Genomic DNA, 72089 nt, shown 5'->3' on the forward strand with positions numbered 1-72089 from the left:
TTCTTCTTTATTGGGCTTCTTAGACCAGTGACAGTGAATGAGGAAATTATTGTTTTAATGTTTACTGCTCTGGGTGCAGAAGCGGATGAGAAGATGGGTGGTGACATGAGGGGGGAAAAGCAGCAGAAATGTCTTGCAACACTACCTCAGTGTTATCAGAGTAAAATGTAAAAAACAAACAAAAGAAAAAACGCTGTTTAAACCACAAAAAATATACAGCATGTGTCTGTTCAAGTCTTTCAATACGACAGTCCCACAGCATATTCAACCACCTTAAGATTTTATTACACTGCTCTCAGCAGAACAATGAGAATGTGGAGAAGAGAACACAAAGTGAAGGGAGGTGTATTCAGGAAAACCAATAAAGGTGACAGAATAAAGGAAGGAACACAAGACCCAACCTTAGATCCACTCAAAGGCTGAATGAAACTGGAACATTTCACCATCCCACAATTAGTGAGAGTGCATGTATGACAACAGAAAAAAAATCTCTTATTTCCTGATAAATTTCCAGAAAAAAACTAATAAAAACAATGACTGGACAGTGTTTCTCATAAGCTCCTGGAACTAGGCACTGTGAGTACCTATCCTCTACATATTTGCTAATTTGTTAACCTTCCTATCACCTCCCATAACAAAACTGTCCAGACCTCACTTTATCTTTACAGTCCATTTACCTACACGCTTTCTTTCACAACCCTGCACCTCTCTATCAGAAGTTAAGTCATGAAGCAGCTCCGCTTTTCCTGTTTTGCTCCAAGATAACAAGATCCTGGTTGTTTTTATTCGCCCCAGTTGTGGCTCTGCACAAGCTCAGTTCACAGACTTATCACATTCTCATCTCATCCATGCGCCACGGTTCATAGGCATACCAGGCGGAGGGGGCAAGGGCACCTGTGACTGTCCTGGAGGCACTGGAGGTGGAGGAGGGTACCCAGTGGGTGGAAGGGCCATCCCTGGTGGAGGCACGTGGCCTGGTGGCATGCGTGGAGGCGGTGGCGGGGGGTAGTTGTTGTAGACCGGTGGTGGATAGGATGGTGGCAAGCTGGGTGGTGGGTATGTGGAGGGAGGAGGTGGTGGCCCAGGAGGAGGTGCTGAAGGTGGTGGATAGACGTGATACATTGGGGGTGCGTAGCTGGGCGGCATGGAGTAGGAGGGACCCTCAGTCTTCATCATGGACTGTAGGCTCTGGTAGCCTTCACCAGACATATAAGAGCTCGTTGTGGACATCAAGTAGTTGGAAGGTGGTGGAGGAGGAGGGCGGTGGGGCAGCGGAGGAGGCTGGTGTGGAGGTGGAGCCTGTGGGGGAGGAGGAGCTGTTTCATTTCCTGGTTCTGCTTCTGCGGGAGGAGCTGGAGTGAAAGGACAAAGTAAAGAGAAACGACTTGTTAATAAAAATCAGCTTCCCTACTGCAAAGATCTAAAATGAAGCTCTCCATTCTCAGACAGTGAGCACACGGGCAGACCAAAACTACCAGGCTTAGCCACATAGGAGGTCTCATTATGAGGCTCAAGCACTAATCAGATTGGTCTGGGATAGGTTAGGGGTATGCGTGTCTTGGGAAATAATGTCCAGACGAGATGTGGTTACGTAAGCAGACTGAAAGGACTAACGACTGTGGGCTGCTTCTAAGCTCGAGCTGCAGGCAGGGGGTCCTGGCTGCTCATTATTGGTTGCTGTGGTGGCGCACGCAAACAGAGTATTAAGAGGACGCCAGCACGTAACGATATTTTGATCCAGCTCTAAATCATTTGAACTTCCTGGACAGTGTAAAGAATGCAGATGACGTAAGCTACACAGTCACGCTTACCTGGGGGTGGCTGCGTTGTGGGTAGAGGAGGCATGGGGCTCTCCAGTCGAGGAATCTTTGATCCAACTTGTTCTGTGAATTAAATAGAAGCTTTTTAAGACAAAACAAAACTGTAACTGCGTAAGCAAATGCTTCTGTGCTCCTGGATAATCATAAAAACCTCAACCCTGCCAGGAAAATCTAACTGCCGTCTTTCATCTTTCTCTAAACTGCTCTTCGTTGACATTAATTTGTTGCTTTCTTGGAGACATTTCAGTTTAATTTCATCAGATTTTAACAGCTTTAAAATCTGCCTAATCATTAATAAACATGTTACCTGGAGCCTTTGGTTCATCTTTGGGGGACGTCTGTAACACAGAGGAAATAAAATATGAGCCCCGTGCATGAATCATGTTAAACACGAGTTGTACAGCACAGGCTGAATGTATACTTACATGTGAGCGTTTAAGCTGGCGTGACGGGCTACCACCCTGAGGGGAAGTCTTTTTTGGTGGTGGGGGAGGAGGGTTAGCGGCTGGCGGTTGTCCCTGTGGAGCTGGAGGAGCAGAGATCGGAGCAGCAGGTGCCCTCTCCTTCTCCTGCATCTGCTGAGGGATGGGTTTGTTTCCCTGAGAGTACAGGTCCAGGATCTGGTGGCAAATGTCTGGAAGGCAAAGACATGTTTTTTTTGGTAAAGACAAAAAAAAAAAAAAAAAATACAAAGGAAGAGGCTTTAAGTGGAACGTCTTTATGCTGAGTACCTTCAAGTAGCTCCACTGGAACGTCCTGGACAAACTGCTCCCACCAGCGGCGTGTAGACTGCTTGTTGGTCCATTCCTGGATGTCGAATTTGCACAGGCGGCCAGCCAGGTACATGACAGCGACCGCGATGATCTCCGGCTCCCACTGCAGAGACAGCATGGTGCACAGGCTGCAAACAACACGAGAGGTGGTTTGAGTTTTTGCCCGTTGAAGCACCAGGTTATTGTGACATCACCATATAACTTTGCATTCCTTACAAATGAAAACTAACCAGGCTGTAAAACCTGACGCACAAAATCCTCACCTGTCGTTGACAAAGGTCCAAGCCATTTGCAGCACCTTGCACACTTTATTCTTCTCCCCTGTAACGTGAAACAGGTCAGAGTTTGCCCACAGGACCATCATTTCTCACGCTCTGTGGAGCTGATGTCATACTTATCCTATCTCACCTTTGAGCTGCTTGACATAGCGCAGCAGGAACATGTAGGGGTGCTCCACCTGCAGGTCAAACTTGATCGTCTGGAGCAAAATTCTCTCTAACACCATCACCTCTTCCTGTTAAAACAAGCAGGCTAATTAAAAGCTTACTGCTGTGTCAGAGTATCGTTCTTCCAAAAAACACCCTGCTCGTAAATGTGGAGGCAGTCTCTAAAAACGCTGTAGGTGCTGGAAATCCTGCACATGTTAAAAACATGAAAGCTCACAACTAGATTGCATGTGTGGTCGTTTTCTCTGGATGTTGCCATTTGTTGTGGCAATGAATGACAAAAAATTCTCCTTTTAAAAAATGTAACAATAATATTGTCTTTTGGAAAAATCCTAATTTTAGTGGCTTAACAAGACAAGTTCCCATTACCTTTACTTCCAATTAGTAACGATAAGCCAGATGAGAGTCGAATAGCTAAACTTTTCATTTAAAAACACTTAAGTAAGAAAGAAGCTGATGTACAATTCTGACTTAATGACAGTAGTTAAGCTACTAAAAACTGGTGAGAAAAGCCAGGACACTGATGGTGGCTTATAACTAAAAGGCTGATATCCAAATACCAATGAGGTATTTGGTATGACTGCAAATGATTGGCAGTAAAAGCCCTCTATAAGTTAAAGCTATTGGACTAAAGGCTTCAGCTCAACTGAGTAAAGCACTCAGGCTCATGTTTTGGGAGAAACTGGCTAATTCTAGCATGATGCTAAATAAGCTAAAGAGCGACTGGGAAAGCAAACAAGCCGTCTGTAAGATGCTTGTGCCGCTTCATGTGAGTGCTGTAAATGTGTCTAACAAAATGACAAGTTATAAGCCAGGTCCAGATGTCACAGATCTATCAGCTCTATCAAAAGTACTCAAGGTTAAGTGAAACAGAGGCTACTTCAAGTTAATAGATATTTTAGCTCGCCAACTGGTAAGAGGAAAAAGAAAATCTTGAATGTTGAGAGGGAGTTTTTAATAGCAAAGACGTGAAGCGGCATAATGACATAATCATATTCCACTGCATTTACAGCTTGTTCTTGTTTGGTTTTGACCCCGTGAGAGCTGCCGGTTTGATTACTGTCTCTGTGAGTCAGGGCACATAAAGCTGTGTTGAGTGACGCTCTGATGACCTCGCTGATGTGTTTAAAGAATGAGTCATGGCTCACTGTGGTATTACACACCTAATGTACCAGCTTAAAACTAAAGAAATGTAAGCGTGTTTGAGCAAAGCTTTGTATGCAAGTGAACACAGACAGTTATTCTAATAAAAGCGAGGAATAAAAGTTTGTTTGTAATGCAAGCCTGCTTCGCTTACAGGCAGCAATGGTAAATAAAAGCCCTGATCACTAAAAAAATAAGTAAGGAACTTTTTAGGTTATTGGAAACTTCAGTTTTACCAGGACCTCATTTATTCTGCCTGTATCAGTGAGCGCTGTTACACACCACCTGTTTTTAAACAGGTATTCACACCCATTCTGCTTCTGCAATCACAAGTGAAAAACCTCTCAAAACAAAGGTCAATACAAGGAACTGCACCTTGGGATCATCTCCAAACTGGGCAAACTGCACATCATTCAGGAGGCTGCGGGCAGTTTTAATGATATCTTTGCACTTCTTTGGGGTTTCCTCTACTTTACCAGCCAAGAAAAGACAACAAGCTCCCGTCACCTGTCGAGACACATATCACACCATTACTTCACCATTACAAACATCAGGTCTGCTTCCAGGAGTGAAACAAACAGAGACCATTATCAGATTGACTTACATATCTGGGAAACTGCTTGAAGGAGTGAAACATGTAGAAGCGGTGGAAATATATGATGCCCGTTGCCAGTGTGTCATAGTGTCTGAATGCAGGTCAAGGACTCACAAAGACTATTAACGGTTTGCAAAATATCAGCTTTAACATGTGACTCTTTAAATTAAAAAAAAAATTATTTTAATAATGCTTCCACAAACATCATTATATATAAGTATTAGGGGTGCAACGATACACAAAATTCACGGTTCGGTTCGGTTCGATACTTTGGTGTCACGGTTCGATATTTTTTCGATACAAAAAAAATGTTCATGCCTTTTTAATTTGTCATTTATTAAAATTATAAATATATATTTTAACTCAAAAGTACAGTTTTTAAATTTAACCCTAACCCTTGTGCGTGTTTTTTATTTTGACAGCGAATGCGCACCTGCGGACCACTTATGTGCAGCCCTGGTTATTTAGCTCGTCATATTGCAGCCACAGAAATTCTTTTGTCCATGAAACCATGAAGCTGCACTTTCTTTTTGCCTTATAGTCTGATTTGTCATAACTTCTCCGTTTTGTGGTAAGCTTTTCTTTGGCTGTCACTTCTTCACCCTGACCTGTCTTATTTGGCTCAGCAGAACTAAAATATATATCTGTCTGTGAAGGTCCTCAGTCATCCAGGTCATCGTAGTCAAATATAAATCCTGCTGCTTTTACACACGCACTCACATAAGCTCAGCGATTCTCTGCGCGATCAACCTCTCACATGTTTAAGCTTGCTGCGGGAGATTTCACTTGTCATGTTTGCATAGTAAGCTAACGATTAATAAGACGATGTCAGAGGAATTGGTGCACAAATTATCATCACTCACAGATCAGTGCTGTCGCTCTCTATACACAGTTCACGTGATTGCAAAGTGAAAGCAAAAAACAAGCGCAAATTCAAACGCGACTTCAATATGTCACATATTGACAGTGGCTCACCGATGCCAATGACATAATTACCCAGCTACATTTCTGAAAGAATGCAAAAGCATTGACATATATTTTTCCTACAATAGCCCGACGGGCAGGGCAGAGATAGATTTTGGTAGCCCGACTGAAAAGATCGCTAGCCCCGGGACGTTGGGCTAGCGATATTGCAAGCCCTGTATCTGATTGAGGAATCACTCATCTTTGGAAAAGAGAGTTTATTACAGAGAAATGGCTCTTTCCAAAATAAAAGCTATACTATCCGCTTCTTCCGGGCTATATTCTCAGCAGCATAAGGAGAATCATGTGCTAACAGCTGTCTAAATGACTCGGCTAAAGTTAGTAGCATGCTTGCTTGTTTTTTTTCTGCTTCCACTTGTCTTTGCACTAGGATGATGTCGGCGTAAATGTGCAGTCATATTCGTTGTGTTCCCACTAGTGCTTTCAGGTTAATCTCGTTGAAATGACCTTAACGCCACAACACGGCAAATCTCCGTTAACGAGCTACCGCCGATCGCCCGTGCATGGGGCTAGATGGCCAACATGTTAACGAGCTAACTGCGCTAACACACTAGCTCCCACCCATGTAATTGAGCATTGCATGGCAAACATACTGTTTTACTTTAGTCCATGACGCACTTACCTTCAGGGTCATACGTCACATGAAAACCAAAATAATTCCAAACGCCAGATCTGAATGAGGGTGGGGGAGGTCCATGTTGCAAGGAGAGCTTAACTTCTGTCTCGCTAGCTTGCCCTGCGCTCTTCCTTCTGACGATGCTGTCTGTGTTGAGCGCTCAGTGAATCTGCGTTCGACTACTCCGCCTAGGCTGCACTGTCGAGCCTAGGCGGAGTAGTCGAACGCAGATTCACTGAGCGCTCAACACAGACAGCATCGTCAGAAGGAAAGTTGATAAAATAAATTAAAAATTTTGTATTGTTCGATACATATGCGTACCGAACCGAAAGCACTGTATCGAACGGTTCAATATCGATACGAATATCGTTGCACCCCTAATAAGTATATATCAGACAGACCCTGTAAAAATGTTCACATTCACATCAAAGTAGGTTCTGTGAGAAAGGACAAGACAGCCATAAAAGGCGTTTTCAGATGTATTGCTTTTTAAAAGTCTCTTTATCTTTAACTATAAAACTGAAGCATGTGGCACTGATTAATCTTGTGACCCTTTCTCTTGTAGCTGTAGCAATGAATCTATCATCTAAATCAAGGATACAAGCCAAGTCGGGTCCCCACGTCGAATATGAAGCGAGCCCCTTCTCTGCGATACCGGGCCTCTGTGCCAGGGTCCAGACCCTCAGACTGAGAGGGCGTGTGGGCTAAATCCTTCTTGTCCCAGTACCAGCATGGTTTTATATGGTCCAAGATTGCCTGGCCCGTCATTGACGAGTTTTCCTTGGATTCCTTCATTGATTGAGGAGAGGCGGTGGATGGACCCGCTGTGCTGGACTGCTGAGATAAAAATAAAAAGGATCATCACTAAGGGCAGCAAAGCATTAAATAGCATAGCTCACACGAGTAGATATTTACGTTCAGGCAAAGAGTACCACAAATCCTGTCTCTTTCTTAAAAAGGATCTGTCTATAACCTGGCCACCAGTGTATTCTGTGAGGGCCATAGCGCAGTTTTATACACACTCAGGCTTATAAAAAGTGTAATTAGCTTGTAGTCCACGGTGTGAGACGCTAAAGAGCAGTAAACATTTCTGAGCTACACTGAGCTCCAAGTCCAGGCTCGTTGTAAACAAATCGATGATTAAAATGGATTCAGATAGCAACATAATATATTTCTATAGTTTTCACGGATCTGTGAATGTCGGCTCCCAGTGTGCATACAGCAGCACAGCAGAATCAACAGTCGAGTTTACACACAGCGAATAATGCTTTGCAACGAACCCGCTACTGCTGGCACTGTTAGCTGTGATGGTAACTTAGCTTCGTAAAACTAAAAAAGCCGCTAGAGGCGGAGATTAGGGTAACACGAGCCACACACTCGAAGCGGCTTAAACGCACCGACAGGCTAACATCTATAAAACACTCAAGCTGAGGGCAACCAACGCCGTCACATCAACAGGGCCACTCTGCACCAGCCTCGGCTAGCTAAACCTCGGCTAGCAAACTTGCTCCACTCGGTGTAACGCCGAAGCTTCCGACATGTCACAAGTAGTTCAGAATTCAGCCTCTTCACCTCCCCGCCGCTTCCAACGAGACACAACTCTTACCTTTAACATGTAGACGTCCGAATAAATCGCCTGAATCAGGCAGTTGTAGCAATAATCCACAGTTGATCACAATAAGTTGGCTAACAAGTGAACAACAGACCCCATTGTAACAAGGGCACCACCATTTTGCGGTACGTCAGACCGTTGGATGACGTCATCACGCAGGCACTGAGGTACACGTGCTCTCGGGTCACATTTTTCTTTCCATTTCCACTGCTAAATTAATTTCATTCGTGTTTTGAGTCTATCTAGCGCTGCTGGAAACAGCCCGCCTTTCCTGAAAACATTTTAAATTCTTATATTCTTGATAATAATCTAAAGGATGATATTCCCAATAATATCCACTAGAGGGAGACACAGAATCTCTCTTGGACTTTGGCGGTCAGCATTGACCAAATAGTTTACATGTGCAAATTACAAACAAGCAAGCAAATATTATTTACATTGTGCTAAATAGTCACCGGTTATTTTCACACCTGGTGAGTCCTGCAGCAGGTAACACCCAAACATAGAAATATGCTCCTCATAAGAAATATCACTCGATGTAGCAGTAGCAGGATGTTTAAGGAACCCAACCAAACAAGTATGAGTTGTGACCAGTATAAATGCGAATCTGCAGGTAAGTTAAAAATTAAATTAAAAAGAAAAAATGACAAGGTTAAACACGTATAATACATAAACTGAAGCAGATTTTCCTTTGATACCTATAGATCTTTATACATCTGTATGTGTTACAAACATACTTCTGATGCACAACTGGATCTAAGAGTAGATGAGTTTTGCCGGTGTTTGCCTGATAGTGCACATACTAAAGAACACTGAGCCAAAATCTACTCTGTCTGACTCCCTAAAATAAACATCACTGGTTTATTTTACTGATTAAACACAAGAAAATCCCTCATTCTTTTACCTCAGTGCCGGCGTTATCTTCTATATTACTCGTGAGTTATTTATATCTAATCAAACAATACGTACACGTTTAAAATTAACTTAAATATTGGTTTTGAGCTGTATGCACAGAATGACGATGATATTAATTAATACACAAAACAATATATGCACATGAGATTCAAACTGCAAATAATTATCATGTATTATCTGTCGCTATGGCTTCTGAGTTCAAACATGAAGGTTGTGAAACAGGACAGATTAGGAAAGTTTACCACCTCATCCTGCTGCAAAGGAGAAGGCGAGAAAAGGGACTGATTAGGACAAAAAAAAGACGTGTTTATTGGTAATGGAAACTTGCTATCATATTAACCAAAAAGGAATTTTAAGCAGGAAAATGAAAATATTAGAAAAGTAATTTTCCTTTAGGCTCCTGTTGTTGACACGTGAAAGGTGCAGCATCATCTGTGCTTGTTTAAATGTCACTGCATAAGAGCGGGGCTTGCAAGTAACATCTTGTGCCCTCTGCATCCCCCTCCCGCCCAGTCTCACTTCTGAGAAAAGCCAGCATTGAATCATTTACTCCGTCCAAATTAAAATTTGGAATCTGCATGCATTATATATTCACCCCTGCTCGGACAAATCCTCTTAACTGTGGGAGAAATTGTCAGGATGTGTCCTGTAGAAAAGTAAGAGCCTTGTCTAGTTGTATTGCCTGTAGCAAGGGAGCATCTCAATCTGTCACTCAAATCCACACACACACACACACACACACACACACCAGCCACCGTAAATCAGCTTATGAATAATATATACTTATACTTTCTTTATTAATATTAAACATTGCATAATGAAGCGCCGACTATAAGCAAATCCCAGAGCAATATTCATATTACCCCAGCTCTCCTGGAGTGGACCTTTCATTGTTTATGTCAGCTCTGTCACGCTGTGGTTAAACGCGTTGAAGCGACTGCCTCCAAAGGTCTGCACGCTTAACCCTAAAAACTGTATAAAGTCCAGTTTCCGTCATGTACATTAGTCTATTTTAGGACTATATTAATGTCTTTGTTGTATTCTTTGGAGAGTAAATAAATGGGAGGGACATGAAAAATGGAAGACGTAAGGGATGCAATGATGGAGGTGACCCAGAGTCAAAGCCGGGGGAGTCGCGTGTCCACACAAATGCAAAAGCTTCTAATTTTTAAAAAAAAACTTTGTTATCGGGCTCATTATTTTAATGCTTAACTGTAAGTTACAAACAAGGCAGATCTTTCTAAAGTCAGTAGATTGCATGTCAGCACCGTGGCCCCTTGTAAGTTGGACAAAACTTTCACATCTTGCTTGGATGTTGCCCCGTGGTGTGTTCAGGTACCTCCTCTTGAGCGACCGCACTTAGCATGAGAGATGCATGTCTCCTTAGAGGCAACATTTGGACTTAAAACCTTTCCTGTGTCCACAAGTGGGGTATTTGTGGTATGTTGGCCCCATGCAACCCAGCTTTAAACTGCCTTTGCCCAGAGCCTGCAGTTACAAGCTATAATGGAGACATTGATGTATTATTGAGAAACCCATGGGTAAGGATCAAGGAGCTGCTCGCAGCCGGCAGGGATGGCAAGAGAGAGAGCGAGAGAGAGAGAGCGTGTGTGAACTCAGGATAATGTTTTCCTTCAGCATTCAATATGTCCGCGACTGCTGTTGCTCTCTTGGCCCGACGCGGAGTCGAAGACACTCCGTGTAATATCACATATCGAATTTATGCGCTCCAGTCAAAGCAATATGCTCGACAACATGCTTGGCCTATCTGTGAAAGATAGCTGTTGTGCCGTAGTGTTTCCATGTGGCGTCTGCTGAGGTTACGTCTACTTGAGCCAGAGCTGAGATGACATTTCATTTATATAAATAATTACTGTCCTGAAAGTCCCCTAGGCCTGCCCCGAAGCAATCAAACTTCTAATGCTCTTAAAATTGCCCACCATGTTTTATTAATGGCGGGCTGTAAAATGTATTGCTATGGCTGTACACTTCTCTGCTGATCTACGAGGAAACAGTGTCAACTTTAAACGGCCGTGTGAGGCTATTATTTTTATTCGACAATGTATTTCAAGCAAATTACGGCACGGCACCACTTTGGACTGTATGGTGTGGTGGCATTAGAGCTGTACTAACCTGTATCTCAATGCAGACCCGTACGTGTGCAATTACCTTCCCTTAGTGCTATTAATTGCCTCTCAGTGAACCCGATCTGCTTTTCCAAGGACTCTCTCTCAGACGCTGAACTGTATAAATGGCAAATTAAGGAGGCTTCATTCTAAAAATAGGGATGGAGTTTAGTAATGCTGCATTAAGGTATCACCGCCTAAACAGGTTCTCCAGACTGTGCCAACAGAGGGTACTGTTGCCTCACAACATATTTAAATGATCCCCAACAACAAAGCTACAGCATGGGTTTTCCACCCTCTGACTCAAATGTGAGTAAATACTACATGTATGGTGCCATGTGTCCTGTGCATTGCTTCACCGTTTACACAGCCGACAAACGCACAGCAACACAAAGGATTAATTGTCTAAATTAAAGGTGACCCTTCATCCAAGTTTGACTTGGACCTGATCGAGGTGTTTGCTGTTCTTGTTTTAAGATCATTTCCATCTGGCGTGCCTGTGAGGCTTCTGTAAGCAAGGATGATGAGGTGGTGGTTCTAAATAGGTAAAAGGTGAAATGACCAGATTGATTTACTTCATACTATTTGTGATAGAATTACCAAAAAGAAAAAAGAAAGTCAAGGTGAATTTTGGCTGCTAACTCGACACTGCTTCCAATAGCCAGACATGAGCGTGTCTGTGAAGTAGCCACTGCTGAGTGATGTTTGCGTCTGAAGCTGGTGGTGGAGCTCTGGGGAGCCACTGCTGGTTGCCCCCCGCAAATTGTCTCTGTGTTGTTTGCCGTTCACACCTCTGTAGTGGCTGATGTCTTGGACGCACTTAAACTTGAATGAGGCAACACCAACCACACACACAAACACCCACACACACATGCGGGTCGCCCCAAACAGGGCATGTTTCGTCGTGTGAGCTGCAAAGACGGCTCAATAGGAGACACTGGAGCTTGTTGGAAGGAGGGGAGGGAGGTGTCTCTTGTCCGTCTGCCCGCCTGCGCTCTCTCTCTCTCTCTCTCTCTCTCTGTCGCTTTCTCTCCCTCTCTCAATCAACGCGGCTACTGCCACGAGAGCCAAGAGTTGCCGTTTCTGCGCACCGATGCCAAAACGCGCAAGGGGAGTCAGTGCCAAAGGGTCATTGTAGCGCGCCACTGCTGAGATGGAAGGACTGTAGGGAATCCTAAACTAAAGAGCCACCATTTGAACCCAGATGATATAATTATATCATTAAAATTAAAGAAAAGGAGAGGAGTTAAATAGGTGACAACATCCATCACTGGTGGAGTGCTCCGTAGGCTACTTAATCTGTCACCGCGGTCGCTGCAGAAGCGGACAGTCCAGGATTTTTTTTCCTTTCCTTGTCCTATTTGGTTAATCTGCAAAAGCTCACTTTACCGGCGCACTCATTAAGTCATCGGTCGTCTGCAGACGCTTCCTTGCTAAAACTACACTTTTTTGGCGTCCTTAATCCAAGTGTTGCTTCCTCCGAGGCGCAGCAGGACACCGTGGACTGAGCGGTCCTTCATCCTTATCGCGCTGCTGTCCGACTGGTGATCTTTCCAAAAGAAAAAAAAAAAAAAGAAACAAAAAAAGACGATTTCCAGCTAAAGACTGTGAAAAGCAGCAGGGGAATACAAAAGGGAGCGGGAAGTCGGGGACCTGTGATCCAGAGAGGACCGACACCACGGTCCAAGCCGACTCCAAGTGCCGTTCACCGGGCGATGCCAGAGTAGATGCCGGGGCAATGTCCCGCCGCAAGCAGGTGAACCCGCAGCACTTATCGTTGACGCACAGGGAGACAATACAAGGTGAGGTTAAAATCTTTACACGCTTATCACTTCCTTTATCGTAACATTTACTGCTTTGCAATTTTGTCAATATTATTATTTAGCCCGATTCGGACTTTCGGGCCAATATAAATAAATAAAGAACTAAACGTGATTAATAACGCACTTTTCTTTTTAGTAAAACACGAAGACAGCACGTTGTTTTCAGTGATTGCAAAAAATGCGCCGAACAAGAAAAAATAAATAGATCATGTGATATCACTAATGCACAAACAATAAAAAATAGTAGGTATACCGTGCAGCTGCTTATTTAAAACTAAACTTTTAGACTCGATGCGAGTGACTGCATGGCTTCTAAACTATTTTATCATTTGTATCAGTGTAAGTGAGACCGTTTTTACATGCGCCTTTTTCGGCTTCAGTGGATTTTACTACAAGGGACGATCCTGTGACAGCTACAACTGGGGTGTCTGCTTGATTGTGTGTGTGAGTAGCACTCACACACACACATAAAGACACACACACACACACACACACACACACACACACACACACACACACACACACACACACGTGCACTGAGGTTGTACTCTAACAATTCATATTCAATTTTACGTTTTCTCTTCTCCCGGGATGTGTCACATTTGCGCGTGGATACTTTGTTAAACATTTCCACAGAGGGTGAGTTTGCACGATTAAAGTTTTTTTTTTCTTTCTTAAAAAATAGCCTCTTTCTCTTTCTCTCTCACTTTTTGTCACACACTCTAACATTTTGGCACAAAGCATCAAACTTAAAATGATTTTTTTGCGACACACCGGCCCACAAGAAGAATATTTAAGAATGGAGCAGGGCACGAAAATAAACACACACACACACGGGGAAGATCACTATTTTTTTATTTGTACTGTATTTGCTAATCTTATTATTACGTGGGCCACATTTTAGGATCCGTAGGGTCACAACTTCTTTTCACGAGTGCGGCAAAAAAAAAAAACTGCGCAGGATTTTTCCTTTTTCTTTCTTTCTTTTTTTTTTTTTTAGGGAGGCGAGCATATGATTAAAAAGTCTTATAATCCAATTTCAAATCAATTATATCAATCTAACCTTCATCTCCCAGCGCTCTGCTGTGCCTAAATCCAATTTCATAGAGGCCTAATCTGGGTAATTCATTGCAGAAGTTCATGATGTAATCTTTGGCCAATCTGTTTTGCGTTGAAAACGGTTAGGTGCATTCCGTCCCACCCGACACATTTAACATTTAGACTCATCACTATTCACTTTGGCACTCTCTCATTGACTTTCCCCTCTGAAGTTTTTTTCTTTTTGTTTTTGTTGTTGCTGAAATTGTTTCGCCAATTTCAGACACAGAGAGCGATCTGAGAGACACATCCAGATATAAGCGGTTGGTTTTTTGTTAAATTAATGGAATTATTTTTATTTGTGATAACGTGCAGCACCACGTTAAGCTGATGCTTGGCTATGGTGCAGCTATTGATGTGAAGGCTGATTCTCTCTGTTGTCGCTCTGGCTGTCTGATAATTAATTCAGGTGGAGATGATTTCAGCCCCAGTCGTACATTTTTTCGACTGAACCGAAAAACAAACAAACAAAAATTTGCAAAACTTTGTTTGCACCTCAGGCACTGCTTTTGTGTGTTTAACACTTAATCTGGATAAAGTGTGTCTAACAATTGCAGCTTTTTTTCACCCTCTTTTTTACATAACATCCCTCTGTTATTAGTCAACTCATACAAATTAAGGCTAAAATAATATTTGCTTCTGCTTCTGCACCTGCTGAATGTCATTAGGCTGATAATTAGCTGTCACAGATCAGCTTTCATTTTCTTAATTTCTCTGTCCAAGCTCTCAAGCTGCGCTGAAATGTCCCCAGGATTCATTTGCTCTTGCCTGAAGCTTTAAATGACTGGATTTAGAAATCTTTTTAATCATCTCTGGCTTGGTCTTTAAAAACAAAAAAACAAAACTTGCAAGTGTCACAAAACAACTTAATATCTCTAAATGCTGACAAATGTTTTGGTGCTTAGCCTAATAACACAGGGGTGGTCGAGTACAGGGTGGAGGAAAGGAGGGGAAATGTGTGGAGAGAGGGCCTGGCTCTCATCTTCTTTCAGTGTCACCTACTTAAAAAAAAACATACTCCAGCAGTGGCAAAGACCTGAGAGGCTCAGGTTCAAGAGGGAGGACTTGGACCTGTGTCCACAACTCAGGCTGGAGGACAAAGAGGGGCAGTGGGAGGAAAGCCAACTTGTTATTTGATTAAGTCAACACATGTACGGAGATACTGCCAAAGAAAAAGAAAGAAAGACGAGAAGAAAGAAGTACATTTCTGAAAAAAGAAAGTTTGATTTTAATATCACTTTGCAGCTCGACGGTTTCACATTTTCTGTATCAACTGTCGAGACCAGTCTCGGCGTATCTCTTTATAAAAGGAATGATATTTAGCTTCTGCAGGGCACCAGCATTCATCAAAACACATGTCATGGCTCACTGTAACAGAACACAGCCTTGTGCCAGCTGCAGGACTACAGGTCATGCACTACTTATGAACAGAACCTGAATATGTGCATATTTCTGGACAGGCTTAGCAGAAGCCTGTGTACTTGCCAGGCCAGACATCTAAAGGGGTGAACAAGCGACTGTAACTGCAGTCGAGGCACTCAGTGCGCAAGTATGCAGCAAGGAAGGAACACGCTGACTCTATGTAGATCTGCCTATACTGTGCAACTGCAGAAAGAACCACGCTCAGAATACATCAGCACGTATCTGTTTATGCTCTCACTGTGACAAATGCAGCAGGCCGATTCAGTCGGCGCAGTTTATAGTTCATTCTCAGTTTCCTTACAGGGAAATCATCCCTATAGGCTTTTTCAGGCTCGGTGATTCAGCTTCGGAGTCACATCCGTGACAAAGAGAGACCTGTCACACAAATATCCTTATGAATTAGTCAAATTAATGTGGAACGACTGGCGTTTAGCATCCCAGGTTTGCTCCCCCCCCCTTTCTTCAGAGAGTGGTGCATTTGCAATCTCGAATCAGATTTATTACTGTGAATTCTTCTCTGGATTCAGCCGTGGAAACGCCTCGTGATAACTGTTTACCCTCCGAATTGGCATGCTACTTGTGAAACAGTTAATGTTTTCTTCTTTATGCACACCATATGGCTGTCAAATGATGGGGAGAAACCCACCGTACGCAGTCTTACGCCACAGTAAATATGCACACACATTGTGGTAACCGGATGATAATCTCACAGGGGAGATGACTGTTGAGCGATTTATGATTCACTGCGAGGCAGTGCTGCAGTTTGTTCGCCGATTTTCCTTCTATATTTCAATATTATCGAACACGTTTAATCCGTTTTGCAATGCTTATAAAGCGGCTTTTTTAAATTATTATTATTATGATATCTCTAAAATTGTTTGGCAAATTTGATTTATATCACCAAATGTCATGCCTCAGAGGTTGCAAGTCATTTATAGCGATTTAGTGACAAGTCACAGTCAGCTGCAGTCGTATTTTGCTCACTTTCAGGCCTGATAATCTAAGATTTATGATAAGAAATAGGGCTGCTACAGATTAAATGGTGATATGATAATGAAACACACAGGCCTGGCCTTTCACAACGCACACTGTTGCAGCTCTCCTTGGCAATCGCTGCTGAGAAAAAAGGGGAGAGGCTAAGCGAGGCCGCTTGTCGTTTGAATTTTTGATTGCAACCATCTGCGTCGTTGCTGGTGTCATTTATTTTCAACGACAGCGTGAATCTTTCCCAACTTTCCCCTTTGGGGGTTTCTGTGTGTGTGCATGTGTTCTCAGCTCAGCAAAATGGAAAGGGGGAAAACAAAGAGAGGGAGACAGGTCTGAACCCATACGCTATGGCCGACTGTCATACGAGTGCCCATGGCCTTCCTCTGCCTTTCAACTGCCGAACAGAGCGCGCAGCTGGTATTAAAGTGTTGTGTAAGACCAGCGGAAAATAGTTTCGTGGTTTTCTGTTCTGACACTGCTTCTTCGGGGCATTTCGTCAAATTCAAATAAAAAAAAGAAAAAAGAAAATTGTGTCTTATCCAAAAAAAATTGACTCCCCCCCTCCTCTCCTCCTTTTATTCCGTTGGGAAGAGTAGAGCTTGTTTTGCCGTGCTGTCAAATTTCCTTGCTTTTGCCCTCACCTCGGGCACAGTGAAACTGCGAGAGAGTCGTCATGTATAAGAACATATAAGAACAAACACAATAGTTGAGGATTAGAAGGACTTATAGGTGCAATTAATGTCTGAGGACATGACTGGAGGCCAGAGTCCTCCTATATGCACTCTGGCAGGTTTCACCCACCTAGCTGGTTTCACCCAGCCGCTAACTTTTTACCAGTTTAATCACCGCTCGAGCATAGCCAAACTACACGGGATCAATTTCAGCATTTGCACTTAAAAGTATCTAAAAAATCCCAAAAATATTTTTTTATTAAGTGTTTTCTGGCCTTTGAACAGCTTTTTTGGACCTTCTACAAAGATGGAAATTTTGGTGAAAGAGGCCCATTGTCTTGAGCTCCCATCTGGTACATATTGTGCAGTGGCTGTGTGCAGCAGCAGCAGCAGCAGTAGTAATAGTGGAGTGAATGACTGACTCTCTCCTCATCAAACTGATAGGGGGTGCTCTAAGGCTGCCTCAGTTAACTCACACTTGATAAGGCAGAGTAGCAGGACTGTCACAGGGTGAATATAACTCCAAGTTTATATGTGTGTGTATGTGAGAAACAGAAGAAGAAGAAGAGACAGAAATAAAGTATGTGTGCTATCATGTCAGACAGCCCGGTTTCATTGCCATCATCACGCCTTCCCCAACGATGGCATGTTTGACAGCGTGTCAGCTATGCTCCTTTACCTATCAAGCTTGTTCCTCTCACATAGGAGTTTATACTGAGGAATTAGACACTGTCTGTCACCGTGATCGGCTACATTAGTCTGTTATTCTTTCACGTTTCCATTTTGCCGTGCTTGTGTCCAAGATTTTTTTATTTTTTTATTTTTGTACCACCCTCCCGCCCCGCAAGCATTCCACGTTTGGTTCCTTCTTGCACACATGTTTTTCTCACACAGGTGAGCCTCGGGACAGATGAGTGCGCGGGTTTCAGAGAGGGGTGCGGTTTTCAGAAGATGTCCGACTGATATTCCAGATATTCACAGTCACGGTGCCAACTCCTGCTAATTTACTGCTTTCAGCCTCGGGCCGTGTTACTCAACCGTAGGCTAACAAACAGGCCTTTTCACTATTTGTCTCTGTCTCTCACAGGGAGAGAGAGTCGAGTTCAAATGCCCAGGTGTCTGTCAGCTCGCTGACTTGTAGTTGTCTTTTTTTTTCTTTTCATTTTCGCATTTCTCACACGAGGATCCGTGCCTCATGCCACCTGTCTTCTTTCTTTTCTCTTTTGTTTTTTTTTTCCCCAAAGTAAAAAAAATAAAATAAAAAAAATAACGTTAGCAGAAAGATCTCCTGCACCGTCCTACTTGTATGCATTGCACATACATGCAGAGTTACATTGCCTGCGCGAGCGAATCATGGTCACAAGCTGTGAACTGTAGGTAAATATGCGGCTGTGTTCCTTCTTTGCCGCCAAAAGATTATGAGATGGAAATTATTTGGCGGGCATCCAGGAAGCCATCGCCATTTAGAGAAAAGATATTTGGCATCGGATCATCACTCCAGGGTGGAATGAGAGGACTGGAAAGTGTGTATGAGTGTATACGTGGGCGGATGGGTGATTTGGTAAAGGGGGTGGTGGTGGGGGGGATCATAGTTACAAAGAAATATTTGAAAATGATAAATAATAATAATAATAATGATAATTTGGGGAAAAAAGGGATGCGTTAGTATTCATCCCCAATCCTGCCCGAGTTTAAGCATTATGACAGCGACGCAATGCTTCCCTGACAGAGTGAGATGGCTGATAAGAAGGTTTAGGATCTTTGGTCTGATAAATACAGCAGAACAAAAAAAAGAAAAAAGAAGAAGAGAGCGAGAGCACACACCCTCTTTGTCTAATCTTTGCAATTATTAGGGTGTCAGGAAAAGAGAAAAGGAGGCAAAGAAGAAGGGGTGTAGGGGGAGGGGTGTGGGGGCGTGGGTAGGGGGGGAGATACGGGCGCTAGAAGTGGAGACGCAGCAGACAGGCAAGTGCTGCTATGCTTCTCTCCCAGGCATCAACACCTCTCCCTGGGTACCCGCTCACTCAGACACGCCTTCAGTCTCTGGAGCTTCAGGTTTCCTCGGGGCTCTTTAGAAGAGGACACATTTCCATACTGGTGCATGAGGGTAGAGTTTTAAAATGTAAAAAAAAATGGAGGTTGTCCATGAGGGATTTACGTTAAGCTGAGGGACAGAGTCTGCGCCATCGGGGAGGAACAGAGGGAAGAATGTGTAAATGTTATTAATGACCGTGTCAGATCTGTAAAGAATGAGATTTACTCTCCTAACAGGACCCCGGGTTTGGCTTTATAGATTTTCTGTCTGTGGAGAATACACTGTTCAAACTCACCTGATCCATTCATGTACACACACGCACTTAGACATGGCCCTTTTTTTTCTCTTCTCTCTCCTTTTAATTTTTCTTCTCGCTGTCTTATTCTAGGATGCACACAAACACGAACACACACGCACGCGCGCACACACAGGGTGGTGGATGTGGCCTACGTTACTCTACACTTTGTTCTGCACAAGCTGGGGCTCCCGTGGTGTAGGGAGCCGTCTAGCTATGACAGCTTAGCGCAGCAAAAGGCCCTCACCGGAAACCAAGCCTGCACTGTGAGATGAATAGCTTCCTGGCCACACACACAATCACACAGGCTGATATGCACACAGACACACATACACGTGGAGTTTATGTGTTGGGTGCAGCCCACGCAGATCTCTCACGGATAAGCAGTGCAGGTGTTTGCCTAGGCGAAGCAACTTAACAGCGGCGTTGTTTCATGCCATGAAAGTGACACACAGTTGTGACTGTAATGATCATCTTGTGTGGTAGGAAGAGATGGCTTTCATCAGGTAATGGTTTCAGGGATAACTAAACTCGCTGGGTGTTTTTTCCCTTTACCTCTCTATATTTGGCTCTAACTATCTTACTCCTATCTTTCTTAAAATAACATCACTGACTGACATCTTTTACCTTCCCCTTCTTATTTCGGCAGCAGAGGCCAATCATGACTCAGGGGCAGGATCTCCATCTCCTGAGCTGTCCACCCCGAGCCCTCGGAGGAGAGCATCTGGAGAGCATGACCTCTTGACCTGCGGCCAGTGCCAGACTAACTTCCCTCTGGGTGATATCCTGGTTTTCATCGAGCACAAGCGCCGTCTGTGCCGGGGGCCCTTTGGCGGACTGGGGTCCTTCTCCAAACCTGGGGCAGCTGGCGGGGTTATGGGCCTTCCCATCTCTCCGAGGGCCAGGTCACTGGAGCTGGGAAGAGGGGCTGTTCCGGTGGAAGTGGGCGTCCAGGTGACCCCAGGAGGGGAGGAGGATCAGGCGAGGAGGCTGACCCCAGCCAAAGGGATCTGCCCGAAACAAGAGAGAGGAGGTAAAGAGATTGTAGCGCACCAGTACACATCGAGCCCATAAACACAGAGGTCGGGAAAGAGCTCTCTTGTCACACAAGAGGCGCACTTACATAAATGAGCATTCACATCCACATATAGAGTTTTATATCTGTGACTTCAGAGGACTTGCTGTCGACTTGCTTTCATTTTACTACACTTACCCAAACCTTAACCTGCTGTGTTGAAAATATCATGTTTTTTGTCCCTGTCAGTAAGACACTTGGCCTATCATGGCAGAGCAAACGGATTTAGGTCCCCACAACATGAGTAATACCTGGATCGGGCACACGGGCACACACACGTCTCTCACCTGTCCGAGACAGATAGCTCTCTTTAAAGAATCCCAGCTGTTTGTTATTTTGACAGTGGCCTTCAGGAGGGATTAATGTAGCCTGAGATGATTTTATTAGAGTGAGTGAGAGCTGCACTGTGTGTCTATTCTGCTCCATTTTAAGTAAAACATCACACACACACCAGAACACACACAAACATACACGGGCACGGGCACGGGCACACACACACACACACACACACACACACACACACACACACACACACACACACACACGCACACACTTGCAGGCCTCAAGGACTTCTTCAGCTGAAACCAATTGTGAAAGAAGGTGATAGAGGAGCCGCCCCCAGAATGTGTGTGTCTATTTGTGTGTGCCTGTATTTTTTCCTTCTTCTTCTTCTTCTTTTTTTGAGTGCACCTCACGTGTCTGAACGTTTGTATAGAAATCCTGCAGCATATGAAGAGGTTAAGAAAGCTGATTAAAATTCATCTGTGTGCGTGGTGAGGAGAAGGGGATTAATAAAGCAGCAAGGCCGTTCATCTGGCTATGAGGGGAAGGGAAAGGCGGAGGGGTGGGGGGCAAGGCCTGGAGAGTGCCAGCGCCGGAGGGAAACCAATTCAAAGTTATCAGGAGAGAGACAGTCACCATCACACCCGAGAGCTGGGAAGGGTATCCAGGATTACACAGACTCCAGTAGAGTCAGAAAGGGCTGGTTAGAAGAGGGAAGATGGCTTCACTGTGAAAGTTACCGAGTAGAATTACATGCGAGATTATGCAGTTAATGCAGGAGCCGGTCAGCACAATGTTATATTGTTACGTCCTCGTGTAACAAGTGCTGTGACACACTAATTTATAATATATTTACACACATGTACAGTAGAAGCGACTGTGAACTGTGAAGTATTTGATCCCAAACTTGATGAGATTCAGTCACCACAGTTACAAACCAGGCAGGTGGTCAAAATACAGAGAGGCACTATTATGACCCTGAGTAAACCTCACTAAGTTTGTAACATTATTTTTTATTTTTTTTAAAGATTGTAGCGACCGAGCTGATATGTGAAACAGTATCTTACCCAATAACCTCACTATGACACTTTAGAGCTCCACTGGCTGCTGTCATTTGACAACCACACCATATTTACAGCGACTCTAACCTAAATTGGGTGAAAGACAAAACACAACTCCTATGAGAGAGAAGAACTGCAAAGACATGCATGCACGGTTAGTGAAACCATCAATGATGCACCACTATCACAGTAAAACAGGATGCTGCATCACATACAGACACCACAACGGCCAAATCAATGTCATTATGAGAGCAACGAGTACAGGGCTCACAACAATCAGTAACTTTTACAGACGCAGCAAAAAGGCAAAGACGCCAGGCGCAGAATAGCACACTCGGCCGTAGCAGCTGCACTGCCTAACTGCACACACACACACAGGCACACACGCACACACACACACACGCAGAGTCAAAGGCACAGACAGGCCACTTGATCTGAACATCATACACGCCAGCAGCACCGATCTAATGTAAGCAATGACAATAACTCAAGCACAGCCAGTAACAGGCTGCTGTGTGCTTCTTTATTTCAGCACTGTGGACAGCGCGGGGTCATTTAAGCACAACCCGCCTTGCTTGCACCTAAAATACAATTTCTTATACGAAAAAAAGCAGTCGAACTTTACAAAGGCGTCTGAGATGATTCTCAGTGGAGGAGACATGAAGTCCATGCCATCTTATTTTTCTGAACAAACATACATGATCCCTGTTGTCTAAAGTAGGCTGCCACCTGTTTAGGCCTCTGTGTGTGCTGGATAAGTGTGTAAATCTTTGCTGAAAAGCACAACAGCTATAGTACGATGTGTTTTTGTGCAAAGACATGAAGATAGCTTTCAGATATCGTTCGTCATATGTCAGTGGAGTTGAAGAAGCTGTGAGGTCCTGGGCTAAATGGAGACAAAGCAGGCTTGCACCAGTGTTCAGGCTCTTAATGTTTACCACGTCGATTAAATTAGAGCTTCCTTTTGTCCAGAAACATGAATATATCGGTATTTTTCCTCTTTTCTGCCTGCATGGTTTACCTTCTCTCAGTCTCACCATGGCTAAGCGTCTCTCAGCAGTTCCATTAACTTCCACGTTTACTTGTTAGACCCACTGATATGTGCCCATTTTTCAGTACTGCCCTTTTCTGCAAGTGTCCCACCCTCCTTTCTATGTCCTTCTACTAAGCATGCTGTGCTATCTCTTTTACTAGTGTGCATTAAAAATATCTTTTGATAAAGGAAAAACAAATTCAGATTCTTCAGAACAACATCAAAGGATTGAAATGTAAAGTTTGACGTAACGCTACGTGGTTGGCAAACGTTACCTTTTCCTTTCATTCAAAAAGAGAACTGCTAGCAGGCAGCCCCTAAACCTCCTCCGCCTTTGTTTGTGAAGACTTGAAATCTGATTAATGTGATATTTAAATACAGTTTAAAATTTCTAAACCTTTCATATATTCTAAGCCTTACCTTATATACCGCCCACTTATGGATCGTAAAGGAACTTCAGACAGTAAAGGGAAACGAAGAATTTGTTACATACTGAAATAAATAAAATAAGTGAATAAAAAATAGATAAACTTTACTAGTTAAAGATTCTTAATGTAAAGATTTTTTTTTGTTAATAACGTGTGGAGTAACAGATACAAATTACAAAACAGCATTTGTCCTTATCAATTAAACACACTCCTTCCTGTTTAGTGAAACAATGTTGCATAAAGTTGCATCCAGCTGAATAAACTTACACTTTGAGTAAATTATTAAAATTTATATTTTGATGTATTTTCATATGTGCAATATTTTGCTATAAACTTTCAAAAACATTTGTTCTTGATTTAAAAATATACAGTCGTGACCAGCGTTGCACTGTGAATACATTTATATATCAAATATATTAGAAGAAAAAAATTAGCAATGATACTTTTCATATTTTTTAAATATACTTTCAAAATACCCATCATTCAATGTGTCAGGCGTTACAGAGTTAAAGACTATTACAGGTTGCAGCTGCATGTACCACTATCACACAGATTGGTTAATATCTACTGACCACAAACCTGCGACAGCTTGTTTTTGATGTACCTGCTAATTTTAGTGTACAACGATGTTGTTTCCCTTTACTAAGACTTTACCCAGTAGTGGATAAAAAATCAATTACAAAATAACCAACCAGCACTGATAATAGCAAAAGCTTTTTTAACTGTCTAGTTTGTTCCCATTAGACTGAGTGTGAAGCATTGAGTAGCAACACGAGTGCAAAAATAGTGTTTTGAAAGCAAAAAAAAAACAAAGATGCTATACATTTTACAGAGGTGCTGAGTGAATGTTTAAAGGAGGGGGGTGAGTCGACCTGTTACAGCAGCAGTCAGTTAGTCATTCACACAGACAGTCTTATCACTAAGAGAACAGAACATGAAAGCACTCGAAGCCCCAAATGAAAGAAAGGAGGATGGCTTTGTTCAACACATTATACTGCCACTCAAGGCAGTCTCAAGTTTCAACCAAATTGGATTACATTATTAGGTCTAATTACGTCCAGTGTGTTAGCAGCTCTCACATTTGTACACGCACACACTGTAAGGAAACATCGCATTGGCTTACACGTGGTATCGAGGAAGTTTGGGGTGCGCAACCAGATGCACGCAAATATTTGCAGCACAGGAGTCGACACAAAACACACAGGTAAATTAGAGTGTGTATCTGACTTGCGGGAAGATGAAATAAGCTTTAATGTAAGCATGCTGATAATGCATGAAATGCCTGGGCCGTCCCTGCATATCTAACATTATTAACCCTCTGCCTTCCTCCCCCCGGTCCTGGATTTATTTTTTTTTACTCCTCACCTGGCTGTGTTTTATAACATCCTGTCTGGCCTCTTTGTCTGTCAGCTTCCTTGCTTAAACTGCAATCATGCTGCAAGGCTAGCAGATTCAACCCCAAAAGCTGCACGCAGACACACACAAACACACGCGTGCACACACACATGCACGCAAGCAAATGCATACTCGACGGCGTAGATGAAAAATGGCCCTTCTGTGCCCTGTTTGTATTTTTTCCAGAGTTTCTCTTGCTGATGCATGCACTATGTGTGCATGTGTGTGTCAGAGCTTTGTCAGACTATGTTAATATGCGTGCGTGTGTGCCTGGGATGAATTTGTATATGTGTATGTGTGGGTGAAGAATGATGCGTGTCATCCAGAAAGCGAGAGGTTGTCGCAAGGGGAGTGTTAGTGTACTAAGACGACCCTGGCCCCGCTTTGAACTCCTCCTAGGACTGCTGTTGGGCCCCCTTGGAGCACTTTAAGACATCCAGCACAGACGGGTGAAGTCGCATCATGACAGCCTCTTTCTTTTTCTATCTCATTCTCTACCGCGCGCGCAAACACGTTGCGAGGAGCTCAAAGTAAATATTTCATGAGGTGATGTGAACGACAGTGACATCCTCAAACGTCTTTCTGTGTTTCTCTCTTCGGCCCACCTCTGATCCCCCTGCTTTCGCTTTAGTGGGCATGTCACTACACTGAGATAAAGATTTCGCGCTGCTTTTTTTTTCTCCTTCTTTTTTCTTCTTCTTCACAAACTCAATACGATACCGATACTTCTTTTCTTAACTGAGCCAAAGTAGCGCTGGATTCATGATCAAAGAATTCAAATGAGGCACCCGCCACTCTAGAACCGTCACACCTACATTTTCTGCAGGTGCAAAAACACGCAGAGGCATTTTAACGTAAAACACGTCTTTTTTAGTCCTAATGAAACGGGGATTTTTTTTTACGTTTTCTATTTTTTTTACCTGAAATGAGTCATTATGGTTTCTAGATAAAGGCCTGTGGAGTAACTTACAAAAGCAACACTGACCTTTGCTATCAAAGAGGTCAAAACTGCCACAAAATAACGGTGACATTCCTGTTTCCACACCTCTACATTAGATTTGAAGGTGTCCCTCTCCTCTCTCCTCTTCTTTCCTCTCTCTGTTTCTCCCTCCCCACCCTGATTTTTTTCTTCTTTTTTTTTGCCCCACCACCCAATGTTCCTTTAATCACCTGGCTTGCTCTCATTTCCATATTAAATAGGCTTTAATCATGAAAAGCAATCAGGCTTTTGCATATTCATACCTTCCCCTGTTCGCCGGCTTCCCTGTCTCGCTCCAGTGCCAAGCAGCCAGTAATCAGTAGGCAGGCGGCGTAATGCCATAGCCCCGGCCCATCGCATGAAAACACACACACTGCGTGAGTTAGAAATAACTTCACATGCTACTTATGTATTATCTCTACTCCAAAAGAGAGAGAGAGGGAAAGCAGGAGAGAGAGAGAGAGAGAGAGAGAGAGGGGTAAGAGATAAAAAAAGAAAGATGGCGAGACTGATCCCTGATTTGAGCTGCGAATATTTGTACAGAGGCTCAAGGAAAAGTCGATTTGCATAATGACTTTGTAGTTTTGCATTAATCACATTTGCATATGAAAATGCGTTAATTACTCCTGATGATTTTTTTTTTCAACTTGCTTCATTTGATGTCCAAGCTCTGGGGTTGTGATTAGGGGTCACATGGTGGGAGTTGTGGAGGTAGCGTGTGTGTGTGTGTGTGTGTCTTTTGCTGCGGTCTGAGTGTGTTTCTCTGTCCTTACATGAGTGTTTTGAATGCTTGCCAAGGAATTTATCTTGTGTCTGCTGTTAGGCATGTGCGTCTATTTTAATTTGTGTGTGTGTGTGTGTTTCCTAGTTTCTACGAGTGGCAAATATTTCCTTATTCCTCTGCAGGGGGAAAAAAAAACGGCGAACACTCCCTCCTCTATTTAAACACACAACACTGAGTAACACAAATTCACAGTATCAGTTGCATTAATAAATAAAACATGTTTGGCTCGGTTTTACATTTGAAACACTGAAGTCAATTGCAAAATACGTCCAGCACGTGCATAGAAAAGTATTTCTATTTTATGCAGTTTGGTCTGGAGAGTTGGCGCGCACGCTTTTGTTTGGTGCTTTTGCACAAAGCTGCACGTAAATCTTCTCAAGTCATCCTTTCTGCACAGCTACAGGCGGTTGCAGGCTGAAAGCAAAAATAATTGGCCACTTACCGGTATTTATTTGCAATTTTCAGCTTCTAACATGTTAATGAAAGAGCGAGAAGCACGCTGGACTGTGTGTTTTCTAGGAGCTGCACATGCATAGTAATACTGAACCTGTGAAAACACAGCAAATGTAGTTCCTGCCTCAGCTTTAAATTTAGGTTAAAATAATTAAATCCTTTGTGGTGGTTAAAATCTAATTTTTTTGCCTGTGTGTGTGTGTGTGTGTGTGTGTGTGTGTGTGTGTGTGTGTGTGTGCGTGCGCACAATTACCGTATGTGTTCCTGCCTGTGTATGGGCCCCTAGTGTTGTTGGCCCATAACACCGCGACTCAGACAGGACCACCCCAGGGGCCGTCTGACTCTGCTTGTGTCTGTCTGTCTGCTCTATGCAGCAGGGTCAACTAGGTCTATAAGCAAGCTGCTAAATGGCACGGCTGCACATGCACACTGCCACAGCATCCAACGCACACACACACACGCAGAGATTTCAAGAAACCATTTGCATGTGTGTGCAGGAAAGTAGAAACATAAACTGATAAGAGCCACACACACATAGAAAACATATGTGCATGCAAGAATTCATACAGGGACTCTCATCTTCCATTAAGGCCTGCATCTCCCACCAAACACGCACGCGGGCATACACACACGGCTTAAAGGCTCCCACATGAAGGCATCAAACACTCCAGAGCCGGCTTTATGGCACTCATATGGCAACAGATTTGATATTTTCCTACCACAGCGGGGGGAATAAAACTCGCCACTAATTTGGACTGCGAGCGCCACCGCTAACTTTCAGCATGTGCTGACTGACTGTGTCTTCCAGATGTGTGGACTCTTTGCTCCTTAACGGCCTTACTGAAGAGGCATTAGGAACCTCACACCCCTGGTCCCTGCTCTATATATATGTGTACGTACGCACGGCGAGTGATGATGGCGCTTTGGGATTCCGACACAGGCGCAAGAGTTTGAGGGAAGTGAAGACCTTACGTTGTGCCAGTGGGAATCTGAATGTGTTTATGCTCTTTGTGTAAATAGCTATAATCAAGGTGTTTCCACCGCTGAACTTGAGCTACCCCTCGCTTCCCCTCGCTGGTGGTGACAATTGATAACAGGTGTGCTTTTATCAGTGATGGGCAATGTTGCAAATCTTTTAAAGAACCTACAGTACGTGCTTATAATTAAAGTATACACGTGCATGGACCTTAAATGGGAACTTGCACATAAACCTTCTCCCACTCTGGAAACACTTCTCGGAGAAACCTTCAAGTAAACATGCGGATAAAATCCTCACATGTGTGCTCAGCTATCGCGGAGACATTAGTGCGTAAACACATCATATGCCCCTTTCAGACATAAACGGGGAAATTTTCGCTCCCATTTTCCTATTGAAAAGTTGTGTGTGTTTGCCTTTGGGGGAGGAAAAGTGGGGCTAGCATTAGGTGTTTGTGAAAAGAAAAAGAGATGGTGCTTGTTAGCCAGTCAGACAGGGGTAATCCTACTTGCCACACCGCTGTTGTTCCTTTCCTCTTATCTTATTAGCGTCCTGCCTCTGATTGGGTGGGATGGTCGCGAGAAGAAAATAAGGAGACAGCGTTTATGTCGTTTTTTTTTTTTCCACCCCTTTTTTGCAGGCTGCTTCACCGCAAGAGATATTGGAAGCCTTTCATGGTGCAATTCCTTTTATTTCATCTACTTATTTGTCTTGAGCAATTATGCCGGGAGAGAACACTAGACACAGACAAACACGTGCTGAACGCGGGCTGCCTTTATGCTGGTCTACCACTTAAGTATAAATCAGGAGTGCTCCTAGAGCAATGCTGTGATATACATGCTACTAATACCGCCTTCTTCCTACACGCTACGCAATCAGCAACGATTTACTGTAAGCAGGAAAAAGGAGGGAAGGAAAAAGCATGGGTGCAAAGGTCACCGTCGCCTCTGTTTTTTACACTTTCATTTCTTTCAGTGTCAGTTTTCTTCACTTACCAAATCAGTCATCTGATTTCATTCACTCACTCAGATTTGAGATACAGATTTCTGGGTTGAATGGCTCCACCCCATTGCATGAGAAATGACTACTACTAAAAAAAAACCTTAAAAAAATAATAAAATAAAATATAAATTTTTTCTTTTTTACATTGTAAAAATTATCTCCATGTTAGAGACTTTTTTTGGTGAAGTCTGGAATTACCCAGACTACAGGGGACATTTAACGGACTGACATTTAATTTATTTCTTCAGCACTTTGAGCAAACACACCCTCTAGATGAAAGGTTCATAGTTGTCCTTCTGGCCTTATTCATTATCTTTTATTATTATGTTACCTTATAAAAACTGTGTTTCCATCTATAAGAATGGAGAAGAAACATCAGCTCTGGCCTGGTCTTTTTTTTCTTGGGATGAAAGAGGGCTTGCACTGTCATGTCCATAGATGGCATTGAAGACAGGGGAGTTAACTGCTCAAGGCTAAGGGGCTACACTCTCCCCGTATACTGGCTTAATTCATTCTTTTCCAGAAAGCCCTCTTGCATGTGCCGGTCTTTCCCAGAGCAAAACAGAGCAAGCCAAAATGAAATAAAGCCTAAGATGTTATCAGGGTGATTGGTGCCAGCGGAGCTTGTCTGGGCCTGTGGTGTGGCAGGGCAGTGCTGGCCTGTACCAGTGATTGTATATGTGTGTGTGTGTGTGAGTATAGGTGTGAGTGTGTTTATGTGTGTGTGTGTGTGTGTGTGTCCTAGAGGCACTGGATAGATGAAAGCTTTCTTTAACCATAAGCTATGCAGGAGCCGTGCCAGGAGCAGGAAATGTATCAGCGTGATAAGAGACAGAGAGAAAAACGAAAAAGAGAAAGAAAGAAAGGAGAGAGGGAAAGAGGTCTGGAGCCAAACTCAGCCCTTCATAAAAATGTGTTAGGTGCACTGGCGGCTAATGCTAAAAAAATTTGTGAGTGCAGACACACTGAAAATCACACAATCAGTAATGTGTGACTAGATAAAAGCCACTTGACACAGGATATATCCATGTATTAACGCTGCTTATTGGCTAGGAATAAAAAAAAGAAAGAAGGAAAGTCACTGTTAGCCCCTGTAGTAAGGTACCACTGATCGGGGACTTCAAGTGTGAACACCACCAAACACTCACAAAGCAAAACTGAACCTATTTAAGAGCACCAATAATACGTGAGACATTAGAAAATAATCACGTTATCACGGTAAAACTACGATGTAGTTATCAAACTTTTTGAAACCAGTCATTTATCTGTAAATTTTAAAAAAAAATCTTGAATTAAAAAAAATTGAAAATGAATTTTCTTTTTAAACTCTTTGAGAAATATTTGTTCTCATTTTGAATTTGATACCAGATTAGCAGAGGACTCCTCTGGACAACCCTCTGGAATTCCTTTGGACTGCTGCAGCTTTGAAAGAAACCTGTTTAATGATTCCTGATTGTGTTAAGATTTGAGCTGCTTAACAGATTCCATGATTTTTTCTCTCATAATGTGCCGAGTGTTTTCTGTGGGTGGCAGGAAAGGACGAACACTACTGTCGAGTTACGCTGTTGGAATGCATGCACGTGTGACTTGACATTTTCTTGCTGAAATAAGCAAGATCTTCTTTTTAAGAGATGCTATCAGGATATAAGATGCTTCAAACCCTCTATTTAAGAAGGAGTGACTTTTGCTGCTCCACAGCGGGTGGCTCCGCATGGCTTGTTTTGGCAGATTTCTACCCTTCGTGATGCAACCCCAGAGGGACGTACGATTCAGTATTAATGGGGCCTTCATGTTTGTGCAGGTTATCCAGTCCATGTCCAATAATGCAGTCATAAATCCCGTTATGTTTCTTTCACTTTTGCAGTTATTTCCACAACAAAATCATTGGATTTTTAATGCAGGAGCTGAAAATTACCCCATTTAGTAATGTGTGTAAACATATGTACACACATTTAGCAATCATAGATAATCTCTCTCTGGGATGTACTTTTTATACCTAATCATATTATTTATTTACCCTATTAATTGTGAGATAATCCACTAGGTGCTATCCTTTTCCTGCCGCATGCCAAAATCTTTTGAAAGATGCCATCAAATTTTAAAGCTTGTGAGTTTATATATTTTACAATCAAATTCCTCAGTTTCAGTATTTATCATGCTGTCATTTGTGAATCGATCACATTACCAGTTAAAATGTGTATTTTCAAAACTCAAAGAAATGCCAGTGAAGTGTGTCAAATACACGCTCCTGAATCCATTTAATATTTGTTCAGACATTTTACTGCCTAACATAAACCAAAACTCAAGTCAAAAAAGACTTAAAACAAAACACCACCCTGTCATGCTGCCCAAACACTGGCCAGCACATTTCTCAATTACATTCTGGTTAAAGTAAGTCATCTCTTTTCCGCTGACAGCACGGCCAATGCATTCAGCCTCTCCTGGGTTACAGGACAGGAAAAGTCTGAATTCTTGTGGAGGTTGAAAATACCTCAGAGCTTCTGCTGTCGTCACAGATATGGTGTAGGGCTGGGAAATACGGATCAAAAATCAGTCCTCTGCATTGTCAGTCTGAATGGTGATACAGGATATGTGAATCTCAGCATTTACTGCCAAAGTTAATGTGAGTGTTCACGAGCGAAAATCAATATCACACAACATATTTATTTTTTGTTTTTTTGCCAGAAGCTTTTTCAATTTTCATTTTACATACGTCACCATCATTTTTTAAAATAACAACCACTTTACTTTGTTTTCACTCCTTTAGGCATAGTTTGGTTCCTTTGAAGTGGGGTAGTATGAGGTACTTATCTATAGTCAGTTTATTCCCTACAGCGAATGAACGGCACACAGAAGAGCTGCTTCTTAAAACTTACATCAATTTAGTGTGCACTATATTTAAGGGCATGTTTACCACAAACAGCCCATTTAACAAGCAGCTAAAGCTATTATATTGCTCTTGTCAAAGCCTCTAGATTCCACTAACAAAAGCTTGCAGAACATAGAGGTGCTGGGTCGTTGGGTTGTGAGATTCTTGTTCAGATTTATCGACTAAATCTTTGAAGAGAGCCACTGCTTTCTTGAGACCCATTTGGTATGTAAAGGCATGTGCAAATTAAAAACCTCCAGCCAGTGATATTGTTCACATTGGACAAAGAAGTCAATAGTCCCATGTGGTATGACATCAGTGAGTCTAAACAGGCACTATGGCAGCTGGCACGAGATCAAGAAGTCAAAAAACTATATTTAAAAAAAGGATTTAATGGTTTTGCTGTGGTGACATGAACCATTGTCGAGTCCTAGTGAGAAAAAGTCTAATTCTTCATGGTGTGTGTAGTGGGAAGAACCATTGTCAACTAACATGTTGTTAGCGTATGCCTTTAAACTCTGAATTGCTACTTATTGCACTGACTTTTGCTTTCCCACCATGCTGCAGGAAAAAAATTATGAGAGATGCAAAGGAAGGGGTAGAAGTTGGAGAGATACAAACGCTGGCATAGTTTTATGGGATAAACAGATCATCTCACCCAAATTTAATTTTAACCCTAATTTTAATTTGACACCTTATCCAGCCCTAGTGCAGTGACGAGATCCGCGTAGATTGACCGTCTCTGAAAACTCTACTTCAAGGTTCTTCTACAGAGACAGCCTTCATGGATCATCAGCAAACAGGTGGTGAGCTTAGCCTTGCCTTCAGCTTACCTCCACTGAGGCCTTCAGGGTGTTTCTCATCTTGTACCGTTCAAATCTTTCAAACTGTGGCAATAACAAGGTGGTGTGTGAAGGAGAATCAGTCCCTATTGTGTCCCAGTCTGGCATCGCAGACCTACACAGAAAAGAATAAAAACACCATATTATGCAGTGCAGATAAAATATTCTCCATTTAAAAATGACCATCCACCTACCTATTCTTCTTCTCAATCTCTTATCTTCTTCTCGCCTGGAAAAATTGCCCGTCAATCACAGAGCTGACACAGAAAGGCAATCATTTGTGCTCACCTTCACACCTACAGCCAATTTAGAACCTTCCATGCATGTCTTTGGACTGTGGGAGGAAGCTGGAGAACTCTACACCACTAAAACTCATCCTCTCATTGGCAGAGAACCTGCACAGAACACAGTCAGCAGGTCTGAATCATGCCTGTGTTGTTGTGAGGTGACAGGGCTAACCATACCTCCACCATGCTGCTGATGACCAACTAACGGTCAAGTATTCATCTACACATGGAATAACGCAATTAGATTTTACTGTTATAGTTTATAAACAGGTAAAGTAAACTTGAATAAATAGATAACTTTAACATAGTTTGTCAGGTGATTTTGAAAATTTGTGAGGAAATGCTTTTTATTTTCCATCTTCAATCTTTCAAAGAGAAATACAAGCAGATGATTAAAACATCCTGCCACAGAACAGATGTAGGCATCAAAGCCTCAATTAATGTGGGGTAAAACAAATCATTGTTCTATGTTAATATTTTGTCAAAGCTAAGGAAAAGAGACTGTTGCTGTTCTGCAATTCCATTTTTTTAAAACTGAGATTATGTCCCACTTTGCAGTAAGATATGTAAATGTTGCACATAACTGCTTAAATCCTGCAGAAAAAAATGTATGTACATACATTTTACTTTTAGGATTTTACTTTACAATATATATATATATATATATATATATATATATATAAACGAAATCCGTGCAAACATTAGATTAGCTAGATAATACTTCCTAATAATATAGGATATTAAAGGATAAAATGTTCCAGTTAGTCTCTGGCTACCTTTAACCTCCATGTAAAAATGGCCAACACCATTTTCAGAATTGTGTATTAGTATCTGTCCACTTACGCCCACTATTAGTGATTACATGGGCTAGATAATTATTTGAACAGATTAACCTTATTCAGCCTCTAATGCTCTGCTCTCTTTGTGTCTCCCCTCACCTGTGCTTAGCGACATATAAGCCCACACCTGTCATTTGTTCCTTCTGTTTTAGAATTGTTAGCTCTTAATTTGGTACAGATTAAAATCCTCTCGAAACCCTAAACACTGACCAGAGGATTGTCCAGGCTCCTGTTCTTCATGTTATCTGCCTAATAAAAGCTAGACTGACACCTCTTGCTACTTTTCTGCCATCTAATTACACAGAATATTAGTAGTTTAGCCTCTGTTAGCTTGCTGAATAGCATTAGCACTTAGCATTATTTACGAAGCCTTTGCTACTTAGACTTTACCTGAAATGTATCCATAAATGTCTTCTGCCAGCATTTTGAAACAGCTCGAGTGCAGTCTTTGTTCTCCACAACTGCAGGCTTTGTAAACTATCCTTTCTGGCAAGATAACATTTAGAATTTTTTACTCTGGAAAAAATGTTGTATGCACCTGAAATTTCTTAGCTTAGCAAAGTACCCAAGGTCAGCTAATCTACAGCACATCTATGTCTACTCTCTCCCTACCTGCAAAGGCTGCTGCTTATTGGAGCCAGTGGCAGAGTTATAGAATTATATTGAAAAGAAAAAAAACTCTACTCAGACATTCCTTATTGTTGTGAAGCAGCAACACCAAGATTTCTCATTTATGTAGTAACTTCCAGGAGGCCTTACCAAGATCGTCTATTTTGAGTTACTTTAGCACTACCAAAGATTACATCAGCTGCAATCTTCAGAAATTAATATTACATTTGACATAAATTACTTGTAAAATATTAGAGAGGAAAATATATAATATTACTTAAAATATAAAAAAGACAACATTATATTCATGTTATAAAAATGGAACAGTGATTTTGATATTGGCAAAATATAAGTTAAATCACAAAAGGCATGAATTAACTCTAGTCATGCTCGCAGAAATGATAGTACAATGTATTCAACATTAATAAAATGGGTTAGCAATGATTTAATACACTGAATTTCCACAAAATACTTTTAAAATGTTTGAAAAAAAATTAGTATCCTGTTTTGACTTGTCCTTGTGTCAGAAGAAGTCTTCGGTAGATTATGTGGTTTCGATGAACTGTAGTTATTTTTATTTTTTTCAGATCTTCGTGCTTACATTTTTTTTACATGAGGTAATTTGAGAGGCTTTGTTTTTAGACACAATGTGGGACAGGAGATGGTTTGACATACAGAGGCATTCTTCAGAACTGATAGGAGATAAAAAACAGAATTCCCCCTGGAGACATGACAGCTACAACTACAAATAACGTTTAGCATTTTGCTGCTGGCCTTTACTGGATCACAAGACATTATATAGCTGGGAGAGATGCATAAATACATGGGGGGGGGGCACAGAGGCTGATTGGTTTTAATTCATTTATTTGCATATAGAGACAGTAATAATGAAAATAAACTTTACTGATATCTTGTTTTTTGTGCGCAGTGGAGTGTAATTAATTTGGTCTCAAGTATCAAACTCCAAATATTTTCCCTTTCTGTTGGTGAAAAAAGTACAAAACCTTCAATAAACTTTTACATTTACCAACCATCCATTTACACAATAGCTGATAAACTGAAATGTTTTAAGAAAAAAAAAAGCAATTTTAAAACGATGTTGCAGTTTTTTCCACATTCCATGACCCTTTTATCTTTGAAGGCAAAAAATCTCAACATGTAGAGATTTGGAACATTTTTCCTTTAAAAAGAAGATCTTTAGAAAAAAAAAAAAATTTTCCGTACATGCTCACTCCTGTGCTGTAATGCTGGCATCAGTGCGTTTTTTCGTGATAAATCACAGTGATACACACGAGGTATACACAGTGGCATCTGTGGCTCAACATGCTGGTTAAGGGAATAGCATAACAGATCTCAAATCATCCCCTGTAGACGCCTGCATGCATGTGATGCTTCGGGGCCCTTTACGGTCACGTTTAATTGCATTTTGGGTAGTGCTAAGCATGATTTTTCAAACCCCAGGTTTAAATTTGTGAATTTTCCCAAATGTATCCAAGAAGTTCACAAAAAAAAATGCAAAGCACGAAGCCCTCAAAACGAACATCACCCAACTGAAAAATGGATGCTTTAGCTGAAAAAACAGCCCAACAAGATAACAGCAGAAGAAAAGGTAAACAGCCAAATGGAAACAAAGGGCAAATAAGGGCAAAGCAAACACCTCCGAAATGAGACGCGAACCGCTGTTTCCTGTTTGATAAAATGGCCGCATGTGACTATGATATGAGAGCGTGTTGGAAAACCCAACTATACCACAAATCTAAGAGAAGCCCGTCAGCTTTAAAGCTTTCTAAGTTATATCTCGTTTATTTAATCCATATGAGCTGAAGTGTGAAAATGACTGCCCAAGCTCCCCGTTTTTCCGCTGTGCTGAGTTTTTCTGTTAACCAAGTGCACAATTTCCTGGCTTTAGCCTCATATTTGATGAACAAATATGTACACTACCTTTCGACCCCGAGTTAGATAAGAAAAATGTAAATCTGTGGTCCAACTTTACCCCCCCGTAACACAACTTTAGTGAACTAGCACTAATTACATGCAATCGTTGTTGTAGTCTCTCTTGTTGCCTCTGCTTTGTTCCTGAAATAGGGGAACAGAATTGATCGTTTATATAGAAAAGGTGTTCATTAATAGTAACTCAGATCACGAAGGTCTTCTCCTTTGTGACATGCAAGAGGCGAGTTTTATAGTAAGGTAATTAGATTGGAAGGACTTGTGTTCCATTCAAGGCCATGCTGGTGTCTTCCTGTGGGCTGTTAGTTAAGCGGGACTGGCTTCTTGGCTCCAGTGGGCAGAAGCCAGCTGGGAATCATTACTACTGCTGAAAGAATATTTCACCCCTTCACAGAATGGTAGACCGAGATATACACACAATAACAAGGGGCGCATGCATGCAAACACATATAGGGCACATGGAATGCCACATAGATACACATACATCACAAAACCGAGGCACAGAAGCAACATTGCAAAAGATATGTCTGTCAATGCAGACGGCTCATCCTTGGGAGACATTTGCAAAAGGATGTGCTCTTTAATACAAGTCAGGACAAACACTACATTTCAGCATGTTCGCCATATTAAAGCTCACATTTTCACATCATTTTATAATGCCTACATTGTTTTAATTACGCACATTTCGCTCACATGTCACAAGTCAATTTGCTATTTAGCGCCGCTGAATAGCAAATTGGCTCTGTGGACAAAGTGTCCCTGTGGGTATAAGTGAAACTCATTTGGATGTAAAACCTCCAACGAACCGGTGATATCTGCCGTTTGCTCCTCATGTCTGAGACAATACGTGAAAATATTCAGGATGTTTCTATTTTAGGACATTGTAAAAGTATGAGTAAAAAAACATTTACACCCATAAATTGTGACCGTGTGATGCAATTCAAGTCTCGTCTCAATTCTTTGTAGTTTCGCTTGCTGTTTCAGTAGATTGCTGTAAAACTGATTGGGTAATTTTAGGAAAAAAATTAATTGCTTGGGTTTGTTAGAAAGCTCAGTTTTCTAGGTTAAGAGTGTTTAGAAACCTGCTCCGTGTGAAAATGTTGACACGGGCGAGCGTTTTACTCATTCACGTGGCGGCTACAGGTGGCTAAACTTTGAAAACAACTGGAGGTTGTAAAAACCGCCTTCATGAATGACGTATTTGCCCATTTTAGAGGGAAGGACATTTTCAACAAACCTTGTGCGAATCCACTAACTCAATTTCTCAATTTGTTTGTGAAAGTGGTTTTTGAGTTCTCGTATTATTTCTGTTGGAATTTTCCCTTCATCACCCCCACCCGGTGACGCCGCCGCTACTGGGTCCTTTTTTTTAAGTTTTAAGTTTATGTTTTGTCTGTTTTTCGCGCTTCTGTGTCATGGTAAAATGGGTAGGAGATGGAACAAGAGATTAAAGTGGATGTAATTTTTGCCTGAAAATTGAAATGCATGTGATAAAGACAAAGACAAAACAACAAAAACAAAGTGCGATTCTGTTTTCTTTCCACGCTGCGTGCAGTTCTACTTTTTCCACTTCTTTTCCTCTCCTCCCTCCTTCAATCCCCTTTTCCATCTCACTCCGACTTTCTTGCATCTTCTTTCAACCACAAGCACGACTGAGTGTCATCCATTTGTCATCATCACGTGATAGACAGCAGACCCCACAAGTGTGTTCAAAGACCCCCAAAACACACACACGCACACACACACACACACACAGGCGCTGGGACCAGTTAGGAGCTGATAGCGATGAGTCAGGCTTAGAGAAATGGCACAGAGGGCTTAGCTAATGCACTTTATGGAGCTCCCTTTTTCTTTTTATTCTCCCCTTTTACTTTATATCGTTCCCTCTTTCTCCCTCTTTGTCCTAGAACCTGAGCCAAAGTCATAGCTCTTTACTGACGGAGAGGTCTTGCCAGTTATTTTTCACAGCGTGTCCTCCGTGCCCTGGCTGGGATAGCTTGCCTCATGGCGGTAACATTCTCCCTCAGTCGTGCTACATGAGAGCCTCCTCCACTCATGCATTGCTGTGCAGCTGGACCTAGTCAGTGTGTGTGTGTGCGTGTCTGTGATCAAGTTGTTGGAGATACCCGATCCCTTATATTGTTCATTTGACCCACATAGCAAAAGGCATGAGGGTCAGGGTGGAGTACCCAGATAGCATGTACAGGTGCTTAGTGTGTGCGTGAGAGAAAAAGAAAGACAGGGAAAAGAGAGAAAACACGCAGACAAGTGAAGAGATTAAAAAAAGAAAGGAGGCCATAGTAAAACACATCATAATAAATATTTATATATATTTTGTGTGTGGCTCTGAGTTTGCCACAATTTAAAAAGAGTGCTGTTTCTTTAAAATCCCATCTGAGGCTGTCAGGCATTTCAGCTGGTCATATTGGCTGTAGACACATACACACACACACAGATGTATATGGTTAGCAGGCTAAAGCTGGTTTGAGTTAGCATGGAGCCAGCCACACTGTGTGAGAGCCTTACCCCCTGCCTACTACTGCCACCCTCCACAGTCTCTCCACTTATTTCTTTCTTTCCATCTCCCTCTTTCTTTACCCACCTATGTGTGACTGTCAGCGGGGGCTGTACTGTAGTTTACCGTCCAAACTCCCTATCTCCTGTGAAGCAGACACACACACACACACACACACACACACACACACACAGGCTTCCACAGTTGATCTGCGTGGCCCTGTGTCTCCTGATTAGTCTGCTTCATGACAAACAAGCCATCAAGAGCAGAAAGGGAGTGCAGCACAGAAGAAGGAGGAGGAGGAGGACGAGTGAGAGGGATAGTTGGGAGAAGTGAGGAGGAGGAGGAAGAGGAGGAGGAGAGGAGCAGAGGTTTGTGGGGGGGCAAGGGGTGAGGTGAGGAGGCTGGGACCCCTGGGGACCCCTAGATCACAGCCATGCTAATGAGAAGCTGCTTTGCCAGCAGCAGAGGTGTCAGCTAACCCCTGACAGGTGCACACATGCGTACTCCCAGGGCTTGTGCAGGCGTGTGCACGGGCATCAGAGGCAGTGTGAGTGCGTGCACAGAGGTGGAGAGGAGAGGAGGGGCTGCAGGGGCGCAGGTTTGTGTCCCAGTGGCCTAGCCGGCGGGCGGCTTTGTTCTGTATGCAAATCTGTCGCTGTGGCGTTCTGTCGCCCTTGATGGAATGTTGGAGCAGTACAGCGAACGTGAACCCCAGGAATGCTGCAGTGTGTGGGTGTGTGTGTGTGTGTGTGTGTGTGAGACGTCGAGTATAGCACATCCTCTCTACCCCAGTTGTTTTCTTGTTAACAACCAAAAACCTGCACTGGGTTATTCTTTTTTGGGTTGTTTTACATTAAAACAACTTTGTTCTACACTTTTCATTCATGCTGTTTGGTTTGGTGCTGTCCAGAAGTTGACGGTCTGGAATTCATCGCTACTTATTTTCAGTTATGATTGTATTTCCCTGAGCTTTCTGAGAGTTAATTTGGCATCAGCGAGGATTCATTAGCATCCACTCGCTGTTCTCACTCAGCAGAGAGGCTCCTGTTTGCCCCTCTCGTTGAAGGCTGAGCCTGTGGAATTCTGTTATCCTTCTGTGGTCTTATTATAAGTCCGTGTGGATTAGCACACCCGATAAAGGCCTCATAATGTAAGTGTAATGTAAATGGAGGAAGCCCATGCTTTGAAATATAAATCAGACAAGCTGGAGAGATGGAATATGTGAATTAAACACAACTCCATATGTCTCCGCCATACACCTGGTGTCTACGTCAACCCTTACCAGCCAACTACACTGGCCATATGCAAGCAGTCAATGTCATGGCTCCCCTTCCTTCACTGGCATTTTGTTTGTACTTTTTAAGGCAAAATAATGGCTATAAAAGGCAATCTGGAAAGAATAAAATCTGATGTAAAGCTCAGATCTTAGTCCCCGAAGTCTGGGTTAATTGGCCTGGTGGTTTAGTAAAAAAAAAAAAAACAACCCAGGAGAGAAGGAGAGCATTATTACTGGCCCACCTCAGCTCCACGCATGTGCCAATGTTTTAATAACTTCCTCCAGGCCTCCTGGCCCTTAGCCCTTGTTTTGTTGCACAGGACAAAGAGTTGCCCTCCTAAGCTGGTCTCAGTTCTGTATTGTGTTCCTCTCTTTCATGGGAAAAGTCTGCTGGAGTGAACACCTGGGCTGGGAGTCTTTTCGAGGTGAATCCCATTACACTAGAACATTTACAAACCACACTATTGCTAGCAAAATGAAGAAGAAAAAAACAGCAAAATGCACTGTACCACATTACCGAATCCTGCTGTGACTCCATTTCATTTAACCTCTCTTCTCAGTCTCATTCACACACACGCTGAATGTGTGTGTGTGTGTGTAAAGGCTGCGTGTGTCTGTGCGCGCATGGCGTGCTGGAGTAAATTGGGCGATTAGGTCCAGCATCAGCGATCGCGTAGAGAGCAGAATGTAACTATTCTAACTGGTAGTTGACCTTGGCGGTCAGCGGTGGAGGGGTCCCTGCCTGTGTGTCAGGCAGACGACTGTAATTACCACAAACTGAAGCATGACACAGCCCACCGTGATTCTTTAATGAAGGCTTTTATTGGCCGGAGCACTGTCGAGCGACGCTCTCTCAGCATGTGTGGAAGTCTTTATATAAGAGGAAAGAATGGAGAGAGGATGTCTGTAACATAACTTATTTGTGCAGCTGTGTGTGTCATGGCTCGTAGTCGGCGAGCAACAAGAAGGTAGTGCCCTGTGATGTTACTCATAAGGGAGGCTGCAGGCTTTGTTTTACCGCTCTCGTCCCTTTGGTGATTCCTAGATGTACCAACACTGGCATTGGTATCAGATTGATACTAGAATGATAGGATTGATACTTTGTTTCTATCCTGTGAGTTCACTGAATTGTGTTAGATTGTGTTATTCACCTCATACACTACAAAAATGTCTGATTTTTCTTTTTGCTGTCTTTCAAGTTTATTTTATTTATAGTTTATGACATGTTTAGCCACAGTCCTTTAGAGACAGGCTCCCAAAAAAACGCAGTTTCAAAATATATGAAAAGCTGTGTTTTGTTGTGTTAATTAATTATTATTAAAGTAAAAATCACATTGATTTAGCGGTCGTTAAAATGAGTTCAGAACTCGCAAATCATTGATTCATCTCATAAGTCATGACACACTGATCTCCATTACATAAGCTGGCTTTATGGGTTAAAAGTAACAGTATTGGTATCGATATCGACAACACCGGTGCCGTATTTACTTGATACCAAAATTGGCAGCACAGCACTTGCTTTCTATTCTTTTCCCCTGTCTCGGTTTCCCCCCTCCCCCACCCGGCTTGCTTCCTTCCTTGCTTGCTTGTTTGGGAAGTTGATGAAATTTGTCTTTGGCCGTCATTAGGCAGCAGCCATCAGCTGCCACTCTATTAGCTGCCACGCTTCCTTTAACAGCATATGGCACGGCTGTGTAAGATATGACAAGATGCAAATGTGTTGTTGTAACGGTGGGGGGCTGGAAGGTTGTGGGACTGGTGTTGTTTGATTGGATAACTTGTACTGATGAGGCCTTGTGCGCTGACAAAAATGTAGACAAAACTGGAAAAAAAGAAATCACCAGTCCTTCTCTTAAACTCACATTTTCATCTAATATTGATCCTTGTGCATTGATGAGATTATTCAGTCTATACACCTAACTTGCTCCCTGGGGACATGTAAGCAGCCCCCGTGTGTGCGTATGTGTGCTGTCTGTGTGTATGCGTACGTGCACGCGTGTTTAGCCAAGCACGTCTGGCCCTTAAAGTCCCTCCACCTCTCTTCTTACCCCCTCTCCTCCTCCTCCTCCTTTCCCCTTCCCTCTCTCGCTCTCTTCTCCCCGTCCAAGCTGTTAAGCTGTCCAGCTCTCTGCTGCCAAGCCGCCGTGTGAAGCTTAGCCAAACTAAACACGGGCAGGCAGCCCGCCACTCGCCCCACACATACACACAGGCGTACGCAAAAAAAATACATCCACATACATGTCCGCACACACGTTCACAAACACACGCTCGAGCATACGCATTAAGTAGCGGGAGTCAGGTCATGTCCCACCCCACACAAATAGCGAGAGCGATGGCTACACCAGAGCACCACTAATAGCAGAGAAAAACAGACAGAATCAGTAAATGAGCCCCTCATTAACTCTTTCTGACCCTCTCTCCCCTGGGGAAAGCCAAACCAATCACACCGCCAAATCAGCTTCCTATACTAGACACTGATCCAACATCAGCTTTCGCTCATCTGTTCTCCACAGCGCGAGTGTATGTGTGAATCTGTGCGAGTGTGTACAGAGGTGTAGAGATAAGGGAGACGATGAGTGAAAAAGGAAATGGGAAAAAGGGGAAATGTGTGTTTTATATTCGTCAGCCAATGGTTCAGGACTGCTTTCTTGATCACACAAAACTTTGAGCGCTACTAACTTCCCCGTCTTTGTTTTGTCCCTGGCGGGCTTCAAACTTTGGGACCACCGTACCAACTCGACTCCGCTCGCGGTAGCCACTGATGATAAAGTAGATGCAGATGGTTTGTGAGCAAACACGAGAAATGTGGAAATGCCTCTCCAGCACGAGCCTGTGTTGAATTAGATGAATCTCTACGAAGGCCCTTTTTATGAGTCACAAGCAGGCTGACAGGGCCACGCCACAGTGACTGATAGATTCATTTGGCATTATTAAGTCTCAACATTTAAAGGGCCAATTTGTCAGTGTGTGGCATATAGCTCTGTGCATGTGTTTGCATGCGGAGTCACAACAGATCACTTTACTGCTGTTATTACATCCGTGACGTAGAGCTTTATTTAATGTGGATACAGTGTCGGCTCTTGCTGTTTACACGTCGTCTCGCTCTTCCTTCCTTCCTTTTGAGTGGCTTTCTTTCTCTAGTTCCACATCTCACCTCCCTTCCCCAGCTGCCGCCCCCACCTCCCTTCTTCCCCCTTTTCCACTGCTGCCTACCCTTTCTTCATATGGAAATGACAAAGTAGACGAGATGGATCTGTATATTAAAGCCAAGCTGACATTAGAATTAGCATAATATGCTATGGCCTAAGGGCAATACCTGCCACCTACACTAGCCTGTAGACACATGCCCTGACTGCACATGTATTTCATACACTACACACACAGAGACAACACAAAAGCCCACAGAAGACACTCACACTCACACACCGAAAAACAATGCGCAGTTCATTTGCTTGTGTTTAATAAAATATTATGGGTTGGTTTAGTTGTCGAAGGAAAAAAATGATTTTTGAGTTTCTTGTTTCATCACTGATGGTGATTTTTTTCCTCTCTTGGTCCACAGAAAAAGATGAGCCATCCAGCTACATCTGTACTACGTGTAAGCAGACCTTCACCAGTGCCTGGTTTCTGCTTCAGCACGCCCAGCACACCCATGGCATCCGCATTTACCTGGACAACCACCCAGTCAACTGCTCCCTCACTCCCCGCATGGCTCTTCCTCCACCCCCAGGAGCTGACGCCTTGCCCCGTTCCCCTCTCCCCACTTTCCTTGGTGATGCCAGCAACCCATTCCACCTCCTCCGCATGGCTGGACCCCAGCTCAGGGATCACCCCCATCCTCCGGGTTACATGGAGACGCGGCTGCCCGCGACACCGCCCTTTGTCAGCCCACCGCCTCCCCCAAGACCACCTCGTGAGCGGCTGGGCCCAGAGGAAATGGGGCTGCTGTCACAGCACCCCAGTGCCTTCGAGAGGGTGATGCGAATGACCCCCATGGAGCACCCGCCCATGGACTTCTCCCGTCGGCTGAGGGAACTGGCAGGCAACACAACCAACAACGGTGGACCCACGCCTCCTCTCTCACCCAACCGTGTGCCACCCATGCATCGCCTCCTGAGTCCCACGCTTTTCCAGCCCGGATCCCAGCTCTCGCCGTTTCTTACCTATCCCCCTCAGCCACCCACCTCTCAGGGGGGACACGGCTCTTCAAGCCCTCCTGACACACAGGGTCAGAACCAGGCCCCGGGGAAATCGAAATCCTGCGAGTTCTGTGGCAAGATTTTCAAGTTCCAGAGCAACCTGATCGTCCACAGACGCAGTCACACAGGTGAGAGGCCGTACAAGTGTCATCTATGTGATCACGCCTGCTCTCAGGCCAGCAAGCTTAAAAGGCACATGAAGACACATATGCACAACAAGTCTGGGGCCATAACCGGCTCACCAGAACAGGGAAATAGAGGGGAGGGGGGAGAGGGTGAAGAGAAGAATAGGGAGGGAGATGCAAGAGGAATGGGGATGGACAATGAGGAGGAGGAGGAAGAAGAGGAAGAAGAAGAGGAGGAGGAAGAGGAAGAGGAGGAAGAACTGCAAAATGGCAGTCGGCCAGATTCCAACTTAAGCGAGGACTCCCAAGAGTTCACCCAGAACAGAGAAAATGGCTCAAGACAGTCTCCCAGTGAGAAGCCCCCGAGTGGGGATAGAGTAAACGACAGTGGTGGGGTGGGCATCATGCACCCCTACAACCATCTGGACAATCACCTTAGACTTAACCCTAACAAGAGAAGCTTGGAGAGACAACCTAACGGCAACGGCGGAGAGGGGGTTGAAGGAGAACGAGAACGAGAAAATGAGAGGGAACCTGACAGACAGCGAGAGGAGCAGGAGGACCAGAGGCCTGTGATGAATGGCAGAATCAGCGTATCTGAAGCAGAGTGCTTTCCCGGGCTGTTCCAGAGGCGGCCCACCCCCATCACCAGCCCGAGCCCCTCCAACAACAAGAGGATCAAGATCGAGAAAGAACAGCTGGAGATTCCCCCGACCATACCTCTCATTTCCCCGGAAAACGTCTACTCTCAGCTGCTGGCTGGCTACGCTGCTTCGCGCCACTTCATCAGAGAACCTTTCTTGGGATTCACTGACTCCCGTCAGTCGCCGTTTGCCACCTCCTCGGAGCACTCCTCTTCAGAAACGGGAAGCCTCCGTTTCTCCACCCCACCTGGGGAGCTAATGGAAGGCGGGAGTGCCTCAGGGCGCAGTGGCAGCAGCACCCCACACCTCCTGCGGGGACCCGGACCTGGCAGGCCTCCAAGCTCCAAAGAGAGGAGGAATGACACCTGTGAGTTCTGCGGCAAGGTGTTCAAGAACTGCAGCAACCTGACGGTGCACCGACGCAGCCACACGGGGGAACGGCCCTACAAGTGTGACCTGTGCAGCTACGCCTGCGCCCAGAGCTCCAAGCTGACGCGCCATATGAAGACCCACGGGCAATATGGAAAAGAGGTATACCGTTGCGACATCTGCCACATGCCCTTCAGTGTCTACAGCACACTGGAGAAACACATGAAGAAATGGCATGGTGAACACTTGATGGCCAGCGAGGTCAAATTGGAGCAAGCAGACAGAAGTTAAGCCAGCAACCATTAGTTACACAGCATACAGTGTACACACACACACACACACACACACACACACACACACACACACACACACACACACACACACAAAATCCTTATAACCACTTTCTGCAATGGGGCTTGGCTGGATAATCTCTCTAGAAAATGTTTTGATTGATGATTGATGTTCATCCTTTTTTCTTTCTTCTTTCTTTTCCTCGTCACAGAAACTGCCACCTGAGAATATAAACAAAGGGAAACTTTAATGAGAACTTGCCTAGAATGCCTAACTAGGTGTTTCTTGGCAAACCGTCTGAGGATTTTATCAGTTAGGAATCCATGGAGCCTTTCTACTGTGCAATAATTTCTGTATTTATTGGATTTTTGTAATGATATTTGGCATGTGCAGGTACATCTTTGTGGGATTTCATATGGAGTTAGTTTTGAAATGTGCTTAAAAAAAATAGAATTTTCTTTACAAAAATGTGATAAAAGAAGTCACCCTTAATACAAATTTTCATTCTTTTTTCCTGTAAGGAAGCTTATTATCAAGTGAGAATAAATTTGTGTGAAGCAGATAGCTTTTAAAAGTAAGATAAATAAATAAATAATTGTTTTCTATATTAACTGCAGCAGCGGACTACAATCCATTCCCTTCGTACAGGCTCAAAGCACTGAATGTCAGCCTGACAATAAAACAATATGGCGGATTTTTAAAAAAATCCAGCATTACCTTAGAGATCTGGTGAGTTCCTATTAATTTATTCAGGGAATTATTATTATTTTTTGTCCTTTTCAACATTGGCATGTGAATAATTTGAAAATGCAGTTACTGTATTGCTGTCCTTGCTTCACAAAGGACATAAATAAAGGTTGCACTTGATGGAGAAACCCTTAACTGATGCTCAGTACATTCCCAGTGTAGGTTAAAACCACCATATTTAATATGTTGAATAAATTGAGACTACTTGTGATTAATGTGAGAAGGAGAACAGTCCTGTTTATGGTTTGTAAATATATTATTTTTTTTTATATATGTAAAAGTAGCCCTGACTGACCATGAAATATGGCCGAGACTAAACAATCAGAAGACCAGCTGCTTGCGTCATCCACAGTATATGCTAAATGTAACTACCATACATTATTGCTTTATCAGACTGTCCGAGTACCCACGACCCCACCTGATGTGTGCTTTACTTAAAGGTAATTTGTTAATCCAAACCTGCTTCAACACTCTCTAAATCGTTCTCCATCTCCCACTCATGTCTGGCACGGCGACTCTCTCTGACCCAGGTCGACTTCCTGTGTTCCCCTCACGGCGCACAAAATGGTTTCAGATGAAATTCATATCAGTCCGTGTTGGCCGTGCGTTCTCCTCTCGGCGGCGCGCTCTAAGCCCTTCTCTGTGACGGCGTCTTTTCACAGTTCACTAGCTCAGATTCGTGTATTAGCGCTGCTTTTAAAGGGAAGCCTGTTCATTCGCCTCACAAAGTGATACGGGTTTAACTGTCAGTAACAGATTTTGAGACAGTGTGCGAGTTCATGTCTTCTGGGGATTGGAGTTTTTATTTTCTGCATCGTTCATTCTGAAATGAATCTGTAATATATATATATATATATATAAAGAGAGGCTGAATGAGTTATGATAATTTTGAGCACAGCTGCACTAAGGGATGGCCGGCCGACCTTGAGTAGGGGGCTATTCTCAGAGCATAAAATGAAAGATTGGAACTGAGAAATGGAGATGCGAGAGAAAGAAATGGAGGGAGAGAGAGCAAGACCTTGACCAGGGAGAATAGTCATTCAAATGAAATTGGGAGCATATGAAAAGTGTATTTTTTTTCTGTAACCAAATGCACATCTACTCGCCACATCTTATAACAGACCATCAGAGTCAGACAGAGTGAGCGTGAGAGGGGAGGGAGACAGCAAAGCCACATGAAAGGAGATTGAGAATACATCTTTCATTTTACTACTGCAAATCTCAATCATCAAAAGCATTGTCACTTGAAGATTTGACCTCCCATTTTGGCCTATTTTCAGATTCATATTTTATCAAATCGACTTGAAAAGCGAGACTGCCTGAAGAGCTACTTTCAGTTTGCTTACACGTGTTGACGCACGACTGCAAAAGAATCAAGGTTCTGTCGAGAACGCGCACGTTCCCCCGAAAGCCCAGTTTCAGACTTAGGCCAAAGTGAGTCGTGCAACTGGAAGAGTGGAGCCCTCACAGTGTCCCAAACACACACACACACACATGGACATTCAGTCTTACAATATGTTTACAGTGTTGAAGTATGCCATTAATGAAATACTCTGTGTAAGTGTTTAAAAATGATAATAAACTATTGTTTTCCTCCAATGTTTTCTCAAATGATTTGAATGCCATAGCAGTTTTTGTATGATTGTCCTGGTGGAGGGATTTTATCTACATGAATATATTTCTGTATGATTGCTTGTTCACTCTATGAACAGATTTTTTGGTTTATTTTTTAATGTAATATTGCAGAATCATGCCAGGTTATCATTTTTTTCTAACAGTGGTGCCATTATTGACTTTTGGTATCTTCATCTTTTTAAGTATTTTTTTTTTCACTTTTCTTTTTTTTTAATGAATTTGCTGTTTTTTGGTGAAGCTATGCTCCACGGGTGTAAAATAAAATGATTTTCAAAACTGAGAAAAACGAATACAGTGGTTTTGTGCAGGAATACTTTTATCGAATCATTTTATCAGACATTCATGGACTCCTTCTTCTTCTTCTTTTTTTTGGTGTTTATCCTCATGGTTGGTTGAAGGTCTTGTGCTAGCACATTAAAATGTAATTTTAAATACATTTTCATATTTCACTTTTCACAACTTTCACTTACACTCTTTGTACAAAATAGTTTCCTTGTTCTCTTTTTTTGGGGCGAGGGTGGGGGGAGGGGGGTGCATCCTTGTGAAAAAATAAGTGATTTCAGAACAGTACACATCTGCTGTTTTGAACATATATGTATTTTTGTAATGTGTTGAAAAATCAATACAAGAAAGCCAACACTTCAATAAATGTTGCAATTGCTCTATGATTGAAACAATTTTCCTCTCTGATTATTTCTTCTTCCTTTGACTCGGACGCGGCCGTGGAACAGCTACTGTGCGCGACTTTTAATTTTAGTGCACGTCTAAAATGTGAATAGTCATCCATTTTTGGAACTGCGGCAGGCATCTCTGTAAGGCATTAAGAAAAAGTTATTTTTTAAATCATTTCGCTGGGCCGACACACACGAGAAACTGACTTCTGCATACACTTATGTACAAACCAACAGAAACAGCTGCTCATAATTTAGTATAACCTCATAATCTGATGTTGGTTCCAAGTGTGCTGCTGATCTGCAGATTGCAACATGAATGAAAACTATACAAAGCACACGCCAGCCAAACAGAAACCCAATTACTCTTACCTTTAATCTAAATGTTTATAGAAAGAAAGGTTTGATTCCACGGTCCAAAAACATGCACGATGGGTTAATCTGTGTCTTTAAAGTTGCTGTTTGTATATGAATGGTTGGACTTGATTGGACCTGTGCAGAGTGTGCAGCTGTGATAGGCTCCAGCCACCATTATGGCCCTGCATGGACTGATGAGCCAAAACATTATTCCTACTCCTCAGTGAATCTTTGCTTATCCTTATATGCTTTATTGCATTTTGTCAAAAAAAACAAAAAAAAAAAAACACACCAAACTCTGGCCACCGATTACGGATATTACTGATGTGGTAAACTGTTAAAGCAAGGAGTCATGTCTTATGATCATATTTAAGTATGAAGTGAAACTGCTGGAACAGAAGACAAAAAAAGAAGGCCAGATCAGATAATCCATTCTGACTCACAACAACAGAAGACAAAACATATTCAAAAGGGTTATGACACTGTGCATGGCGAGCTGGACTACTGCGCTGCTGGATTTGTCAAATTCTTTGTGAGATACTATAAGTGCATAATTAAGCATTTCTCTGATGCTGTCCAGTTTTAAGTTATATTTCCTGTGCTTACAGTGGAAGAGAGAAATCTCCTACTAAATCAGTCATGTTCAATCTCGAGATTTATATAGCACCAAATCACAACAACAGTCACCTCAAGGTGGGGTAGATTGTAAAGTGAAAACCCAACAATAATAGGGAGAAAACCCCAACTATCAGATGACCCCCTATGAACAAGCACTTGGCAACAGTGGGAAAGAAAAACTCCCTTTTGACAGGAAGAAACCATGCACAGGGAGGGGCAACCATCTGCCACGACCGATAAAATTGAATTGAATTGAAATTGAATGTCCTGCTGACTGAACTGCAGTCTCAGCTGGATCTCTCCAAGTTGATATCTTTATGGTTGAAATTCAAGAAATACCTATCATGCTGTCAGTGAGAAATCTCGCTGCCTCGCAGACATTTGGCCGAAGGCTGGGGCAAGACAAGACACAGATGGATGGTAAGTACAGAATCTTGATTAGAATCTGATAAACCATATTTCACAGCGCGCTAGCACACCAGCTCACGGGTAAACAAAACACCTTACATGGAACCTCAGCGATAACTGCTAGTAGAACTCCTTTGTTCTTATTGAGAGTAATGCTATGAATGTGACTCATAGGTTTTTATTTCTGAAGATGGCTGTTGACGGTCTCACGCTTCATAAATGAGTCTTGGCATGAGTGCAGGGACCCATCAGGTATTTCTTGATATGAGGCCAACAGCAGTCAAGTCTGTCCTCACTTGAGCCTCCAGGCCATTGGATAGCATAACAGAAATAGTGCGTGTGCAGGACGCGCGTGCTCAAAGAGAAAGTTCGAGAAGGGAGAGGAGAAACGCCACAATAGGGCGGAGGTGGTGGAGTAACGTAAGGAAAAGAGGCGCGCGCTGGGTGGGTTTGTGTGAGAAAGTCGAATCAGGAGGAGCTCTCGGCGCAAAGGCCGAAACAAAATGTCCCAAAGTTGCGAGCGATTCGGTGTGTAAAATGTGATTATTACTGTAAAATATTCTCTGGATTGCCAGATAAGAAGCTACAAATACTCAGATGATGGATTTGGTGCTTGAAGAAATCTGACTGTGATTTAGCTGACTCTGTGTGTGTGTTTGTGCCTGAAGGCTGACATCTGGGTACCATGTTGATGATTCTGGTCAGCAGAAATGTGCATGTTGAGAAGATGTCACATTCCCACAGCTCTTATCCTAGCAATGGCATAACTATTGACATAACAATTGGAACAGTGTGACTGTGCGATTGTTTGTGGCTGCAGATGTTTTTAATGACAGAAATAAAATACAAATAGATTGATCAAAGTTAATATTTGCTCAGACTATTTCTCACCAACTACACGGCGGACGCGTTTTCTATGGTTTTCCTAAACATTTTCTTTTCAGATGGACAAGTTTGAATACAAAGCTGTGAGTTTCCACTTGCAAAACTGTAAATCACGTTACAACCCTAAACATCTTATTATACAGCTTATTTTGGTGCAACCTTGTGCCCATATTGAACTGTCTCTTTTTTCAAAAGGGCTGCTCTCCATGTAATCAGAGACATCCCAGCCACTTCTCTGACACCGGCTCACAGTACACATGTCACACGAGTTTAAAAAGCTTTCTTTTAAGCTCGTGCAGAAGAAGGCCCCCTCCTGCGTGCCCAGCTTCGTGGGGGAAATGTGGCCACAAGCACCGCTAGTGAGGTGGCGTTGTATCCTCTTCGCTAGAAAGCGCTGGGCAGAGGCCTGCAGTCACAGACAGTCTGTCGCGGAGCAGTTGATGGGAAATCACGATTTGGAGTAAAACCGCGTCCTCGGAGAACAGGGTGTCAGCAGGGATTGTGGTTCGTGTCCTGGGCCCCACAGAACCACGGGGTCACCGCAGAGACCCCGCTTTCCAGTGGATGACAGGGCTCAGGCCCCACTGGCCTCTCTGTAGATATCCAGTTAGTAATCTGCCAGCCCTGACCAGGACCCAGTCAAATGACGCTGCCCGCCCAAAGAGCAGACGGCGCTTCGCCCTGCGACATGCCGACCAGAGTAAATCCAGCCCAGCTGGCTGCTCTTGGGAAAAGAAGGAAAAAGGGGTGGAAAGAGGCATGGAAGTAGGGGAAGGGTGGAGGGAGGACTGGATAGAGAGAAGAGCAATTTAGAAGGGTGGTCAGAAGACAGAAAGCAGTGTGGTCGATGGTGGTCATTCAACAGCTGTGGCTGGGGACGATTCTCTCTTCTGGGAGAATCTGACCCAGAGGAACAAAGGCTTTGTGGTTGTGTTGAGTGTTTAACTAGAGGACAGGAAATGCAGACTTTTTTTTACAGTGGGAAGAAAACTCAAAAGCCGCTCAGTGGGAGGTTTTGGTCGTTTACAGCATAACCATGTCGTCAAGCATCATAACAGCACTCACCTCAAAACAGAAATGACAACTTTCAGATGCTATAATTGCTCCAACCTATATTCAAAGGATTCCTCGGCTACAGTAAGCCTGAAATCTATTGTTTGACAATTAGTCATTAGAGTTTCCGTTATTTTCACAAACGCTCTTTTCACTTGAACAGTGAATTTTCCCCCCTTTTTGTCCTCGAGTGATTCGGGTTTTTTAAGCGCTTATACAAACTTAGTGGGTCGTGACTGCACAAGTCCTCCTAACCACTGGCCGACACCTCACCATGGAGACACAGTCAAGCAAAACGTTTATTTATCTTTACGCTCCAGCCACACCCTCGCTGTCTGCATATTAAAGTCTGCTGCTTCTCTTTCTCTTTTCATTCAGTCACTTCATCACTTGCTCATAACATCGCTTCTTTCATTCTCGGCTCTTTGTTTTCTGTTTCCTCTCCTTCCTGTCCTTCAGCTAGATTAACCTCTTCTTGATCATTTTTTTCCTCATACGTCGAGTTCCCCCTCTCCTTCTTCCTTCTTTCTATTTCTTAGATAAACTCTTCCTCCTCTCTACTCCCCTCTGTCCCACTGTCAGTGTAATTCCACTGGTGTCAGACCTCCCAGGTAGGCTCCTACACAGGTAGATAGCTGCTGTGGTGGGGAAGCTTCTGTGCTGTCGGCTTCCTGACGCCTGACCTGCCCCCCTCCCTCAAACACACACACACACACACACACCCTCACACTCATACACATGCACACCTTGCCTCAGGGGGGTCAGTGTCATTGTTGACATTGGACACATGCTCGTTGTGGTGCAATATTAAATCTTCTCATTTGATTTGGACTGTAATTATGTCGTAAAAACAAACTGGCTGTGAAGCCATGGCCCGCCAGTGTGATCTACTTTCATCAAGTGCAGACTGGCTTAATTACAGAGTGCGCCATACACCCATCTTTCACTGGGCAGCTTTTCCTGCAGCTTCTTTAAGCCATCACATTCTTTTATTGTGCGTTAATCACAAGGCAATTTGGCCGTTTGCAATGGCTGAGGGTAGATTTTAACACTGGTCTGTACACATCCTGTGGATTCTGGGGGGGAAAAAAGTCAAGAGTTAAGCAGATGTACATGGTAATGGAATACGATGCCTCTTCTATTTCTGCGGTGCACTTAATGATATGGTTTTCATCCCACAAAGGTATTCAAATTCTCTGGTGAGAATAAAGGGGCTTTTTTTCCTGGTCTTTGTACACTTCAAATTGACTGTGTGAAGTCAGACAGATAAGTAAACTTAACAATAAATGAGTAAATCTCATCAAACGAAATCACACTGATGTGTGAACGCCTTTAAATAAACCGTGGCTCTTTTATCTCGTGCATTATCTTAGGACGGAGCCATAAAACACACAAAATAATACACGTGTATTATCTATGAATTTTATGGGCAAATTATTTCCACATAGGGCTTCAGCTCTTTATCTGGTCTTTACAGCCACGCAACTGAAATACATGCTTGTTTAGGCCCACATTTGCCAAATGGTTAAGTCGAACCAGATTTCACCTTCACATCAATGCACACAGCAGGATGCCAGATGCCCAATCACAGCATATGGTAACAAAGTGTGAATTTTTTGGGGGGGGTTGTAATTCATGGAGTATATTTTGAAGCAATGCTCATGCTCTGATACAACAAATATTCCAGCCAAATAAATACACTGGCTGCTTGCGGAGTCTGTCAGAAACAACAGGAGTGTTTCCAGTTAAGAGGACAAAGTGGACATCAGAGCCTGCGAAACCTCCACGCACCACTTTCAACCAGGAGAAATGTGGTTTGAGTCTCTTGTGAGACCATTTGTTTGGTTTTCACTCACAGTTTGCTCAAATTTAGGCACCAAAACTCTTCGACCCCCTGAGGTCAGTTAATCTTAAAATGTAACCATAGGTTACAACAAACTGCCTCCACACACAACCTGCACATTTGTTGATTTACAGGGGAAGAGTTTGAGCAGCGTAAGAGACGTAAAATGCAACAAGTCCAGTGTAAGCGACTGGCATGGCTGTGTTTGGTTCTACACAGATGCACACATGGCTTTGCAGATATTCGTCTAGACACGAGTGTTACAACTTGTAACCAGGGTGTAAAATCCACAAATGTACGGCAGCCCCGAGAGAGAAAAAACAAAACTTACTGCAAGTTAAGAAAACAAGAGGAAATAGAAACATGTTGGAAAAAACATGCAAATGATCACAGCTGGTCCGTTGCATTATTGTCTCCAAAGAAATCTTGTGTTACATTTTGTGTGCTTTTGCAGGATTTTTCTATTTGCTCTTGTTTTCATTTAGTTGCAGTGCCTTTCGGGTCACCATACACGTGCTCAAATTTGATCTCAGTAATGTGTGTATGAAAACCTATAAATAAAGCACCTTAAAATTCTTCCTTATGTTTTCGTTTACGGTGGCACAGTTGGTAGGACTGTTGCGTCACAGCAAGAAGGTCCTGGCTTTGAATCCACCATCTGGGCGCAGACTTCCTGTGTAGAGTTTCCATGTTCTTGCCGTGTCAGTGTGGATTCTCTTTGGGTTCTCTGGCTCCCTTCCACAGTCCAATGCAGGCGTTTAGTGGGTTTACGTTACCTGGAGATTCTAGGTGTGAATGGTTGTCGGTCTCTCTGTGTTAGCCCTGTGACAGACTGGCCACCTGTCCAGTGTGTACCCCACCTCTTGCCCCGTGGTAGTTGGGATGGGTTTCAGTCCGATCCTGGATTGGATAATTGGAAGAGAAGGTATGGATAGACCATTCAGTTAAAAGAGGTATCCTACAGTGGATTGTATAAATGTACACATTTAATGGATTTACTAACCAGATGATGAACAGCCTCAGATGTCTTAAAAATAAGTAAGTATTTAAACAATAAGTTTATTGTTCACAGTGTGGCAGGGGATATGACTTGTCAATATGAAGGCTGTGAAACTGATAATATAGGGTTCATGATCCATTCTTCAAGATTTACAACACAGCATTTCCTGGTGTAAAATACAATGAAGTCAAAACATTGTACCCACCGTCTCTGCAAAGCCACTCAGTGGGCTGGTTTGGACCCACTGACAAACTGGCTCTGGTCCCAATTTAACTCATGAAACCATCACTCAGAAAAATAATACACCAATACAGCAAATACATGCTACAGTCATGTCAGTGGGTACTGATAAGCCATAGAATATGGACACGGCAGGGTTCATGTTAGCGATGAGTGAGTGAGGGAGGGATAAAGGATGGATCTGTCTGGGGACTCACCCTTTTATGTCTTAATAGATGAAAAAGAAAGACTGAAAGCTGAAGGGTCACAAAGGGAAAATCCCCTTGTTTTTGTCCCTCTCTGCCGGCCTTTTAAGATGGGTTCATCAGCGTTGTGACAGGTATGTGAAGTGGACATCTTACTAGAGGTAATTGCCATTTCTCTCCTGTGGGTCATTGTTTGTCCCTACGCCCAACAAGACCATTACAGAAAGAGGATTTTAGATTGTTACAGCAGCAGAGCTTCGGATCAAGGCTCTGCAATTCTGTCGTTCTCTCGTGAATAAGAACCACAAAGATAAAAAAAGTCAAAATCTTCCAAGCAGATCCATTAGCAATGTGCTGCGCTGTACATAAACACAGTAAACACTCCCCACTGATGCGGTTCTTAGAACAGACTGCTGTGGCTTCACTGCAGAAACTATTACGGTGCCACCGAGGAGTCATAAAGGTGATTAACAGCCGCCTCTAATTAAAGATCAATGGAGAGTCTTTCCGAGCCGATTTGTTATGTGAATTAGAATGGTGTCCATTAATGTTGTCAGGCAATATCACTGTAAGACTGGGTATTGATGTGCCCTTGCTTGAGAAATAGCACAGTCTAAACTGTAGCTCATGACATTAGGATTTGCTCATTAATGTCCTTTATTCGTAGCACGGCGAACTGCGAGCAGCCTCCTAGATGAGTTTACAAATGCATGGGATACGAGTCATCAGAAGACTGATAAGCAGCATACATCTTTCTGCTGGGTTTTAGGTAGTTGTATGCAGTCGCATTGAAGTTTATAAGCTAATCTGGTGTGGGCTGAAGTGCACCATTAAGTGCACATAATGCACAATTCTAATAAATCTGCTTGTTCAAGCTCAAAAGCTTTGAACCATCGGTTCAAGTGTTATGAGCATCTAATTCTAGGGGTGTTGTAGAAAATGGTTAGACGAGATGCTTTTAGCATTTGCCCCATTAAACAGCTTCCGTCATTATTGGATATGTGAATCCCCAATGGCCTTCACATGTTTCTGCTGAAATTTGTGAGTGGACTACAAACCATAAATTTAGAAATCTTAAGTGTCATTTTAAGTAATGTCTTTTGCCATGTCAACTCATTTAGATGAGTGTACTGAAAAAGGGTGAAAAAAAAAAAAGAACCCATAGAGAGCACAGTATTAGTGAATCAGATCTTTATTGGGCAACATTAAAGTTGGCCTTCAGAGTGTCCTCAGGGCTGCAGCCGCCTGCTAAGATGTACAGGCACGGCCGCTCAAATCAACCTGGCTGTGAGGGGGAACCCTCCACCGCGAGGCCTGGTGTCGTCCAGTCACTTCACAAGCTAGTGTAGCCAGCTACTATTGCACAGACTGGCTTGGCTGCGTAAGGTCATCAGGATCCGAGCCAGCAGGTTGGCCCTTAATGTAGTGCGTATCATGTGTTTGCTCACCCCCCTGCTCAAAACTGGAGCTGTAGTGAGTGACTGTGCCTGGGGGATACTTGCCAGTAAGCAACATGTAGCCCAAAAAAGGGTTTTCAGACCAAAACCCATCAAGGTCTGATGACAGAGGGTCACTGAAGTCCTCATTGAAATCTTCAGCATCAGGATAAGACTCAAAGCCTTGCATTTCAGTTTCAGATTCTGAGTTGCCATGCTCAAAGGCCCTCTCCACATGAGACAGTTCGCCTTTCTGGAACACAGGGGGAAGAGGGTCTGGTGCTCCCACATAGAAAGGTGGAAATTTGTCAGATTGAGGGCTGGGAGGCATAACTGCCCAGCTGAAGTCTGAGCACAAAAGTTAAAGGAGGGATGTTGAGTATTATGGCAAGCTTGTATTAAGAGTTTATTTCTACATGTCTGTACTAGTTACCGTGATTTAAGCCCAGCTGAAAACTGGGTTGTGTCGAGTCTGCGTGGGAGTCACTACTGTGTCCCGAGTATGCAGACGCAGGATAAGCATCAGAGCTGTGAGAGCTGCCTGCTGATCCACTCGCAGCACTACTTTCAGGGTGATCTGAATTTGGGACAACCCAAGAATCAGATGACATGGGCGCAAACACAGCAGAAGGTACTTCCCAATCAGAATCAGCAGGAGATTTAAAGTAACCACTGCTGGAGGAGACGTCAGGATCCGTACCTGCACAGCAAGAGAAGTCATTAGTACAACTTTAAAGCAGACTTTTAACATTTAGAATTAGAAATGCTGAGACTTGTTGAATTTTACCTCTCTTCACAGAGTAGCTGTAACTATCGCCACTCAGCATGACAAGCAGCAAAGCCCTGTCGACATAGAAAAAATATTAACTACAGCAACTTGGCAACAACTAAGACCCCTCAGAAAATATAACCACTCACTTACCCTAAGGAAAGCCAAACACCCATCATGTTGAACGAGCTTCTTAATAGCCACTGCTGCCCTGTCAAAGCTTTATAAATGCTACAAATGACCTGCCCTGACCAATCACAGCATAACAAGTTAACCACGCACAGCTGCACAGATAAAGGCGGAGCCCTCAACCTGAAATTTAAGCTGGTCCAGTTGCAATGATTTTGTTCAGTGCTACAGTACGTGCAAAACGTTTTCTTTACATACAGTTTTGTGCCTCACTGCGTGTTGGCCCAGTGATTTTGATTGGTCACTTGTTTTATCATGGTTAACGTGCACCAGTAATTCAGCAGCATGTCCATACTGTAATGAGACGGACACCTATCTAACTGAATTCCTCAGAGTCTTGGGTTGTTAAAGATAAATAACATTTTAAAACACAAGAAAGATGTCCTATGCTGGTGGAGCTAAAGTGCCAAAAGGCCTGTCACACGGCTCCCTCGTAAAATATTAGATTTCCGAAAGATTTTTACAGCAAACAAATCATCGGCGCCAACCAAAAACTGGGGTGCAGCAATTTGTTTTCTTGTCACAAAACTTTAACTCGAAGAACATATCCTGTGGAAATTGATAAACAGCGCAACTATATGAGAAAGCTCAATGCATTTGATAGAGCACATCCCTTCATTAAGATCTTATTCCTCCATACCCAGCTTGAGACTGTGCCAAATGTGCCGCGGTTCTGCATTGTGACAATTTCCGGCTCTTCAGATGTGTATTTCCTGGCTTTCTAATCAGAATGTTATTTTGTATCTCAAAAGGGGCTCCATTCAGCCCAACATTAACAACCCTCGTCTGAGATAATGTGGATGCTTCGGGCCATAGGCCACCAGCTGCATCCACTTGTCAGTCTTTGGTACAGATGCCCTGTCTGTCTGCTGTGCGAATGAAACTCATGGACTAAATTGGCACTTATTGTGCAGAATCATTTTATGTACTGCTGACAGCTATCTCGGATTTTAAACTGATTTAAATAGAAGGCTCCTGTCCCGCTTGTAATTTATGTCTTTGAGTGGCCAGTGGAGGCCACGTAGAAACGTTATGGATCTTTGGATTAAGCTCAAATACTCTCAGGCAATTTAGTCAAATCTGCTGTATTTTCTGTGCATCATATTAGTTTCTCATACAAATCAAATGAAGAGAACTCAATTATGATGGATCAATAATTCAGCATTCTCAATTATGCTTTAATTGTAAGAAGCAATATCATCCAATCTTATTGTGTGGATAGGTGTTGTTGCTCTGCAGAGCTTTAGCTGATTGTTTGTATGAGATTAGGGCTGTGTATCAAGGAAAAGATCAGGCAATGTCACAGAGCCTTAGATAGCCGGCAAGTGATGCGCATAGACACACTCCCGCAGACACTCGGATACACTCCCAAATACACACAGACTCTTAATGACATGAACACATAACATAAAGCCAAATGCTGCCACTAAAATTTGCATGGTGCTCAGTAATGCATTAGTGAACATCACTTGGCAATCTGTTCATACGGGCTTAATTGGATTTTAATACCGCCTCTGATCTTGTTTTCTAATTAACGGCGGTGGCTGGCAACCAAGCAGAACCATGCACCCAGCAACACCTTTGATCCCGGCCATATGGAGTTCCTCCAAGCACGCCGGGGATGTAAAAATCCCTCACCTAGACGTGGGCGAACAACAGGCCCCCGTATCAAAATGGATGGGGTGAGGAAAATGAAGGAGGGTGGAGAATGGAGGAGTGCGGCGAGAGGGTGCCGAGGGCGGTGGGGGCCAGCTCGGCGGCGGTGGGGGGCGGGCAGTGGCATGTGTCATCCACACATCCTGGCGGCATTGTTATTGATTAATTTCGCTCACGATCGGTTGTGATCACAGATACATAAAACATGAGAGGGGGGACTAAATGCCTGTACACCTTATCATCCCCGCTGCCATTCGACACCCCTTCCTTGCTACAGGGAAATGTCAATAGCTTTTCTAATCTGTTTACTTCTCCCCTTGTGGCCACTGCTTTATGCTTTTGATGAAGGGCTGCCAAAAATGTGTCCTTTTTTTACCCTTGCTTTTCCTGTTTTGGCAGACAAAGTGTGGGTATTAAACTTTACATCTGCGTAGTCACCTCAGCTGTCACGTCTTCTATTTTGCTATTTATCAGGAGATCACTTATAGGTCCTGTGTCGTTTTAAAAGTGCCGGACTCGTGGTTTTTCTTTACGTCATCAGCCTGACAGAACGCAGGCAAAAGCCAACCTGGATCCTTGGCAGAAAGGGGACAAAAATCCAACAAATAGCCAAAATATAAAGCACGCCACATAAACCATGTCAGAAATTGCACCACAAAAGCAAAAGCAGACAAGAAAGAGAGATGCCGTGATCTTGACCCTACCGGTATTATCATCTAATCACTATCATCTGTATTGCATGTTTTCTGTTAGTGTAATTGAAAGAGCACAAATTCCTTTGTGAATTCTAACGAAAAAAAGCAATTATATCCCTTGGAAACTGCTGGATATTTGACATGTGTGAAACAGTAACTGCAAGTAACATCATAACAACACTGCAGGGAAAATGAGCTTTTTCAATCATCTATTGAAGAAAAATTTCAATGTTATTCTGCAGACAGAATTAGACCCCTTCCCTCAGAAGCTAGAATTGCCTCTTTAGCAGAAATCACTCATTCCTCATCAGCTTGCTGAAAATTTTGACCACTCTTACATTCAAAATTCCTTCGGTTGTGAGATTCATGAAAGTTTTCTTGGATGTACTACCTATTTCAAATCCTCCCACAACATTATGATGGTATTAAATCTGGGCTCAGGCAATGCCATTCCATAACCTTTCATTCCTTCTTTTTGAGGTATTCTGTGGTGGATTTGCTTGTTTGCTTAGGATCGCGATCCCGTTGAAACGTCGTCTTCCATTTCAGCTTCGCTTTTCGGACAGATGGCCTCAAAGTAACTTCGAGCCCCTCTCGCATGATGCAGAAAGCGTAGCCGAATCAGTGCCTGCGTGCAGACCTGTCCTCGAGGCAGTGAAGCAACCCCAAACCAGAACATTTTTGGAGTGCAAAGACATTTTCCTGGCACATTTTCCATTTCATTTAAATTTGGGCAAACTCTTTGTGTAGACATTCAGCAGAGGTTGTCAATAGATGCACTTTGACACCAGTAGTTGCAAAAGTTACCCACACGTCCTGGAGAGGTTTTGAGTCTGCTTTTAGGTTGAAATTACTGTGCAGGCCAGTCTTGGAATTACTGGCAGTCATTTAAAAAATCTTCACCACTTGGAGATGATTTTCCTTACCGTGGACTGATTTATTCCCAAAAAAAACCTGGAGATCTTTTAAAATCCCCTGCCAGACTCATGGGCATCCACAACCTCCCCCCCCCTCTCCCCCCAGAAGCTTTAGAGAGCTCTTTAGATCTTGGCGTGTTGACACCACACACTTCAATAACAAAGAGAACAGCAGACCCAAGACGTCTGAGGTTGAACTAGCTCCCTAAGAAAGCTGTACCGTTGGCTCCGGAGCTGGAAACCCTGATAATTTTATGAATTTGAATGTGTGATAAAAGCAGGGGTGCTTGTGACATGTGATGTTTCGGTTTTGTCTATTCTTTCATATTATTATGAAAATAACAAAAAATGCCAACAATCTGTAATTTGTTTGAGGATCTCATCTGTAGACATGTTTGTTTCTTTTTAAAGAGATTAAGACTTTCCTGAAAAACTGACATGGGATGTACAAACATGTGTTTTTTCACATGACAGATTGGATCTTTGTAATCATTTTATCAATAGCATCTCAGTAAAACATGCGCTGCACTTTTATGTAGAGGATTTTGACTCTTGTGTGCAGGATACATATAAAGTGGGCAAATTAACTTAGCAACAGGCTACTAGCCAAGCGTATTTAATGATCACCAATATACCAAAACAGCCAAAACATTAAATACAAACCTATAACAGAATAGCCTAAATACAGTAGTACAGCTTGATAAAATGAAATAAATATCATAAAATGGAGCAAATGTCAAACATTACAAATCTAGAAAAAAGACAATAAAGGTAAAAAGAACATTTATACAGTTATTCATATAAAAAAATAGCAAAAAGATCCATCCATCCATTTTCTTCCTCTTATCCAATTCAAGGTCTCAGGGGGGATGGAGCCTATCCCAGTTGCCACAGGGCAAGTGGCACGATGCACCCTGGAGAGGTTCTCAGTCTGTCACACAGCTCACACAGAGAGACAGACAACCATTTACGCTCCCACTCAAACCTGCAGCCAAATTCGATTCACCGGTGTTCACCTAAATTCATGTCTTTGGACTGGTGGAAGAAGCCAGGGTACCCTGAAAAAGCCCACGCAAGCACGGACTGAGCTTACGAGCGCCACAAAGAGAGACCCCGACGGGCTGGTGGATTTCAGCTGAGGACCTTCTTGCTGTGACGCGATGGTGCTAACCACCGCGCTGCTCTAATGAAGTGACAACAAAGTCAGATAGCGCAGTAAATTCACCAAAGCAGAATAAAAGAGGCTTGCTAAATGTTGTAAAAAAAACAACATAACAGGCACAGCAGATGTCAGATGACGTTCAAGTGGCTTAAGAATATCAGCGTTAAGTGTTGTGACATTGCAGGGTTGAATTAAACTCTTAACATGAGAGAAGAGATGAGTCTCTGCTACACAGATGTGTTGCAATGTAAAGACCTAGAGGGCGAAGTATGGGAGATTTCCTGCTCTGCTGACTGTCCAGTAGGTGGTGCAGGGGGTGGTCAGGATTATCCTGCACTCACTTATAATCACCCCCATCCTGATCAGTTTATTCAGACACACTATTCACACTATACACCTTTAGGATAATTTGTCGATGTACAAGTTCATCCAGTAGGGCTACAGCTGTGATAAGACGACTGAGAAAAGTGCTCCCATGGTGCTGCAGGTTGTATAATTGTGGTAACTAAGGGAATATTTGGGAAGCTGGCTGCAGAGAAGTTTGGCCTCTCAATGCTGGGAAAGTGAGGATTTTAAGCCTGACCCTAAGCAAACCTTGCCTGATTAAGAACAGGCAAAATCTATCTTCTTACACTTATCTATCATTTATCAGGTCTCTAATCTGCCACAGGACGACATTTCACACTCACCTGCACACAATAAAGTAAAATAAAGTAAAATTTTTGTTTTGTTTTTTTTAGTAGGAATATCAGAGGGCGTAAAAACTCGTCTGACTGGTAGGAGAGGCCACCAGTATTTAGTTTCTATGGGTTATTATAGATTTGACATCAAGTGTGAGTAATGATAATACATAAGACAATATGGCAACCAGCCATGCGTGGTGATGCTGGTTAGTTCAGCAAGCTGCCATTTTACTGCTGTCTGACAGAAAGAAGCTAATTAACTATGCATATTAATTAAAAACCTGAGATCTATAACAGGTGATTGACAACCGGAGGTGGGGTAGGGGGGTGTTTTTAAAGGGTGTCATTTTTTCCCCCAAACTAGCAGAGTGTTTTTTGTAAGTTTAGATTAACACACCCAGTTTGAAACAATATCATTAGACTAAGGATCGTGATTCTTCGATACGTGTTGATCATAGCAGCAGCAGCAGCAGCTCTGATCGAAGACTGTTTAAATCCACACAGGCGCTCGTGCTGCTGTTTGGCAAATCGCTCAGACACTCTGACATCAAATGGCCTTCTGCAACAATGGCAAAGAAGAGGGAAGGCCTGAAAGTCCCTGCCAGTGATTTCACCTAAATAATGATGCCTTTTACATGGTGCTTGTTTGTCCTTCACAGGGTAATTATTTGAACAATGTGTATATATTCTTTTAAAGAGGGCTGTGACATATTGTGCCCTGGATAATGACTAGAAATGCATTAAGACTAAAGTGGGGTTTCTAATGAAGATGGTTGACAAGGTCTGAAGGCCTTCTCTTTCTCTTTATATGGCACTCTTTCTTTCTTTATGAAAAGAGAAATCCTTGCCCTCCCTAAATTATCAAATTGTCCTTCGACCTTAGCGTATCACAAAGTTTCTCATCTTTTTATCAAAGATGCTTTCGAGTGCACTGAATGTTGCCTTTGCTTAAGTGCCGCATTTGATTTAAAAGTCCTTTCTTTTAAAACGTAATGGATGGCAGAAGTGGAAAGTGGTCGCAAGCAATCATATGCTAATGTCTACCTCGTGCTAGCGCTGCTGTACGTGTGCCACCTCCAAGTGAGAAAAAGTCAATAGAGAAAGCGACCGCAAGCTCTGAATGTCTCACACACTAGAAATTCATCATTAGCCAATTTTTTTTAAACAATATTGTCTTTTAATCACTTCCACGCATTCTCCAGCATCTTTTCATGTCACAACGGTGAGTATTACCACTGTACCGTTTTCATCTTCTGCCACAACGCATTGTATTTTCTCCAATCCTCCAACTTTAAAAGGCCATGTTTCCTTAAATTAATGGACATAGAAACTTGTGGTAAATTTTTTAATACATGGCCGAATAAAGTTTTATATACAAAACGTACAATGTTCACAAGGCCCATTGTGTCGTCTCCAGATGTACGGCATGTGTCCATATGATACCCAAACTCATCCCGTACTTTTGCAGGCTTGTCTGGAGTCACTGCACCCGCTGTTGTTGTGATGCTACCTACCTGCAAGCCCGTGAAAGTCGTGAATCCATTTCCCCGAGCTGCAGAATTAAAGGCAAGGCAAGGCAAGTTTATTTGTATAGCACAATTCAACAACAAGGTGATTCAAAGTGCTTTACAGAGACATTAGAAACAAGAACAAATAAAAAGCATGATTTAAAATTGATTAAAACAAGCAAATAAACTAACTAACTAATTAACAAACAAACAAACAAACAAACAAACAAAACAGTATATAAAATCAAAACAGATAAAATCAGAACAGTAGATAAAATCAGTAGTTAAATGTAAGTTTTGAAATTTAAGCTTAAAGTGTGGATTTGGTGCTTTATTCAAATGCAGCTGAGAACAGGTGAGTCTTCAACCTGGATTTAAATAAACTGAGTGTTTCAGCTGATCTGAGGCTTTCTGGGAGTTTGTTCCAGATATAAGGAGCATAAAAGCTGAATGCAGCTTCTCCGTGTCTGGTTCTGACTCTGGGAACTGATAAAAGACCGGATCCAGATGACCTGAGGGATCTGGAAGGTTCATACTGGGTCAGGAAGTCACTGATGTATTTTGGTCCTAAACCATTCAGAGCTTTATAGGCCAGCATCAGAACTTTAAAGTCTATCCTCTGACGGACAGGCAGCCAGTGTAAGGACCTCAGAGCTCAGAGCATTTTTTGACACCCTGGCCACACCCTGCATATTGATTGCCTGAGAATTGGGATCTATATAGGTTTGAAATCTCAAAAACATAAAGATTTGTTTCACTCACTGGGCCCACGTCCTCATTTTAGGTTTGACAGCATTCCCCATTTGGGGATGGCGGCTCCCGTGCCTCGCTGATCCCCATGTAAGAAGTTAAAGAAAAGGGGGGGAACGTGGGGCACGTAAACGAGAACGAACAGCTTGCAGAACTGGGGGAACCTATATAGATGAGGACCGGAAGGAGCGTGTTTGGAGGCGTGGTCCCGCTCCTGAAATTCAGATACTGTATCTCCAATTGTGCAATTGTGCTTTTGTTTATAGCTTTTGTTGCCAAAAAAAGAAGAAAAATCTTGTTATGGAATGTAGCAGAGGTTAGAGTGAACTTGAAGCCAGCATTTACTCAGTGGATTAAAGATTTGCTAAAAACTAGCTGGTCTTTGGGACAGTGGCAGTGGGGAAGGGCTTGTGGAAACTGATAGTGGCTGAGAGGAAGCTGTCTTTTTGCAATTTTAAGGTTGTGCACGTTCCAGAAATGTATCCAATTGGCATCATCTCATCAAAAACATATTTTAAAGGATAATAATTAAATTAAAAAACTTTTTATGCCTTGAGAAATAAACGACTTGGTGTTAAGACTCTGATTAAGCTACATAACACAACACAGATGTTGGGAGGTAGGTCAGGACTTGGAGGAAGATCCGTACATGGTCAGGATAAGTTAGGCGACGTGGGTGGAGCCAATTGGAATGAATTAAGCGAGGAAGAGCGGAGGGATGTAAAGGATAGCCTAACAGCCTGAACACCCTGCAATGCAGGCAGATGAGTGAACACAGATCTTCCTTACTAAACTTAACATAAGCTGCCAGTTCTCCTGACACGACGCACAGACCTGTCAAAAGGGTTTTTTAATGTGATATCAGTGAAGGTGTTTAATTTAGCTGACAAGAACAAAGGAGACTGTTGATGGGATTAATCAAAAGCTCAAAAAATGGGCACGCTGCATGGATGTGAGATTTTGTATTTAAATATATTAAAAGGTACAGTTGCATATGTTAGGCTATAGTTGCCATTAGAATAAGTCCCTAAAATCATCTGAGTTATGCGACTATGACTTTTTTCTCCCCCTTATATCGTCCGACAGTATTTGATTGATCTTTAGAAAGGGACTGAAACTGAGGTCTGGATACAGTGCTGTTGTCAACTCAGAGATCAAGGTAGTTCAGGTATAAAATACCTGAGGCTGCACTTAAAAATACACGGAATTAAAGTTGCCGCTTTGAGCCGACTTGCCCCCGCAAAAGCAGAGCTCAGTTTGTAAATCAAGATGATAATATAACCATAACATGATAATTGTGGGATAGTGAGATGAAACGGGAGCAGATTTAAAGTGATCCCAGGCTTAATCACAGACAGTAAAAGACAGATGAAAACACCCACATGGGATCACCTTTAAATTTCTGCTGAAGATAAATGTAGTGTACTCTGCAGTGTTTTCTGTGTATAGTACATATGCATTCTGCAAATACTCCCGTGTGTCTGAGTCAAAGTCATGACCTAATTATGGGTTTCACAGGATGGACAAAAAAATAAAAAATCCCTTCCCTCTTCTTCTCACACACTCACAAGCTACAACGTCCGCAGTAGTGCACACACCCATTGTACTTAGCCCAGAGAGATTTGGCACAGATACAATAACCAAAAGGCAAGTCATATCAGCAATGCAAACTGTCCCTCAGGTCAAAAGTGATCAACATCAGTGAAATACCGCGGTGAGGCACAGACAAGCAGTTGGATTCACTGGAACGAGACACCCTGCTCAATCATCGTTATGAAACAGAGGGTCATAAACAAGCATTCAAGCGTAATTTTGATTTATGCCATCTGCCTTTTATTAGACCGTTAGTGTCAAGCTGGAATTTCATGTTCCGTCCCCATCCGTCCTCCTGCTAAGAACCTCGTGCAGCCAGGAGGAGGGGAAAAAAGCAAAGTTTTAGTGAAGCTGCAAAGTAAGCACTGCACAATGGTATCGGCAGTCTTGTGCGAGCACCGCACAGGTTGTCTCCCATACCAGAGGAAGGAATTTCTAAAGAACATGGTCAAGTCAGAAACCCTTTTGTCGCATGGCAATTCACTCCTTTTCTGCCTGCCGTCAAAGAGGAGATTAAGTTGTCAAAATGCATGTCCTGGTCCAGACTGGTCTGTTGAGTGGATATTCTCTAGTCTGATCTCTGCCACTGCTAATAGACAGAGCTCAAAGGGGAGCAGCGAGAACAGGGGAGGGAGAGGGGTAAGAAGGCTTTAGGATCACTTTACCTGGATTCGGCAGTGTGGCGCTGGTGGATTAGTGCCCGGGGCTTCATGGCACGCTAGTCTGCAAACACCCTATAACACTCTATGACAGGTAAAAAGCACACACACACACACGCAGGCTAATTTAGAGCACAAGCACAGCAAGCTGACACACAGTTAATGGCTCATTTTGCACTTAGGGTCACTTCCAAACGCACCTATGCGCCGTATCCTTGCACGTGTGCAAACATACCAAGATCCTAAAACATGAAAAAAGGAGAAAAACACCAGCAGTCTCTAAAGCTTCACTCTAACTCAGCCTTACACAGCATCATCCAAGATAAAACAACTACTCTTAATTTCAGCAGCTTATAAAACTTATTTCTGGCTTCGGTACAGTTGGGATGCCTCACATAAACTTTCTTCGACATCCTAGAAGCTCTGAGAAGTCTGTTCCCGGTCTGATACCACTGTGTAAGGTCACTCACTCATCCAGAACTGCAAAACCATAACCCATAAAGGAGAAAATACAGGTTGTTCTTGGCAGGGAGGAAAGAAACCCGCCACAGCTTCCATCCCTCTCTGCCGCCTCTGCCTGCTCTCCCCCCCAGTCACTACCTGATGACTTCTCCATCCGTTTTAATTGGTAATTATTTTGCGGGGTTTAATGCCTTTATTCAGACTGTCAGTGTGGAGTCAGGAGAGGAGGATTAGGTGCCCCAGGGGGACGAGACACTGGCACGGCCAGGACAGCTCATTTTTACACGGGCAGGGGAGGAGGACAGCTCATCTTTGATCCGGTTGGGGCTTCGCAGGCCAGAGGGGTGACAGCTGCACTTTCTTTAGCCCACATTTGAATTTGAATTCTATCTTAGGATGCAGCGCGCCGCGGACTTGGCAGGGCAGTGGGGTAATCTGCTCGGCACAAACGCCCGGGCCTTTTCTTCCTGTGTGCCCTCGCAGAGATTGGAGTAATTAAAGTTAAATGGAATGCATTAAAAACTCACTTGTGCCGAGGCTGTGGCGGCCGTGCCAACAGTGAATGGGCTGGGGCTGTCCTTTTACGCTGCTCTAATCCTGCGGAATATATGTGTGCCCCGTGACTTTGATGCTACGCTACCAAAGCATCGGAAACGGCTACCAGTGGAGCTACAACTGACTGCTGGCTTTCACCTCAGAAGAACATCTTGGAAAGCAAATTCAGCTGGATTCTGACATTGGCAGGAGGTTGGATGGAATCAGCTCAGGGAGGCTATTAGCACTTTCCAGACATGTCACTTTCAAATTGCTACGCTTTGATGTATGGTCTATTTAAATACCCACACGCTGCCTTTCTCCTGACCTGTGGTAATATTTAGAGTGAATCCTGACTAGCTGTCCATAAGTAGCACATAAAGCACTCGTGCTGTCAGTTGTTTCAGAAAAGGTTGGCCTGTACATGCAGAACAGCGTTCGGTGCCAAAGAAAATTGCCGGCTTCACACATACAACTTTGTTGAAGAGATGGGCAACTCCCAGGTTTCAGCCATTTTAACGTGGACAGTAATTGGGGCAAACGACAAACCTGCTCCCAAAGCCGCAGTGAGCCAGACCTGCTCTACCAGGTAGATGTCAAAAGACTTGAGGCATCAGACATGAAGATAATTGTTGCCGCCTTTCATTTCAGAGGAATGTGGACAGAGACGGGGGGGCAGGCAACAAAACTATCATCATCATCTTTTCCTGGCTTTGTGTGGGATCCTTGAGCCCTTTTAAAGGCAGAAGATAGGACACGGGGAAACATAGGGGTGTGGGAGGAGGGGGAAATGGGAGAGGTGATTTTTTTGGGGGGTGTGGGGGAATGCAGAATAGAGCGAGTAGCAAAGATGCCAATCGATGCACGGGGAAAATTCTTGCACACTCACTCGTTAACTTTGCGGTTAACGAGGCATCGAAAGCTAATTAACAAACACATGAATCAACAAGTCAGTAGTTCAGTTGGTGACTGGGTTAACTAACGCTGCAGACCACACAAAGAACTCCCTGGCCAGGAAAAAAAAGTCAGAGGAATGGATTGTGCCAGCAAACATTCATTACATGGATGTTTCCCAGGTTTCACAATGAATGCCTGAACCCACAAGCATTCGCCAGTTTGTCTGATAACACCGAGTGCTACACCAAATATTTCCTGTTAAGCCCATCAAGGGACCAAGGGGTATGAACATGATGGCTACCTAGTTTTGACATTAATATCTGACATTTCATGTAGGATCATTACTTTTTTGATACCAGACAATAGTTTGTCCAAAACACGCCAAACACAGCAAGCCAAAACTTGCACAGAGCCAAATTTTGTGCATTGGAAATTCTTGGAAGGGCAGAAATTCAAAATGTCACTGACTTCCACAGTTTTCAGAACTTCCAGATTTGAATGGCCTTTACCTCACCACAAGCTTTCATGACATCCTGCCTGGCTACATCAAACATCTCCCTGCTCCTTTTTTTCCTCTATTCTTTTCAGTGTTTGCTGTAGCCAAGGATAAAATGCCACTACTGGTTAAGGTGTCAACATCGCCTCTATGATAAAATTTGGATGGGATAAAAATGTGAAGGCTGGAGCGCTCGTTGCATTTCTGAGGTTCAAGTAGGAAACCACAGTTTGTTTCATTTCATTGCCTGTAATCACAATCTTTACTTGCCATAAGGAAACATATTTAACTCAGCCCTGCTATAGTCAAAAGAAGGCTGATATCTCTATCTGCAGTAATTCATATTTGGCAGCGAAGCGCTCCATGCACATATATGGAAAGTTTAAGAGGCAGCAGCAAGACCCGTATCACAGAACAGTCCAGGGATCAGTGACAACAGTGGTGACATTAAACAGCATGATGTCGAGGTGGGTTGCAAAGTGGCTTGTGCAGCAACTGTGGACAGGCTAAAGCATATGAGATAGCAAACTGGATATGGAAGTTATTAGTTGATGTGAACTGCTTGATCAAATACTGCGCTCGATTTGTTGCATAAACTGAAGTTTTCTTTTTGGAAGTTGGACCACCAAAGCTTATCATATTTTAACTGATAAAGAAGAAATGGAAGAAGAAGCTGCAAGGTTGGATCAATCCACTCCACTGAGCTGATGGGTGGGACTTAAGGTGTCAAATAAATCATGCACAGGGCCAATACTATTTAATATTATCCTTTATGTCTGCTGCAGAGAAAGTGAAGGAACACGCTGGTCTGCTTTTAGTCTTTTAGTTTGCATTTACTAACTTTTCAAGTTAGTAAATGCAAAAACGGTCTAATATCAAAGAGGTATAATATCTAATATGATGCTGAGGTGACAGGCCAAACTGATCCTTGGCTGAGTTCAGGGACTGCCTAGCAACCTATTTGTAACGGAGCAAGTCCTTAGATTTATTCATGCAAACCTGCGATTCGTGGACAACCCACTCTACCACCTGAGCCACAGCTGCTCCTGGGTGTTCTTGTAGTTTGTTGTACAAAAAGGAGATTTCAAAATAAATTTGCATATATGTGTAAAAACTACTGAGCTAGAAATGCTTATGAGGCATTTTACTGAGATTATCATGAAATGACAACTAATGCGCTCTACAAATTCAACATATGTAAAATGTAACCCTTCCACTAATTAATCCGTCTTTGATCATTGTGAGGAATTGATAAAAAATCTTGTAAAATCGTGTAATTTCCTCCTTGAGAACACGTGTTATTTTAAACTGAGTCAGTCTCCTGTTCTTGTTGCCTCAAATATATTTTATCAAGAACCTAAATTGGATTTTCCAAGACAGCTGATCTGACAAAGTCTTCAGGCAGATTAGATGAAAGATCGGCAAAGAACGGGGATCCAGACACGCTGAACCCACAAACCAGACAGACTGACAGACCATAACAGAGAACGAGGCAATGCACAGACCAAACAGACAGCCATCTCAACCTTGTCCTGCCTTATTGTACACATACCCATGGATTTGAACATCGCAGGTTACAATCAAATACCTCTGCGATGCATACGTCCCCTCTTTAATGGCAAAATCGGGTGCCATCATTACAATCACACTGCTATTGTCTGTAATAAACAGGCGAGCTTGCGCTGCTTCGGAGGAGGGATTCAAGTGCCTGTTCACTTAAAAGTGAAAAGAATCCCTGAATAACTAATTAAAAAGAATCCGAATACCAGTGTAAGACCTTGGTTTATACTTCTGTGGATTTGATTAGTGGTGATTTGTATATTCGCTGACAGATGCTTGATGTTGGTGAGATAAGGGGGAAAAAAGCCAAAGCTTTTGGCTGAGAAGCCCTATTATTCATGGGCAGAAGTTGAGTGTGTATTTCCATTAGATGTGCGAAGGCCTCTAAGGTCTAAGAATGCACTTTAATAGATACCTGTCAAATGTAATTAACTATGTTTTTCCTATATCATACACTTTCCCATTGCCTCCAGCCAGAGGCTCCACAGTGTGTTTGTGTGTGTGTGTGTGTGTGTGTGTGTGTGTGTGTGTGTGTGTGCATATGCAAGAACACAGGCATATGTGTGTCTGTGTGTGAGAGAGACAAGAGTCTGTCTCAGCGCCTTTTGCCACCCAGCGATTGGAGACAGTTTTAATTGCAGCATGACAACCACAAGAAAGGACCAGAAGCCCCATAAAAGCCAAAGCAAGCTGGCAGCTGGCCCACAGAAGAAAGCTAGCCATGCCATAATTACAGGTAAAAAGACCTCTAGCACTGTAGCTCAGCACCGTGTTTATTTGACACCAATCATGCAACTATGCAGGTATCCCAACAATAACGTTCTCTGTCCCGAC

The 72089-nt window shown here is 43.1% G+C and overlaps 3 protein-coding genes across 4 annotated transcripts; 1 reads left to right on the top strand and 2 right to left on the bottom strand.

The window, feature by feature from the left end:
- Window positions 1-322: 322 nt before the first annotated feature.
- On the bottom strand, window positions 323-8095 carry ccnk (cyclin K). The gene is made up of 11 exons (XM_085372778.1): window positions 7984-8095; window positions 6979-7214; window positions 4787-4868; window positions 4558-4689; window positions 3002-3107; window positions 2857-2914; window positions 2552-2721; window positions 2246-2454; window positions 2128-2158; window positions 1812-1883; window positions 323-1352 (listed from the first exon to the last, which is right to left on the bottom strand). The coding sequence occupies exons 1-11, from the start codon at window positions 7990-7992 to the stop codon at window positions 838-840; spliced, it is 1620 nt and encodes a 539-aa protein (XP_085228904.1). The 5' UTR covers window positions 7993-8095; the 3' UTR covers window positions 323-837.
- Window positions 8096-12617: 4522 nt separating this feature from the next.
- bcl11bb (BCL11 transcription factor B b) lies at window positions 12618-45647 on the top strand. 2 transcript variants are annotated; one of them, XM_085372359.1, is made up of 3 exons: window positions 12618-12832; window positions 20011-20394; window positions 43582-45647. In XM_085372359.1, the coding sequence occupies exons 1-3, from the start codon at window positions 12769-12771 to the stop codon at window positions 45645-45647; spliced, it is 2514 nt and encodes an 837-aa protein (XP_085228485.1). In that variant the 5' UTR covers window positions 12618-12768. The 2 variants fall into 2 exon arrangements, with proteins under 2 accessions (XP_085228485.1, XP_085228486.1); XM_085372360.1 differs by having other exon boundaries at window positions 20014-20394.
- Window positions 45648-56645: 10998 nt separating this feature from the next.
- Window positions 56646-57673, bottom strand: LOC146616818 (uncharacterized). The gene is made up of 4 exons (XM_085372869.1): window positions 57648-57673; window positions 57513-57568; window positions 57159-57425; window positions 56646-57073 (listed from the first exon to the last, which is right to left on the bottom strand). The coding sequence occupies exons 1-4, from the start codon at window positions 57671-57673 to the stop codon at window positions 56646-56648; spliced, it is 777 nt and encodes a 258-aa protein (XP_085228995.1).
- Window positions 57674-72089: the final 14416 nt, after the last annotated feature.

Source organism: Diplotaxodon limnothrissa, linkage group LG15, assembly GCF_057381915.1.
Source record: "Diplotaxodon limnothrissa isolate DT_005_m linkage group LG15, D_limnothrissa_male_GT1.1, whole genome shotgun sequence".
NCBI classification, from domain to species: Eukaryota; Metazoa; Chordata; class Actinopteri; order Cichliformes; family Cichlidae; genus Diplotaxodon; species Diplotaxodon limnothrissa.

What these genes read in the sequence shown, in the direction of transcription:
- LOC146616818 (XM_085372869.1), bottom strand. Translation starts at nt 57,673, where the DNA reads ATGATGGGTGTTTGGCTTTCCTTAGG. An exon ending in GGTGTTTGGCTTTCCTTAGG is followed by an intron (nt 57,569 to 57,647) that starts GTAAGTGAGTGG and finishes CTATGTCGACAG; the next exon opens with GGCTTTGCTGCTTGTCATGC. An exon ending in TCAGCTGGGCTTAAATCACG is followed by an intron (nt 57,074 to 57,158) that starts GTAACTAGTACA and finishes TTTTGTGCTCAG; the next exon opens with ACTTCAGCTGGGCAGTTATG.
- ccnk (XM_085372778.1), bottom strand. An exon ending in AGTTTGGAGATGATCCCAAG is followed by an intron (nt 3,108 to 4,557) that starts GTGCAGTTCCTT and finishes TTGTTTTAACAG; the next exon opens with GAAGAGGTGATGGTGTTAGA. An exon ending in CACAACGCAGCCACCCCCAG is followed by an intron (nt 1,353 to 1,811) that starts GTAAGCGTGACT and finishes CTTTCACTCCAG; the next exon opens with CTCCTCCCGCAGAAGCAGAA.
- bcl11bb (XM_085372359.1), top strand. Translation starts at nt 12,769, where the DNA reads ATGTCCCGCCGCAAGCAGGTGAACCCGCAGCACTTATCGTTGACGCAC. An exon ending in GCACAGGGAGACAATACAAG is followed by an intron (nt 12,833 to 20,010) that starts GTGAGGTTAAAA and finishes TTATTTCGGCAG; the next exon opens with CAGAGGCCAATCATGACTCA. An exon ending in CCCGAAACAAGAGAGAGGAG is followed by an intron (nt 20,395 to 43,581) that starts GTAAAGAGATTG and finishes CTTGGTCCACAG; the next exon opens with AAAAAGATGAGCCATCCAGC.